Source organism: Henckelia pumila, chromosome 1 (genome assembly GCF_033568475.1).
Source record: "Henckelia pumila isolate YLH828 chromosome 1, ASM3356847v2, whole genome shotgun sequence".
Classification (NCBI taxonomy): Eukaryota; Viridiplantae; Streptophyta; class Magnoliopsida; order Lamiales; family Gesneriaceae; genus Henckelia; species Henckelia pumila.
The window spans coordinates 118,482,747-118,554,835 of NC_133120.1; the positions used below are offsets into that span (position 1 = coordinate 118,482,747).

The following is a 72,089-nucleotide window of genomic DNA, read 5'->3' on the forward strand; positions in this document are numbered from 1 at the left end:
TGAGTATGGGCATATTACTGAGAACTGTCGACAATTAGATCAAGAGATTGAAAGAATAATACAACAACATGCTGAATTAAAAAATATATTGACCCGTCAAGAGGGATATCGCCCGAACAAGAGACAACAAGAAAGACCGAGGAAAAGAGCCAGGACTGCTCCTCCCCATGAAGATTTCAATCACCCGAATCAGGGCCAGCCCGACGATGACCGAGCTCATCAAAGACCAGCTCCGCCGGCTAGAGGAATTATAAACATGATTTCTGGAGGCCCTACTGACGGAGATTCCAATCGAGCTAGGAAAACTAGCAGTAGAAAATTAATAAATATGGAGATTGGGAATCAAATCTTCCATACTGGCCCGACCCTCTCCTTTGGTCCAGAAGATTTGAAAGGGGTTTCCAGCAACCATAACGATGCGCTGGTAATAAGGGCCACAGTCGCAAACTATGACGTAGCTCGGATATTCGTGGATTCAGGCAGTTCAGTCAATGTTTTATTCCAAGAAGCAATAAATCAAATGGATTTGGGACAGTACAAGATGGAGCCTGTGGTAACATCACCCTTTGGTTTCACGGGTCATGCCATCCGACCTGTGGGATTAGTCCATCTACCCTTAACTCTTGGAAAAAACAACACTCGCAAAACCCGAATTGTAAGTTTCATTATAGTGGACGCCCCATCCGCTTATAATGCTATACTAGGCTGACCTGCCATGACCACTTTCATGGCTGTGGCATCAGCTCTGCATCAGAAAATGAAATTCCCAGTGGGTAATGAGGTTGGGGAGGTGCAAGGTGATCAAGTTATTTCGCGCAAGTGTTATGTGGAGGAGGTCAGAATAGAGCAAAAAGTAGCCAGGACTGATAACGTCGACCGACCTGGAATTTTTGGCATGGAAAAAATCAACTTGATAGAAGACACATCTGTCGCCACTGAAGAAGAAACTGAAGAAGTAATAATCTCCCCTCCTTTCGGGGTAGTAAAAATTGCTCGAACCCTGGAAACAGAGTTGAAGAAAACACTGCTGGAATGCTTGCAAAAAAATAAAGACGTCTTTGCATGGTCAGTTTCAGACCTGGTAGGGGTCCATCGGGAAATATCAGAACACAAGCTCAATGTGATAAAAGGTTATCGCCCTATTATTCAAAAGAAACGACACTTCGGTCCTGAAAAGGATGCAGTAATAAAGGAGCAGGTGGACGAGTTACTCAAGACGGGGCACATTGAAGAAATCCACTTCCCGTCCTGGTTGTCCAACATAGTCCTAGTTCCAAAGTCTACGGGAAAATGGCGCATGTGTGTAAATTTTCGAGATTTGAATAAAGCATGCCCTAAAGATTGTTACCCCCTACCTAGAATCGATCAGCTGGTTGATTCGACTGCAGGGCATGAATTACTCAGTTTTTTGGATGCTTATCAGGGATATCACCAAATTCCCTTGGCAAAAGAGGACAAAGACAAGGTGAGTTTTGTCACATCAACTGGAACTTATTGCTATGTGGTCATGCCGTTTGGACTCAAAAATGCTGGGGCAACATATCAGAGACTAATGGACAAAGTGTTCGAGCAACAAATTTGGAAAAACATTGAGGTATACGTGGATGATATCCTGATCAAAACCCGAACTGCAGACCAGTTCATCACCGACCTGGCTCAAACATTCCAGACATTGAGAAATTATCAATTGAAGCTAAACCCTAGCAAGTGTACTTTTGGAGTCCGGGCTGGTAAATTCCTAGGTTATATGGTTACGAGAAGGGGAATTGAGGCAAATCCTGAAAAAGTCCAAGCTATCATTTCTATGAGCTCGCCCAGAAATGTACAGGAAGTACAAAGGCTAACAGGAAGAATTACCGCATTAGCCCGGTTTATAAGCAGATCAGCAGATAAAAGTTTATCCTTCTTCAAGGCATTGCGAAAGACCAAAAATTTCGAATGGAATGAGGAAAGTGAGAAGGCCTTCCAGGATTTGAAGACCTAGTTAAAACAATTGCCCGTGCTGAATAAGCCTATTCCAGGGGAAGAGTTGTTCCTATATCTGGCAGTCACACCCCCGAGCAGCCAGTTCAGTCCTGGTCAAGAAGGACGGGGCAAATCATCAGCCTGTTTATTTTGTGAGTCATGTCTTGAAGGGAGCCGAGCTCAATTATTTAACCCAAGAAAAACTTGCCTTAGCTCTGGTAATCACCGCAAGAAAATTACGGCCTTATTTCCTGTCACATCCCATCACCGTGCTCACCAATAGCGTCCTGGGAAAAATTGCAACTAATCCAGATGCATCAGGTAGACTGGTTAGATGGATCACAGAATTGAGTGAGTACGATCTCAAGTTTGAACCTCGAACAGCTATAAAAGCTCAAGCCCTGGCTGACTTCTTGGCAGAGACAGTCCAGCTAGAACAAGAAGAGCTATGGAAGATTTTTGTAGATGGGTCATCATGTCAGTCAGGGAGCGGAGCTGGAATCGTGATCATCTCACCTTGGGGTGAAGAAACTAATATATCAATCAGATTGGATTTCAGAGCCTCTAAAAATGAAGCAGAATATGAGGCATTGCTACTCGGACTTAAGGCAGCACGGAATTTGGGTATCTCCCGGGCTACTCTATATTTCGATTCCCAACTAGCTATTCAGCAGAGCAACGGAAAGTTTGAGATCAAAGATGATAAAATGAGGAAATATGCTAAGGCATTAGACACAGCTAAGGAAGGATTCACCGAGCTGAATTTAGAGCTAATCTCCCGAGCTGAGAACATCAAGGCCGACCATTTGGCTCGCCTAGCTAGTGCATTGAATGATCGACCTGATCCCATTGTTGCAGGTCGGGAACTTGTGTCTCAGTTGAAGACTCTTGATGATATGCTAACTCAAGTACCAGAAGGGGATTGGAGATATGACATACACACATATCTGACTAAGAAGGAATTACCAAATGATAACAAAAAGGCCAAGGAAGTAAAAAGAAGGGCTCTTCGCTTCGTCATGATCGATCAAATTTTGTTCAAGAGATCTTTCTCTCAGCCCTTGTTAAAGTGTTTAGGCCCTGACGAGGCAAATTACGTATTATGAGAAATTCATGAGGGATCTTGCGGAAGTCACCTGGGCAGTCTTGCCCTAGCTCGCAAAGCTCTTCTTGCTGGTTTCTTTTGGCCTACTATGCGAAAAGACTCCTCAGATCTGGTTCATTCGTGCTATAATTGCCAAAGACACGCTAACCTACAGTGGAGACCTGCAGAATACATGAAGGCAGTGGTGGCTGCTTGCCCTTTTGACCAATGGGGGATGGACATAGTAGGGCCATTCCCTGTTAGCACAGGACAAAGGAAATTCTTGTTGGTCGCAGTCGATTACTTTTCCAAATGGGTGGAGGCCGAATCCCTTGCGAAGATTACGGAGAACGAAGTGCTCAATTTTTTATGGAAAAATATAGTATGTCGCTTTGGGATCCCTCGCAGGCTAGTATCAGACAATGGGCGACAGTTCTGTGGATCTAAAGTCCGAGCATGGTGTCAAGAAATGAATATTGAACAGGTTTTCACCTCTGTCGCGTATCCACAGGGGAATGGACATGTCGAAGTTACCAATAGAACGATAGTCCAAGCTCTCAAGACACGGCTGGATGCGGCTAAGGGCAAGTGGGCAGATGAGCTCCCTTCCGTATTGTGGTCCTACCGAACTACAACTCGGTCCGGTACAGGTGAAACCCCTTTCAGCATGGTATACGGGACTGAAGCTGTGCTCCCAGCAGAGATAGGGCAAGAGAGTGCAAGAATCATGGCGTATGGGGAAAACAATCAAGAATTACGAGCAATGGATCTAGATTTACTCGAAGAAAACAGGTCCCGAGCTGCAATTAGGCTAGCAGCCTATCGCAAACGAATGACCCAAGCATACAACAAAAGAGTATACCCCAAGGTTTTCCAAGAAGGAGACCTAGTTATGCGAAAAATACAACATCAAGGGGAACGAGGAAAGTTAGAAGCTAAGTATGAAGGCCCATTCAAAGTGATAGCAAAAGCCGCAGTAGCCGCATATTACTTGGAAGATGCTCAAGGTAAAAAGGAAAAAAGGCCATGGAACGCGCAGCACTTGAAAAAATATTATCCCTAACAGCTCAGTTCGGGCCTCATCATGTTATCTATTTTTCACTAAACTGGCACTTAACCAGTTATTTATATTTTTGAAGTTTTCTTGTTTACATTAGGATCATTCCTGTCTAGTGTCAATTTTATTTTGGAAATATGGCGCTGAAAAGTTTTGGTCTGTTTTTATAAAACAATTTTTTGAAACATACCTTGCAAAGCCCAGGCAGGTCTGGCACTCAAAATCCACATCAGTGGTCTCAAAGCCCAGACAGGTCTGGCACTCAAAATCCACATCAGTGATCTCAAAGCCCAGGCAGGTCTGGCACTCAAAATCCACGTCAGTGGTCTCAAAGCCTGCCTCTCAAAGCCCAGGCAGGTCTGGCACTCAAAATCCACGTCAGTGGTCTCAAAGCCCAGGCAGGTCTGGCACTCAAAATCCACGTCAGTGGTCTCAAAGCCCAGGCAGGTCTGGCACTCAAAATCCACATCAGTGGTCTCAAAGCCCAGGCAGGTATGGCACTCAAAATCCACATCAGTGGTCTCAAAGCCCAGGCAGGTCTGGCCCTCAAAATCCACATCAGTGGTCTCAAAGCCCAGGCAGGTCTGACACTCAAAATCCACATCAGTGGTCTCAAAGCCCAGGCAGGTCTGACACTCAAAATCCACATCAGTGGTCTCAAAGCCCAGGCAGGTCTGGCACTCAAAACCCACATCAGTGGTCTCAAAGCCCAGGCAGGTCTGGCACTTAAAATCCACATCAGTGGTCTCAAAGCCCAGGCAGGTCTGACACTTAAAACCCATATCAGTATTAGAGCCTAATAGCTGAGCAGGTCCAGCACATCAACTACTTCGGTAGTAAGCAGGTCTAGCATCAAAACAATTTCCATTAACGGTACTTAGAACTTAAAAGTTTAAATAGGGATCGATTTCAAGGGCTGAATTAAGGTTGAACAAATTCATTATCGCTCTGCCGTAATTAAGTCAGTTCGGGCATATATAGGCCGGGACTTCATAAACTTACGTAAGTTTGCTCAGTTATTAAGTCAGTTCGGGCATATATAGGTCGGGACCTTATAAACTTGCATGATAAGTTTGGTTTCAGTTATTAAAACAGTCCGGGCACACGCAGATCGGGGCCTTAAAACAGTCGGACTTGGTAAAATTTCTTGCATTTTGTAAAGAAACCCGAACTAAAAAGAGAATAAGAAATAAACGTTCATTCATAGCAACAATGTATCAGCCCGACCTGGGCAATAACAAAAATTGATGACCATGTAGGGTATCATTCATATCATGTTTTTAGACAATTCAGAGCAAGAAGAAGAAATAATCAAGGGGTGGGGGCATCCTGTGGCCTCGAGCTCTGGCCGGGACTTGTTGTTCTCTCCGGCTCGGCCTCCTCAGAATCCTCATCAGGCATGTCATCTAGGGCCTTGGAACAGTCCAGGAAAAGGGCGGGGTGCTCGGTCTCTGAATACCCGTTAGCCCTGAACTGGGCTAAGCACCCCTTAAAACCCTCGTCAAAAAAGTAGCTGCCTTCTCAGCTACGGCGTTAGCAAAATCAGCGGAATTCAAGAATTCTCTTTTCCCGACCTCCTTCGCAGCCTCAAGTTCCCGAGTCAGGGCCCGTACTTGGTTCTTTAATTCAATCTTGTCCACTTCCAGCTCGGCAGTCTTTTTATGAGCAGCCTCCAGAGCATCCCATATGGATTCAATCTCCACCCTCATCTCGGTCACCTTTTCATCATGATCAGCCTTCATTTCCCGGGTTTTTCGTGTGAGCTCAGAAATCCGAGCAACGAAGGCCTCCTGGTTCAGGTTGTGCTCCTCCCGGTCTTTGAAAGCTCGGCTGGTGATCTCCCCTCCCCAAGCTAGAGCCTGTGAAAACATGAAGGTTAAAACCCAGCTCGGTACATGACACCTCCGTATACAAGGTAAGATCAAAAAATGCAATATACCTGCAGGGATGCAAGGGCGAAGTTCTGTTCAGCCTCCAAGGTAGGCACTCCTTGAAGGATTTTTAAATCAGAACGAGAAATCAGGTTCTGCATAATGCCGAGGCACCCTTGGGGGTCGGGCTTTGAGAAAAATGACATCTCTGGGACCCCGGGCTGATCTGGCATTCCTTGAGGTTCAGCGTCAGGTAAGGACCCGAACTCGATTATGGGTTCTTTGCCACGGGCTCTGGACGAGGAAACAATGGACGACTGCTCAAGCTCGGGAAGATTGGCGCTGGGCTTTTCCTTGGTTTTGGAAGCTTTCTTTTTTGACTGTTCAGGGGGAGGAGGTTCGGGATGAGTTCTGGCCTCACTGTCCTCTGTTTTCTTCCTCTTCAAGTTCTTCAGTGCAGCTCTGAAGTTGGCAGGCATAGCGGCAGATTTGATCCTGTCGTCTGAAAATAAAAAATGTATACATAGATAAAAATACGGTAAATCAAAGGCATAAGGGGAATCAGTCTAAGATAAGGATAGCACGGGTACAAGGGTACTACCTATATCCCCTTGGATCTCTACTCCCTTCCCACTGAAGCCATAATGACAGAGCAGATCCTCTTCAATCAGGCTCTCAATATCAAAAGTTTGCGCAGACATGGTATTGATAAAATTGGTAAAGTTGTGAGTAGGTAAAGCTGGCAGTTCAGGACTGGTAAAGTTCATAGCCCAGTTAGACCGGCATTCCCATGGCTGGCTGGGGTTGACAAAAAAGTATCTGTTTGTCCAGCCTTTGTGGGAGCTAGGCTTACCCTTCAAAAAGGGGTATTCGGGTCGCATGGAAATATAGAAGCGGACCAGGGCGGTTTTCTTAATTTGCAAGAAGTAAGTGAAATTTCCTATGTCTAAGGGAATTCGGAAGAAACAGAAAAGTACACCTAATGATAGAATTGAACTAAAAGAGTTCGGGGATAATTGACTCGGGCACACACAAAAGTATTGACATAAGTAGGAAATGCAGTTCGGGACTGGAAATCTTAAACCCATCTTGATTTGATCTAGGCTGAAGCTCAAGAAATTAGGAGGGGGTTTGTGAGCCCGGTCTTTACGGCCCGGGATTATAAGATCATAGGTATCGGGCATTCCCGATTTCTCCCTAATGAGGGGACCCAGGTCTGGACTTAGATGGGAGGCCAGGACTTCATACCATTGTTTCCCTTTGGCAGATAATCGGGCCTCATCCGACCTGAGTTTGTGCAATCGCTTTAATTTTTCTATACGAGTCTCCGACAGATCCAGGTCTGAGCTTGGATTATCCGAGTTGGAGGACTCGGGGTTGTTAAGGGGAGAGCTGGGTGCGTCAACAAATTCTACTATTTCTCTAATAGAGGTCTCATCTGGGGAAGACATGTTAACTAACCTAGTGAAAGGAAGACTTACAGGTGGAACAGTTGAAGCTCGGTAAGTAAATAAGCAGGTCGGGAGCAAGTAGTCCGGGTCGGGGGAGCTCTTGAAATTTTGGCAGCGTGACAGTACAAAAGTGAAAAGTAAAAAACAAAATTTTTACTGACCTATTTATAGAGGAGGTGAGATGATCTAAGCCGTCGATTAGCTTCTTGATCTACGGTTCGGTACGGGACAGGTCAGAGCCACTAAGGCTTCGGGAGATGAACCATCCTAAGACATCTGAGTCGTCCATTAAAAGCACATCACGCGGATCTTGATCTGGACCGTTCAAAGAAACACATCTCGTGGATTCAATTCTGGGCTGTCTGTACAAAGCCTGTATAGAACGGGGTCAGGACTGAGTAATTGGTCTAAACTCATTCTTATTTTAGACCAGTTAGGGAGGTACTATTGTTACCCCAATAAAATATTTCCACCCGAGCCTGTTTATAATGGGTTTACCCAGCATAGCCTAAGGTGGTAGGGTCCAGTCCAGTCCAAAGCTATGTTGGGCTTTGTCATGACCTGGGCTGGTCATAATGAGCTGAGCTAGGTTATGTTTCAATGGGCCGACCGGGGCTGGGCCCAGTATGCTGTACGCATCTTTTTATAATTCGAGTGAGACTCTGATACATGTGGGATAAGTATGGATCTTCTCAAATATTCACAAGATAGAGATAAACTTAAGAAGAGTCCAATGGATGAAGAGTCCTAGTCCAGGATGTGTTATAATTCTACTAGGTAACTTATTCTATTTTCTCCTATAAATACAGGTACTGCTATGGTTTTATTGATTATTCATTACTCACTTTTACATTCACGTACTCATATCTCTCATTCTCGCATTAATCATACCCTCTGCCTTCAAGACACTGACTTAGGCATCGGAGGGGTCTCGCCGAAAACACTTTCGGCGCCCCTTGACCTAGCTGTTGCTTGTGCAGTTCTGCCATACCCGACCCGACTTTCTCTATAAAGGAATTGGAGGATTCACTCTACCAGACCGAACCCGAGGTAAAATTCCGACATCATCAAATCAGTTTAATGGTTAAGAATTATTAAGCCACAAACACATGTAACAAAATTTCATGGTCCACTTTAATTCACGTATGAAAAATAATAATAATAATCAAATCACATAATATTTGAGAATTTGCACTTATCTTTTGAACGAGGACAGCGGCTGGAGGATGTTTCGGAGCCATGCGTGCACCTTAAAGAAGACATCGATCCGAACCCCTCCAAGATCGAAAGAGAAACGCCAAATTATCAAAGACCCAAACTGTCATGTTTCGAGCTCAGGGACAGTTGCGGTTTTACTTTTATTTCCGACGGCTCAGGCGACGTAAAGGTAGGTAGTCGGTTTAGAGACAAAAGAGGTCCGATTGCGTGGCGTTCGATTTCCTCGTCGAAGTATTGAAGATAAGAGCGACCATCGATGGGGCTATTTGAATTGAGAGATGCGACTGTGATCAGTTGGCCATGCAGCAGTAGATCGGGGTTGTCCCGGCGACGGTTGTAGCAAAAACCCCATACAAAGATTGTGGGGTGTGCGGTGTAACATGTTAATTAACACTTGGTAGCAACAACAGAGCAACGTAGGGCAGACAGGATTTTGTTCAGAAGAGTCTGCTTTCTTTTGTTTTTGTATTTGGAAATATTTAATGGAAGACACTGCTGTAGATGGGGTGCAGCAATTAATCCATGGCCCCCCGTGGCTGGTTCACGACAACAGAGGGTGGAGGGTGATTGACAACTCTTTTCTTTTTTAATAAAGATTTTTTCCCCCTTCTATAGCTCAATTCTCATCGTCTTAACTCTTTTCTTCAAATTTCCACATACGGCACCAATTGATGATGTTGAAATTTTCCTCGGGATTCGGTCTGGTAGAGCGGATCTCCAAATCTTCACAAAACTGGGGCGGGTCGGGCACGATAGAGCTCTGCACAGACAGAAGCTAAAATTAGGGGGCGCCAAAGGTGTTTCGGCGTGACCCCTCCGATAACTAAGTCAGTGCTCGAAAGTGAAAGAGCTTGACAAAAAGTAAGAACAAGAGAATATGCATACGTGAGTGTGTGAACAAGAAGTGAATAGAAGAGATGAATGTATAAAACCATAAGAAATATCTGTATTTATAGGGGCTTGGAGGGGTAGGTTACCTTGTCAAGGTAGAACATGTGTTAGAGTAGGACTCTAATTGATGAGTCTGAAATCATATCAAATCTTGGATTCATAAGATATTGTCCTTATCTGTTGCAGATCTTCATGTGTCCGAGAGTACTGGAAGGTTCTAGATATTGGGCCCTTCCTGGGCCCGGGTCGGGGTCCAACCATACCAGTTAGGGCTCAAGCCCATGAATTTATGATTATGACCATATTTCCTAACAGGACTATCCCAGACTGGGCTTCTCATAAAGTAAGACTAGATGAGCCTCAAAGTATCTTTTTCGGACATGGGTTATCGGGTTCGGGTCGGGCCAGACCCATATATTTTTAGGGACATCACTATATATATATATATATATATATATATATATATATAAATAACTGGAATCGTGGTCCTTTTTTTATCAATACATGTATGATCAACTATTTTTTTCATGAATCTTATATATATTGATAAATTTACACCCTACAAACTGTCACGAGGGCTAAGAATGCAGCTGCACGCGGCAAATTTTTTTGAGTTATTTTAGCCTTGTCTGGCTTGAATTTCGCACCAATTCAATCAGCCTACTGCCCACAAGTTTGTATTTAAGTTTATTGTAGTTTATGATCACTAAGCCAAGCAAACCAACAAAATACAGCAACGTAAAGAGGCACACGAATTACTCGTTAACACCTGACATTTGCATTCATACACAGTCACAATACAATAAGGAAAAACAAAGTTTGCACACAATGTAGGATGCACTATTAGTACAATGTCTATATAGATAGGATGAAATTTCTCGTGTTCGTTTTACACTAAATCTTCCTTGTCCATGTTTCTTTACCAAAATCTTAAAAATATCCCTTTTCGGAAACTAGAGACCGCATTTGGCTTGATGAATTCAAAATTACAAATCCATAATAACAAATATATTGATTTGTTTAGCAAAATTGATGGACAGTTAAGTTTTGATGATATTACAAAATATTGAACTAAGTCAATAACTTGTGAATATATCAACTCGATACATATCTACCGATCTCTCAAGGCTAAAATATTGACTAAGTGTAAAATCAGCATATCATACACAAATGTCGGCAGTTTTCAAGACTACCGATGGGTTTTCTTTCTGCCAATCTTCAAGCACAGTCTTCTAAGCCAAGCCGATCTACTCCTCATTCAACAAACATTAAAATATCTACTCAAAGTATTATGAGAAAATATTTTATGCTAAAAGACAAAAGTACAACAGCCATTGAAATGACAACATAGTCGATCACCGGAAATTTCGAATCTACCCATGGGATAATACCCCATGGGTGGTGTGAAATATTGTGATTGGTCTAAATTATGTGAGCCCCACATAATTGGACCAATCATTTACTTTCACACCACCCATGGGATAATACCTCATGGGTAGGGTCGAAGGAACCTCGATCACCCACACACTCTACTGTTATGTGTACTATTTTGGAAAATTGTCGTACTGTGTGGCACTACACGTCATTATTTGTATTTATCAAAGTCTTAGGGTGAACATCTTTTTGGAAACAGAAGAGTGAAGATGTAGAATGATTACATCATATTTGAACTTCCATAAACATTTGGAGAGTATTTTCATTATTATCTACCAATTTCTATTTAATTTGTTGCCAATTCATTTGGTTAACTTTGGCTACAAGTCTAATTTCGCAATTTTATTTTACTTTGTTGACTTGTGTCACTGCCAAAGTTGAGATAACCAGATTGATGAGTTACGTTTAAAAAACCTATTGGGCCTCGGTCCGATCGTAAAGGTCCAGTTCAATTATTTTTGGGACTCAAGCTTATCTAATCGTTATTTAGATTTCTTTAAGGAGGCCCTAAAATTTACAAAAGCTCATAAGAGGCTCAAGCCCACAAAACTCTCAGAATATCTATAAATAGCTCAAGTCACCTCATTCTTAAGGTACATACTCTTTTTAGCACAATAACGCTCTGCTCTCAATTATTATTCTTTGAATAATCACTGCCCTGAGCGTCGGAGTACCTTAGCCGAGAACTTCAATGAGAACATACAAGAGACTGTTGATACTCCAGATTTTGCGAAAGTAATTTGTCGGATACAAAAATTTTTTGGCTACATCACAGATTATGTTTTGCTAACCCAAATCAATCTAGCCAAAAAATTTCATAGGTATGTATTCGAATCCCCATCTAGAGTCATAACTAATCCTAACACAAAATCCACTTTACAATAGAGTCATTTCAATTTTTTTCTAGAAATTCCTCTTTAAATCAAAATCCTCTCATTCTAACACATCCTAAATATTTCTAAAACTTTCAAAAAAAATGAATACAAAATCCCAAAATATTTTTTTGAATTATACATTTTTTTAAAAGAGCTTAATGTTCAAAGGAAATTACTAATTAGATTTATAAATTATAATCACTAATTAGTATATATTATATTATACATATACTAAAAATATGCAAATAAATAAATAATTGCTCATGAAATTGAGGAATGGTATATGAAAATATAAACAGTGAATTTAGATGCAGAAACTACCGAGTCCCAAAAGTCATATTTTGGTTTGAGATTTTTTTTTCGAACTACCACGCTGTTTTATGCTATAAAAAAATGCAAGAAAAAAGTGATTATGATATCCATCCAACTCTAGATAAATTTTTATCTAAAAAATCTAAAAATATATATATATATTGTTGTGAAAAAGTAAATATTATGGTAAAAAGTAAAAACACTAAAATTCAAATATATCAAACTCTACACTTCACAAATGTTTCTCTCTCAATTCAATTGTATTTTTCATCACAAATGAAGACCTATTTATAGATATCATTTTAAGATTAGTCCAAAAATTAATATATGATGATCTACATCATCACACACTAATTTTTCATATTTTACAACTCAATATTCAACATTCAACTTTAAATAATAATAATATCATATTTTCAACACTCCCCCTTGTGATGATGATCGTGATATGATGACTGTCTTTATTAAGTGTTTTATACTGCCTCGTTAAAAACCTTACTAGGAAAAACCCAGTGGGATAAAAACCATAACAAGAAAAAAAGAGTGCAGCCACGTAAACTCCCCCTAATGTTAATACGAGTGATTCTTCACATATTCCGTAGATTGCGCATCCCAATGTTATATATATGCTTTCTGAATATTGTCATAGAAAGTGCCTTTGTGAAGAGATCTGATGATTTCTCACTTGATTGAACGTAACAGATATCAATATTTTTGTTCTTCTCAAGTTCTTGAGTGTAGGCAAAGAAATTTGGGGGGGATATGTTTGGTTATGTCACTTTTGATGTATCTTTCTTTCATTTGAGCAATACATGCATCATTATCTTCATACAGCGTCACAGGCTTCTTGTCCATTGATAATCCACAAGAAGTTTGGATATGTTGTGTCATTGATTTTAGCCAAACACATTCACGACTTGCTTCATGTAGCGCAATAATCTCGGCGTGATTTGATGAAGTTGTTACGAGTGTTTGCTTCTGTGAACGCCAAGAAATTGCAGTGCCTCCATGAGTAAATACATATCCGGTTTGGGAACGTGCCTTATGTGGATCAGATAAATATCCAGAATTAGCATAACCAATGATACTTTGATTGGTGTCTTTTGAGTACAAAAGTTCCAAATCTGTCGTTCCTCGTAGATAACGAAATATATGTTTAATTCTGTTCCAGTGCCTCTTTGTTGGAAATGAGCTGAATCTTGCCAATAAATTTACAGCAAAAGATATATCAGGTCTAGTACAATTTCCAAGATATATAAAGGCACCAATGACACTTAGATATGGTACTTCTGGACCAAAAATAACTTCATCATCTTCACATGGACGAAATGAATCTTTTTCTATATTTAATGATCTAACAACCATTGGAGTACTTAATGGATTTGATTTATTCATATTAAAACAATTTAAGGACCTTTTCTGTATAATTTGTCTGTGAACAAAAATTTCACATTCTTTTTGTTCGATTTGCAAAACCAGACAGTACTTGGTTTTTCCAAGATCTTTCATTTCGAATTCTTCCTTCAAGTACATCATAATTTCTTGAATTTTCTTATTCGTTCCAATGATGTTTAAATCATCAACATATACAACAATAATTACACATCCGAATGTTGTTTTCTTGATGAAAACACAAGGGCATATTGGATCATTTACATATCTCTTTTTCATCAAGTACTCACTTAGCTGATTATACCACATTAGGCCGGATTGCTTCAACCCATATAATGATCTTTGCAATTTCACAAAATAAAATTCTCTGGGTTTTGAACATTGTGCTTCAGGCATCTTAAATCTTTCAGGGATTTTCATGTATATATCACTATCAAGTGATCCGTATAAGTAAGCTGTAACAACATCTATAAGAAACATTTCCAAATTTTCGGACACTGCCAAACTAATCAAATATCGAAACGTAATTGCATCCATAACAGGAGAACAAGTTTTTTCATAATCAATTTCAGGCCTTTGAGAAAAACTTTGTGCAACAAGTCTAACTTTATATCATACTATTTCATTTTTCTCATTTCGCTTTCGAATAAAAACTCATTTGTATCCAACAGGTTTTACACCTTCAGGTGTGAGGACTATAGGTCCAAAAACATTACGTTTATTTAGCGAATCTAATTCAACCTAGATGACATCTTTCCATTTTTCCCAATCATGCCGAGTTTTACATTCACCAAAAAATTTCGGTTCATGATCTTCATTCTCATTTATGATGTCACATGCCACATTATAAAAAAATATCTCATCAATATCTTCTATATATCTTCGGTTCCATATTGTTCCAGTATTAATATAATTGATAGAGATTTCACGATTCTCGTCAGTTTGTGAATATGACAGAATATTTTCATCATCAAGTGTTTCTTCTGGAACACCATTTTCTATTTTGTGATCATCGTGTTTCTCTATGCATTTTTTTTCGAGGATTTTTATCCTTGGAACCGATTGTCCTTCCATGATTCAAGCGTTTTATGACATCATGAGTGTCCTCAATTTGTTTATTTGACATTTCAATTCGAGCAGGGGTATTTACAGCAGGTATATATGATTTTGTTACCCCTTTTATGTCTGCAAATGCATCTGGCATTTGATTTTTAATTCTTTGCAAGTGCACAATTTGATGTACATCTTTCTCACATTGTTTGGTCCTTGGATCAAAATGTAAAAATGATGGTACATACCATGTGATTTCTTTTTCGACGTGTTTCTTTCCCCCCTAACATTGGGAAGATTTCTTCATTAAAATGACAATCAGCAAAACGTTCTGTAAACACATCGCCTGTCTGAGGCTCAAGATATCGAATGATTGATGGACTATCATAACCGATATAAATACCGATTTTTCTTTGAGGACCCATTTTTGATCGTTGAGTTGGTACAATAGGCATATACACCATACATCCAAAAATTATCAGATGAAAAATATCTGGTTCTTTACCAAATGCAAGCTACAATGGGAAGAATTTATGATATGCACTTGGTCTGATGCGAATTAATGTCGCAGCATGTAAAATTGCATGCCCCCATATAGAAATAGGGAGTTTTGTTCTCATAATCATTGGTCTAGCAATCAGTTGTAGACGTTTAATCAATGATTCAGCTAATCCATTCTATGTATGAACATAAGCAACATGATGTTCAACAGTAATTCCCATTGACATACAATAGTCATTGAAAGTTTGGAAAGTAAATTCTCCAGCAATATCAAGTCTTATTTTCTTGATTGTATAATCGAAAAATTGATTCCGCAATTTTATTATTTGAGCTATTAATCTTGCAAATGCCACATTCCGAGTTGACAATAAGCATACATGTGACCATCTGCTAGAGGTATCGATCAATACCATAAAATATCGAAATGGTCCACACGGTGGATGAATTGGCCCACAAATATCACCCTGAATAAGTTCAAGAAATATGGGTGATTTTGTTTGGATTTTAGCTGGCGATAGTCTTATAATAAGTTTTCCAAGAGAACATGTTTTTTTATTGAAACTTATTATTCTGAAAGATTTTCTGGTCTTTCAATGGATGACCATGTGTATTTTCAATAATTCTTCGCATCATTATTGAACCAGGATGGCCCAATCGATCATGACAATTGGTTAATATTGAAGAACTATTAACCACCATATTTGATTCGATTGGCCTTATATGTGTATAATGCAATCCAGTAGAAAGTATTGATAATTTTTCAACCACATATTTCTTTCCTAATTATATATTGTAAGACACATATATTTCTGATTTCCATCAGTTATCGTCTCAGTATCATACCCATGAGAATATATGTCATTAAAACTCAACAAATTTCTATTTTATTGTGGTGAATATAAAACATCATTTATCAAAAATTTGGTATCATTAGGTAACAAAAAATGTGTTTTTTCACAACCTTCAATCAAGTCTAAAGGACCTGATATTGTATTCACCATTGTTTTTGTTGGTTTTAATTCCAAGAAATATCTTTTATCTCGAAGAATAGTGTGTGTTATACCACTATCGGGTATGCAAACTTTCATGGGATTATTTCATAGTTTAGATTTGCTCATACCGTTTTTCATTTTGAACTTCAAAAGAAAATATGCAATAAAAAAATTAATGAAATTATATGAAAAATATAACATGTTTCATAATACAAAAATACATGAAAAATATAGGATGTTACATTCTAGTCCCACCAATATATTAATCAATGTCCTCGAAATCATTTGAAAAATCAGCAGCATCGAAATGAGTTGAACCACTTGAATGGTTACTGTTTTCAACAAAATTGGTCTCTTTTTCTTTTCTCTTTATCGATTCTTTATAAAGCTTACATAGGTGCTCAAGGGTTCGACAAATATGTGACCAATGTCCTGGAGTGTCACATCTATAACAAACACTCTCAGATTTTTTTGAGTGATTTTCATTTTCACTCGTGTTTTCATGTTGCCTTTTTGGTAGGTGGTTCGTGACGTTCTTTTGAGATAAGTTATTGAAGTAACTATCTCGATTATTTTCATATCCACGCCCACGTCCTCAACCTCGTTCACGACCAAAATCTTGTTTATGCCTTTGATTTTGTTATTCATTTTTAATCACGACATTTGCTTCTAGAAATGTCGTTGATCCAGTGGGTCGGGATTGATGATTTCTCACTAACAATTCGTTGTTCTTTTCCGTCACAAGAAGACATGCGATTAGTTCAGAATATCTCGAATATCCACGCACTCTATACTGTTCTTTTAGAGTTATATTCGATGCGTGGAAAGTGAAAAATATTTTTTCAAGCATTTTCATTTCAGTAACAACATGCCCACAAAATTTCAATTGCGAGACTATTCGATACATCGCAGAATTGTAATCACAGACTTTTTTAAATTCTTGGAATCTCAACGTATTCCATTCATCATGGGCGGTTGGGAGCATAACTTTCCTTATATGCTCAAATCTTTCTTTCGGCCCTTTCCATAAAATCATTGGGTCTTTTTCTGTGAGATACTCACATTCCAATCGTTCATCAAGATGTCGACGTAAGAAAATGATAGCCTTTGCCTTTTCTTTGAGGATGATATATTATTTTCTTTGATTGTATCACTTAGACCCAATGACTCAAGGTGCATCTCTACATCGAAAGTCTATGCCATATAATTCTTTCCAGTGATATCGAGCGCAACGAATTCAATCTTTGCCAAATTTGACAAGGTGATACTAGAAAAATAACAATGCATTTTATTAATTAATTTATATTAATATGACAATACAAAATAATGGAACAATGAAGATTACAAGTATGTGTACAAATAAAAAAAAATACGTAGTGGATAATCACCGATAAATAAAACACTCGTGAGCATGATAACCATAATAGCTATAAAAAATAGCCTTAAAAACGCCATCTACTTCTTCTTCGAAAAAACCAAAGAGAAAATATTTTGAGAGAAAGAGTGAATTTGGTGTGATTGAAATGAGTTTGAGTGAACATATTTATAGGCAAAAAACTAGCAGTTTTGTTACCGTTTGTGACCGTTGGGGGTAAGGAAAAAAAACGAGTATGTGTTGAATAAAAATTCGTGATAATCATGTGATGCATATAATGATAATCATAATTAAATAATTATGTATGTTATATGACATTATTATAAGATCGGTGTCATTGACATCCTTTTATATAATAACATGAAATTATATAAATATAATTAATATAGAGTCAGTTATATAAGGTCGGTGTCATAGACATCCTTTTATATAATAACATGAAATTATACGAATATGGTTAGCATATAAATACACAATAATATATATCATATCACGTTATTATAAAGTCAGTATCATAGACATCTTTTTATATAATAAAATAAAATTATACGAATATGGTTAGTATATAAATACACAATAATATATATCATATCACGTTATTATAAAGTCGGTGTCATAGACATCATTTTATATAATAACATGAAATTATACGAATATGGTTTGTATATAAATACACAATAATATATATCATATCACGTTATTATAAAATCGGTGTCATAGACATCCTTTTATATAATAACATGAAATTATATATTAATATATATACATAGTAAAAATATATAAACAATAAAATAGATATTCTTACTTATTGAATATTTTTGTCTTCTTCTTGTGTTTTGGAGCATCGGAAATTATAGAGAACGTTCGAGCGATCATGCTGATAACGTGTTGTGAAAAATTAAAAATTTATGGTAAAAAGTAAAAACTCCAAAAATATATCAAACTCTACACTTCACAAATTTTTTTCTCTCAATTCAATTGTATTTTTCATCACAAATAAAGACCTATTTATAGATCTCATTTGAAGATTAGTCCAAAAATTAATATATCATCATCTACATCATCACACACTAATTTTTCACATTTTACAACTCAATATCCAACATTCAACATTCAACTTTAAATAATAATAATAATAATAATAATAATAATAATAATAATAATAATAATAATAATAATATCATATTTTCAACATATATAACTCTAGATAAATTTTTTGTATTATTATTAATTTTCAAGATTATTTGTCTGCATATCTTTTTAATGGGTATGCTATTTTGGAAAAAAATTATATTTCAACTCCTAAATAAAAAGGTTTTTTAAGCTCAATATTCCAAAAAATGGGAGAGTTGTTGACAAGCTTAATATGCACTGATGGAAGAATAGTTGCAACAAATCCTGAATCGATGTTTATAGGCTGTTCGCAAAATTCATCCCCTTCCCCCAACCAAAATATATTCATAGTCAACAATTATCCATCAACAATCCATTGGTCAATTTGCTAGAAATCCGATGTCTATGCTGAATCAACTTTTCAACAGGGGACTTCTGGGAGCGAAATGGTCAGTGAATAACAATTTTTGTGATCATTATTCGGTCTATGCTCATATTTCTGATCGTTTTTTTTAATACCAGTAATTTTAAGATTGAAATAGTTGGTACCTTGTTCAGAAAAGAAGGGCTAAATATTACACTGATCTTCATCGGGTTCTTGGGTATTTTCTTTCTTTTGTAGTTGATTTGTTCTGGGTTTTTTTATTTTTTTCGTAATTGCCCATTGTTTTAGTACATAATATGATTAAAAATAGCAGCTTTCTGATATTACTATTATTTTCCTGCAAATTCCACTGTCTTAACAGGAAGTTTTATTATATGGGGTAGATTTGAATGTTATTCGTGGGTTCAGAAAAGGTTTTAGGTAATAAGATTTTCCAAACATTTTTACTAATGGTGGGCTAAGATTTGTATGCCATGCGGGAACTCCTCACTGAGGAATAACTTATAGATCTAAAGGTAGATTTTTTGATGAGCCTCATCGCATAATCCGAGCAATCTATGATGAAGTGATATTGCTGCGTCTTTGTTGTGCTTGTGTGTGTGGAAAGTGGAAACTTGCGCTGTACTATTTTAAAAGATCACGACCTTTCAGGTTCTATGTAGATTTGTATTGAGTTGATGATAATTTGTGGCTTTGTAGTAAAACATGCTTGACCTTGGCCATCTCACGCATCAAGTTGTTGCAAAACAAGAGAGAGGCACAGCTGAAGGCCATGAAAAAGGAAATTGCCCAATTTTTATTGGCTGGCCAGGAATCGATTGCTCGAATTCGGGTACTGCATTAATCTTGCTTCAAGTCGATTGTCTTTGTAGGTTGTAATCGTAGTTTCTATAGTTTAAATTTGTTATCATTGGCTTGTGTTTAGGTGGAGCATATCATACGCGAACAGAACACTTGGGAATCATATGAGATAATAGAGTTGTTCTGCGAATTTGTTCTTGCCAGGGTACCTATTCTTGAAAGCCAGAGGTAAAAACCCTTTTATCACCACACTTCGATTTCATATCACCTCCATTTTTTATTGAATTTTTGACAGGAAAATAAGAGCACATCCTCATGGATGCTGAAATTTTTAGAATTTGTGAAATTTACTCTTGCTAGTTGGTATTTTTCTTAACTTGAACACAACTTTTTGCTAGATGCATCTTATCTAATTAATGACTTCTGGATGGATAATTCTTACAGAATGATCTAAGCTTGCTTTGCTCCCATATGTCTGGTTGAATTTACATATTTGAGTTGGACAAGCAAAACAGATGATGCCTTTAGAGTCTTTTTATTTATAATTTCAGATGGAGATAATAAAAATGGACATTAATCTGTCCGGTTACTTAGATATCGATTTAAACTGTATCATACATGGAATGGCTGGCAAGCTGGCATTTCTACAAGTCTACAACTGTGCTTTATTTATTTTCACGTTTGTATTTTTGCTGATTATATAGTGAATATCCTATTTGATATTAGATGTCTATATGTTCAGAGTGAAACAAACTGAAAGAACATTTATTGTTATGTTTAGAAACGGTGAAAAGCAGGAAGAGTTGAGAGATTTTCTATGTTCATGGTTAAAAAAAACAAATAATAATAATATTGATAGAGAGGTTGAGATTTCATACATATGGACAGTTATTTGGGAGCATAAGTAAATGATTAAATGGAGCTTTATATAACATTTACATCTTTGAGATTCCATAAATGGAGCTATTATGAGGTTCAAATTCTATCCACATTCCATATGGTGTCACTACTGCAAGCTTTTGTTCATTGTTTGTGATACAAAGTCTGTGCAGGATCTTTAGATTCACAATGCATGGGAGTGCGACAATAATGGCTTAAGTGAAAATATTTAAAAGAAATATTGAGAAATATTATCGGAAGGAATGGAAGAACGTAAACATGTGGATTGCAAAAGTATAAGATTCTATTGGCATACTTAAGTTTGTAAATATCCATTTATTCTGCAATAGTTGGTAACTCTTAGAATCTGAATCACGTTTTTGCTTAGTATGTTCTTAAGTTCTCCGGAACCGGCCCCATATTCTCATCCCTAGGAACAGGAAAGGACAATTAGAATCTTCATTCGTGTTTTGTTTGGTAATATCTTAAAATTATCTTTTTCAACATTTTGTTGCATTAAATACCCTTAAGTAAGATCACCATATGCATTTGTGTTTTAAATTTGTCCATGTACATATGAATTTCAGCACATTACGTCGATACATACCCAAGTAATAATTTCGTGCAAATGATAAAAATCGAGCTCAGTTACCAGAATGAAGGTGGCATTTTATATCAGTTGCTTCTGATTTTTGTTGATTCAAAGAAACTTTCCCTCATCTCTATTTGTTTGTTACTTTGCTACATGAAACAGGGAATGCCCAATTGAGCTTCGGGAAGCAGTGGCAAGCATAGTCTTTGCAGCTCCCAAATGTTCAGATTTGCCAGATCTATTGCATGTTCGGAATTTGTTTGCTGCAAAGTATGGAAAAGAATTCATAGCTGCTGCAACCGAGCTTCGCCCTGATACCAGCGTCAATCGTACAGTTAGTTTATTTCATCCTTGGTTATCAAGAAAAACATTCACACGCAGGCATCTGATATGACTCAAACCTAAACTATATCCTGGAAATCAAACTGCTTTCTACCATTAAATTGGTTTATATGGAATTTGAATGCTGTTTATCTCTGTCTTTCAGATTATTGAAAAACTCACTGTGAGTTCTCCACCACCACAAGTAAAACTCAGAGTTTTAAAGGAAATTGCGCTAGAGCATAATGTTGATTGGGACTCATCAAAAACTGAAGCTGAATTCAGCAAGAAAGCCGAAGATCTTCTGGTATTTGTCTTGTTTCAAGCTATTAATCTATATTTTTTCAATTCCATCGCTTGTCCGAGCCGTTCTCTCGGCATTGACAATGCATCGGTGTACATTTTAGAACGGACCGAAGCAAATATCTGTTCAATTTCCGAAGCCAGAAATTCAAGAAAGTTCGTCTACCACAAAGCATTCTGATGGTAAAAATGGAGAAGAGCGGCGCTTGCAATCTCACATTTCTCATAACAGCACCCCTGCTGCCAGTATATCCGAATCTTCAAGGGATCAGACTTTAGAACCAAGTTCACATTCATCTGATGTGCTGCAACTGGCTTGTGCTGCTATTGCTGCTGCTGAACGTGCATCAGCTTCTGCCCGTGCTGCTGCCAAGTTGGTAAACACAGAATTTAGCTCATTGAATCTAGTGGACCGAAAATCGTTATGAAGGTTTCGGCTCAGAAAGTATAATGATGGTATGGAGTTCTTAATTGAAGCTGCAGTATTGGGATGAAACGGAAAACTTGGAAGATGAATTTGTACATGTATGATAAAAATGTTTATACTCTTTAACTATCTCTGACGTTGTTGGCGGTGTTGCGCATATTTAAAGTCTTTGATAAAAGATTTATTGAACCTTTTGTCAATGAAATATGAGTTTCAATGTGTTTGAGTGCTAGATTCCATTCATATCTTCAAGACTTGAGACATATTTCCCTTGGGCCTTTATTTGCTTTGAGCACCGTAATGAAAGGAACATAGGAGTTTGTCGCTAGGTATTTGACCAAATTTACGTACATGCATGAGCAGGAACACGGCTAAATTGCGGATAGTTGTGGAAGGACGTCCCGTTTTGAACGAAGGATGATTCTATATTTGTAGCAGTTCATAAGATTAGAAAAGGGACTTGGGAAGTAATTAGAGTTTGATACATTTCACAAAGCAAGCATGGGTGAAAATACTTAAAATTCAGATTTTTTGATTTGTGAGTAATGCTTGGAAGCCATATACTCTTCACCTTTGAAGTTATCCCATGTATTTCAAAATAAATAAATAAATAAATAAATGGATGGATAAGATGGAGCTTACATCGAGGCTAACAGAGTGACTAGTCACCAAAATATGGTGCATACTACGTTTCCTTTTCCAAATATTTTATGGATAAATTTTGTATTCGCTATATAATATTTTATACTCCAAATCATTTAATAAGGTTCTTGGAGGGATAAAATCCTCAGAAGAGAAAAGTCATAGAACAACTCATGCATGATCTAAGTAGTCAAACTTTTCAACAATTTTAACTTGTTTGATATCAAATTACAAGTTTAAAATAAGATCTTAAGTACAAGATTCAATTGTAATAATCGCATTCTTTAACTAATGAAACCTAGAAAAGCATAAAAACAGAAAACAAAAACATAGGCCCTCTTTATTGTCAACTCCAATTGTGACTGGTTTGGGGACATGACTTGACTGAATGTTTTGAAGTAAAATAAAATTGGATAAAAACGTGCTTGAATTTTGACGTCTATCTATCTATAACTACATATTAAGGGGGAGGGGTGATTGGTACAGTTGGTGTGGCTTTTCGGGGCTTTTTTTTTTCTTTCACTATTTCTCTCTCTCTCTTTTTTTTTCCTACTAGCTCGTTTACTTAATATCCAATTTCTAAATACCCTCTATCAATGTTTAGTTTTTCTCCTTTAAAAAAAAGTACGGTTTACGTTTTTAAAAAATTAAATAGACAAACTGTACAAACACATAATACGTAAGTAAACATACTGTACAGGCACGTAATACAAATGCAAACAAAGATTGCATAATCACACAAAGTGTCCGACAAATATTAGTATATATATGAAACTGAAAAAACATGAGAAAATGGTGGGAAAAAAACTATGTAGCTTTTTTAAAAAAGAAATCAATACTGGCCTGTCCACGGGGCCAACCGGAGTATGTAGAAAAATCATGCATGATCATAAATTAAGGAAAACATTCACTCAGTAAATCAGGGCAGCCATGCCAGAGAATATTTACTGTTTAAAAAAAAATTGCTCGAATAACAGATTTTGAATGTACGTATTTAATACTTCAATAAATGGTTTTAAAAGAAATTAAATGATAGAATGCAGAATGCAGAATGCAATAAAACATCGAAAAGACGGGAGAACCAGTTTCCCCCTAAAAAACAACAAAACAAATTCTTTTTAAAAAAAAAAAAAGACAATAAAAATGATGAAAAGACGTAGCTTGAGTACTAATGAAAGCGGGCTCAGAATGATTGGTGATGGGACAACCGCAAAGCGGGGAACACAACAAGCCTCCTGCCGGCTCCTTCCTATATACGACAACCCTCCTCTATGTAGCAAGAAAATGTTGGTCAATTTTTGTTCAACATTCTACTTAATTTAATCTAACATCTTTTGTAAATATACGTGCACTAGTTAGTTATATAAATTGGTTTACACTCTTCCTTATTAATTATAAAACTTTTCTTGATCAACTAGATATTTATTTTTTATCATGGGTATTTTGCAATTAATGAGGAAAATTAGAAAAATTTTAAGTAAGGGTGTAAACCAAGGTGTACATCTAGCATTTTTCTATAATATAATATAATATAACATAATGTATATGAGTGGAAATATATCATGTATCTAACTAACAACTCAAGTAAAAAAAATTCTGACTCAATATTTGTTCCATTTTAGAGTACTCTAAAATTTGTTCGTCGAATGCTCGGTTTCTTGAAGCATCATAACTTGATGTTGATGGTGGTTCAGCACAGAACTCAACCCCAGATATTAAAAATAAAATATATATATGTATATATATTGGTTGTTGGTGGGATCTGAGGTGTTGTATCCTGCAGCTATTTCGGGATGTGCTGCACGCACATGTACTAACTCATCTATGGAAGTGGCTGCCACTAAAGTTGAAGTTGCCGCTGCGACTTCTAGAGTTGAGGAGTTACAAGGGAGCTGACTACTTTGCAGCAGCGGGCTCGTTACTTGATGGAGCACGCACTTATTGATCCTAATTTCATCCCTTCTTCGAGTGCTCTTGATTAGGATAATGATAGCACTCAGCCATAGTCTCCTTAGATATGTCATGGTTACTAGACTTTTTTTTGTAAGTATTGAAGTTACTTTGTGCGTCACAATACTGTTTTCATATTAATTTGCTCATAGAATTACGATGTATTTTGAAATGTGGCCACTGTGCTCGTAAATAAGAATGATGTGCTGATATTTTTGGATATGTATGGATTCAACTATTTTGAATGTTAATTGGTGGTGTGATGGTGTTTATTTTAATTTGATGGGATTATAAGCATATTGTCGGTTCAGAGACTTTATTGCTTATTTGAATTGAGAGATTTTGTTGTATTTGAATTGAGAGATTGTGTTGGACAGGGGGAGGGAAAAAATGGGGCCAGGGGGTTGTCCCATTCGAAATTTAACGAACGAAATTATAAATCGTCGCTAAATTTAGTGACAGAACTATAATTTTGTCATTGGTTTTAATGACAGATATTAAAATTTCTGTCTCAAAAAACGACAGCAAGTTATATGTCGCTATATTTAGTGATAATTTTCCATTTATGTCGTAATTTTAATGACAACTTTTTATCATTATGTTGTTAATATTTAATGACGAATTTATTTACGCATACTTAGCAACAAAATATTGTTTCTGTCACTAAAATTTTGCGACAAAATTTAGAATTCCGTCATTACTTTGTAACGATAAACGTAAGTATTCCGACGCCAGTTACGACAGAATTGTATTTTCCGTCTTACTGGCCTGTTCGCAACATTAAATTCTTTGACAAACGATGTTTCGTCGCTATTTGTCGTTAACAATATTCAGCGACAAAAATTGTCGTCGTTATTGCAATTTTTTATAGTGAGTCTCACCCTTGCAACTAAACCAACATATCTTTGGTTACGGTATTTCATTTTAGAATAGCGACATGCACACGCAATGCGTGTGTTTGTTAATATATGTATTATTAAATTATAGAAGATAAAATATATGTATTGCGTAATTTTGTGTTCACAAGTTAAAGGTGTCAAATTTTAATAAAGAATGAGTAAAGTATCGTTTCCACGAGGAGTAGTGTAAAAATTATTTAGTACTTGTAATTAAAATAGTCAAAACTTTATTCAAAAAATTAAATTAAGAGTTTTGGTTTTCAAAATTAAATAAATAATAAATTTTATCAAGCCAAGCAACAATTTTAGATTTTAAATCAATGAGAGAAAATAGTCTAGATGTTTTGATTTCACTGGTTTCGACAATAACTACTCATAATTAAATTATTTTCATGAATTATATTCAATTAATAGTCAAGAACAATTAGATTTTTTTATTTTTCTCTCCCGAGCACAAATAAAGTGTATCAATTAAACTTCGATTTCAATATCCCTATTAAAAACCTAGGCTTAATGAAGCGATGTTCTTCCTAAAGCTCCGTTAACATTATACACTCTTTCGAGCTATATAAATAATTAACAGTATAATTTCTATTGTCCTATTCAAAATCCCCTCTCCCGAGCAATGATTTCGAATAAATATAACAATTCAATTATTGATCAATTAATTGAAAAGACAATCAAAACTAGAAAAAACAATTAATCAAGTAGAATTCAATCCAATAACAATAAAAAATTGTAGACGTGTCTACACCAGGCTACGTCAACCTCTAGACTAAGAAAATTGAGTTCATAGTCAAAAATTGATAAAAAAAAACAATTCATGTTCAACAATCCAGACATCAATTCAACAATAATAAGTTCAAAGTAAGAATAACAAATCCGAATATGCGATGTCGTGTCTGATCGATCGATCTTCGTCTTTGTTCTTTAGAAGTTCTTCAATTCTTTCATAGATTTCTCTTCCAAGTTCACGATCAAGCTCTGAATTTTTTTGTGTTTGTTTTGCGGCTGCCCTCTCAATTTGATCTTCAAAAAAAAAATTTATATGTTGCTTGAAAGCCCATCAATGAAGCCCAAAAATCTAGAGTTTTAAGATTTACAAACTCTGATTTTTTTTCCCAAAAATACACAGCAATGCAGATGCTCTAAAAATCATGCGCAGATGCGCTTTGGCTTTCTTCTTTAAGCGCAGATGTGCTTCCCTTGTGGCGCAGATGCGCTGGATCCTTTCCCAATTCTCTGACTTTTTGCGCAGAGTTTCTGCTCCTTAAGAGCATATGCGCTTGTTTGTTGAATCAATGAAATCCGGATATCTCCACAATGATATGATATTGTCATTTTTGGCATAAGTCCTCATGGTTTTTCTTTTGAAACCCACCCAAAAGGCCTCATACCAATATAGATATCATTCCATATATTAATCAATGATATTTTCCTTTAAGATTCCAATGTGGGACTTTGGTTGACCATTCCTAACAATCCTACCCTCAAACGAAGTCCCACTAGGCCTCCCTTCAATCCGTCCCTCCAATCGAGCCTACTCACCTTCAATGCGTTGTGGCACACGCCTTACATGAATTTTCGAGAGCGTCCCTCGAGAGCTTTTTTCACGGATCTTAATCGGGGACCTCAAAATTCTTCTCCTTGAGTTTTCGAGGATTCCACCCACATTGGTTCTATCAGATCATGACTCGTTCCCACAGACGGCGGCATTTGTTAATCAATGGAATCCGAATATCTCCACAATGGTATGATATTGTCCACTTTGGGCACAAGCCCTCATGTTTTTGATTTTGGAAACCCACCCAAAAGGCCTCATACCAATGGAGATATCATTCCATATATTAATCCATGATCTTTCTTTTAATTTTCCAATGTGAGGCTTTGGTTGACCATTCCTAACATTCCTCCTCTCAAATGAAGTTCCACCAGGCCTCCCCTCAATCCGTCCCTCCAATCGAGCCTACTTACCTTCAATGCGTTGTGGCACACGCCTTACATGAATTACCGGGAGCTTACATGAATTTTTGGGAGCATCCCCTCGAGATTTTTTTCACGGATCTTAAATGGGGCCCTCAAACTTCGTCTTCTTGAGTCTTCGAGGATTCCATCCACATTGACTCGATTAGACCATGACTCTGTTCCCACATACGGTGCCATTTGTTGATAAATGGAATCCGTATATCTCCACAATGGTATGATATTGTCTACTTTGGGCACAAGCCCTCATGGTTTTGATTTTGGGAACCCACCCAAAAGGCCTTGTTGCGTGTTTTTCGCTCGCAAGCGCACGATGTCAAGTTATAATATAGGAATTAAGTCCAAGTCGATCCCACGGAGAATGAATAAATGATATTATATCAAATATTTGCAACTAATAAAATCCTAATTCTATGTAGAGCTACGAAAGTGGTTTGATTTTTATAAAACTAAAATTTTCAAGAAATAAAATTAAATAACCACGAGTTCACGAGACAAAAATTCAATAAGCGATGAATGCTAGAGGTTCAACTTCACTTGACTGTCCACCACAATTTATTTCTAATGATTGTTCAATTATTAATTCTTCTAGTTTATTAGTCAAGAATCCCTATTATTTTCTACTACCTCTAGACTAAGAAATTAGTTCATAACGCAATTCAAAATCAAATAACTCATGTTTTTCCAACAATCCATAAACTAAGAAAAATAGAGTTCAAAGAGAAACTAGAACGAATTAGAATGAAGTTTCTCCGTCGCCGGATGCCGCCGTCTTCAGTCTTCGTACCGGAATCTCGAGCTCTTGTGCAATCCAAAACTCTCAATAGCCGTCTTATGCTCTGAAAAACTCTCCAAACCCTCGTATCCTCCAGAATAAGTCATAAAATCCCTTTTAAAACTCGATTAAAGACTTTCCATATTTTTGGGGACTGCGCAGCGCTGGAGCGCTACTAATTCGGCGCTGGGGCGCTCAAGTTTCATATTTTATTTTTCAATGATGGACGTATAGCGCTGGAGCGCTCAAAAGACGGCGCTGAGGCGCTCTGGACATGAATTTACGGGCGCTGGAGCGCAGGAAAACTAGAGCTGGGGCGCTACTTGTTCTTCCATTTCACCATCTGCGCAGCATTTTTGTAAAAATCATAACTTAAGTTTTAGCCGTCGTATCGAGCTGAAATTTTGACAGCAACTTTAAAACATCCTAAACTTCAATTTGAACGGTAAAGATCGGATTTAGGTGTCTGTAACATTCCCAGTAATTTTCTGAAGTTTGCTGTCCCGTAATTCGGCTTTCCGCTTTTTCTTGCTACTTTTCTTCAAATCCTTGCAACTCACAAAAACAACAACAAATACACATAATATTCACTTGATACATCACAAAATCCAAGTCAAATCATATATAAATTAAGTGCATATAATGCACTTATCAAATCCCCCCAAACTTAGACTTTTGCTAGTCCCGAGCAAAACAGTAATGAGCAATATAGTCGACCTCTGAATTTTTACATTTCAAGTTTCAATCATTCCCGCTAATTTTCTCAAGAGTTCTCGTGCGTGTGTGATTTGCCAATCTCATCTACCCACCTAACTTTGAAAGAGTGGGTGCCCGGTGAGCCAACTTGTGGCTAAGGGCTTTGATGACTCTTTGTATAAACAATCTTTTGTTTAATATAATTTACACTTTTATAATGGCATTTACTTTATCTTTTATCATATTATTATGTTGTGACATACTATAATATGTTTAGATGAAGACCTTGAATATACTATAGTGTATGTAAGATGTGGTAGTACATGGGGATGACTATCATGAAACACATCTTAAAGTCACTGTATATTCTAAACAGTTCCTAGTCGATTGAGCCGTCCGTTAATAAGGATAAGGATCGCTCGAGATTGAGACTAGCATTTGCGATGCCGAGTACCACGTTTCATTGGTATGGAACATAGAGATGTTCAAAGCATGCAAATGGATATTCATACGATGAATGATCGAACTACCCTATTCGGACTTTCCAAGTGGTTATCACTTATCGAGTGGATAAAGTCCGCGGTTTTGGTTGTACACCATTAGTCCTTACTACTTGAAACATCATTGAGACTCTATATGCTAGTACTGTACTTTGACTCGTTTACCGACTCTATTGGGGTCATCAGGTGTCGGGATTGGGTACAGTTACGACACATATAGGAGTCGATGCTTTGTTGTCAAGGATTCACCACATACTTGCGAGTGTGGATATCCTATGCAATCTGAGGAGATATTAGTGTGACGAATCTCTGGCCAGAGTACATGATGTGTTTTAAGAAATGGTTTCTTAGTAGCACATGCGATGTCACTATTTGATCTTCAAGATGTATTGCATAGTTATCGAATCTCGAATGACTCTCGATTTACCAATGGTTGTTGATTCGATCGGGATATATGGATGAAGGGACCGTACTGTACGCTAACCAAAATCTATTGGTTCTTGCAGGCACTATCAGTGATACCTAGGGAATCATGGGGCGATGTTGCTAGGCGCTCTTACCATGATTCGATGGGCAAGTCGGAAATTGTTGTTCCGAGTCACAAGGAGTTGTGAGCCCACGGCTAGCTGTATCCCTGAACCATTGAGGGTCACACAGAGTAATGGATTTTTAATCCCCGTTGAGATAGATAAATTTAAAGAGTTAAATTTAATGAACAAAGAAGTGGGACTTCTTATTTAAGAGTAGAGGAGTAAGATTTTCTAAAATGACATAGGGATGGGCATTTTTGAAAATCACTGAATTCGGATTCAGAAAATTTATCTTGACTCTAAAAGATGCAGAAATGGTTTCTGTGAACATTGGTGAAATTGGTTTATCAATCTGAGTCACGATGAATTTTATATTAATTTCTGAACATGCGAGCTTTGCTTGTCAGGCTTGAACTTATGACTAATGGGCCCTAAGCTGTTAGCAGCCCACATTATAAATAAGTTATTGCAGTACAGAAATTAAACAACAGAGGTCACAATTTTCGAAAACCCTAGTTTTTCTCTCTAAAAGTGGCCGCCCCCCTCCCCTCTGCTCGGGAAAAATCCAGCCTGTGAATTTTGAATTTTCAGTCTGGTTTAACGGATCAAATTCGTTAATTCTCTTCGTAGAAACTTCTGATAGATTTTCTAGTGCAATCTATCAGAGGGATTAAATATCTGTTCTTGGACCTGATTGAAGAACAGTTCGTCCATCAGTTCCTGGGATATACAACAAGAGCAGAGTAATTTGTTGGTGTCCATAATCTCGATTCGAGATTGGAGGTAAAAATTTATAATTGTTATTTAATTTTTACACACACAATTTAATCGTAAAGTTTTGATACCCATTATGGAATCGTTCCATATAAAATTTTTAAACTTCCGCTGCACCGGGTATCGATTCAATTGATCTGATCACCGTTCTCCAACAGTGGTATCAGAGCCAGGTTGCTCAGATCAAGCGATTAAATTAATCGATTGTACAAAAAAAATTTTAAGCCTCGGTTTTTGAAACAAAATAAAATTTTTTTAAAATAAAATTTTTTTTCCTTGCAAAACACGGGCAGCGATTGGATCGCTGCCCGGGGGGCAGCGACGGGCAGCCCGGGAGCGTCCCGGGCGGCCCGGGAAAAAATTAATTTTTAATTTTTAAATTAAAATTTTAATATGTTAAAATTCTATTTTTGGTCCGATCGAAAATTGTTTTTGATTGGTCCACGAGGCATCGAATCGAATTGTTCGAGTCCGAAAATTTTAAAATTGATTTTTGGATAAATTTGAATTTTTGGAAAATTTATAGATTTTATCCGTTAAATCAGATTTTATGAAATTAATTATTTTTGGTACAATTGATGATAAGATATGATCTTATGGAAATATTGAGTAAAATATGATTTTATGTATAAAATTGGATTTTATATGTAAAATATGATTTTATTTGATAAAAAGATAAAATATGATTTTGTATGTAAAATAAGATTTTATATATGGAAAATGATTTTATCCTTTTAATTTAAATTGTCATTGCATGTTATCCAATAAATTAATTTTGAATTAAATATTATTGGATAAGGATGATCGATTGACATGACCAATTTTGTAGGTGTATGTTAGGAATTTACATTTGTTTTTATTGTTGTTGGATTTATTAATGGGCCTGGTTTATGGCCCAATATGAATTGTCATATGTAATAAAAGTGGGCCTGGTTTATGGCCCGTTCCCACCCCTTAAAATGTATCCCCTACTTGTCATGGTTATTTATTGTAAATACATTAGACTTAGTGGGAGATGAAGATTTGAAGACGGAGGTGGGCCCAGCAGACAATAAAGACTGAAGAAATGTAAATTGGAAGCTCAATGTAATAGGATTGCATTGCATACCTGCATATTACCTAGGATTGGACTTAGACTCGTGATTGGCAACCACGGGTCGATTAGAAATGGAATCGATCATCCTATATAATATATGATATTATCGTTGTATGCATGTTTTAGACAAAATTGTATGAATCCCGCAAGCATACAAATTTTAAAATGATGAGACAAATTTTCAAAATTAAAATCCCTCATTTTAAATATGATTTAAAATTGATATCAAGATAAATAAAGGAAATTTAAATATTGTTTAAATGTTCCTACCTTCCATCAACGATCAATGTATGAGATGCTACCCGCGGATACGGTCCGGCTCATATTATTGGGGGGGCCCGTTCGTCGGAAAGCTGTACATTGGATCGACACATGTTGTAAGTTGGGTGGAACTCCCATGGGATCGGCTCATATTATTGGGGGATCCACATAGCGACCGTCCATCACAACTTAATATTGATGGGTCATCTTGACATGTCACAATAAACGGCGTCATATTATTGGGCCCTTATTGAACATGAGGTAAAAACGTGGAGGTTGCTTTGGAAGCAATTGGGCTCTACCTTTTGAAAATTATGGTTGGCTGATATTATTCGGGACCATAGTTTGTCAATTGGACTCCATGTTCCCACTAAGGAAAATAGTTCCCCGTTTTCACTAGAGGGTAGTGAAATTGTTAAAATAGTGGGAGTGAGATTCATAAAATAAATTTTGCCTATTTTATGTCTTAGTAAATAATTAAGCAATCACTGATAATTGTCTGTTTCTTTTCAGTATTTCATAAAGATGAATTCGCGCAATCCACTATTCTCTATTCTCGAACAAAATAAACTGACTGGCGCAAACTATACGGAATGGTTCCGTAAGTTGAAGATTGTCTTGACTTCGGAGAAGATGCTCTACGTGTTAGAAAAATCTCCTCCAAATGAAGCACCAGCTGACATAAGTCCGGAAGAGTTGGCCAAACTTGATACATGGTGGGACCATGATATCAAGGCCAAATGCTATATGCAAGCCTCGATGTCTGATGAACTCCAGAGGCGATTTGAGGATACCGTGAATGCTGCTGACATTCACGTACAACTCAAGGAACTTTTTGGGGCTCAATCGAGAGCTGAAAGGTTCGCTACTGTAAAAGAGCTAATGACGTGTCGCATGCGTGAAGGGACTTCGGTCCGTGATCATGGGGTACGAGTGATTTGGCTCATACAGAAGTTGGTAACGCTTGATTTGGTGTTGGAGCATGAACTCAACGTGGACTTATTACTTCTATCTCTTCCTTCTTCGTTTGACGGATTTGTGGTGAATTTCAATATGAACAAGATAGAGGCCTCCCTTGAAGAGATGGTCAATATGCTTGTAACATATGAATCCACTTTAAAGAATGATAAACCGGCTTTCTTGGTGGGCTCCTCTTCTTCTGCTAAGAAGGGGCCAAGTACAAAGGGTAAGAAACGTTCTGCCCCACCCAAGAAAACCGGACCCGAGAAGAAGTACAAGACAAAGGCTTCAAACATGGAAAAGTCCAAGGATGTTTGCCATCACTGCAAGAAACCCGGTCATTGGAAACGTAACTGCAAGGAATATCTAGAGCAGTTGCGAACTGCGAAGGGTATGTTCTATATTGAAATAAATGTTTCACTTAATACTACTTATTGGGTATTGGATACCGGATGTGGATCTCACATTTGCAATGATTTGCAGGTGATGATAAGAAGTCGCAAGCTTAGAATGGGTGAGACCCAGCTGAGGCTCGGAAACGGTTCCAGAGTTGAATCTAAAGCTGTGGGAGATGTTTATTTAATTTTGCAGAACGGTTTTAAGTTACTTTTGAGAGATGTTTTATTTGTTCCAGATTTGATTAAAAACATTATTTCTGTTTCTATGCTTGATAGAGATGGTTATTCTTGCAATTTCGTGAATGGGATTTGCAATATTTACAAGAATGAATGTTTGATTGGAAATGGACAACTTGAAAACGATCTATATAACTTAAAATTAAAAGACGTTCCAATAAATTATGTTGATAAACCGGTAACAACAAACAAAAGGAAAATCGATAGTCAAAACCCGGCAAACCTTTGGCATGCTAGGCTAGGTCATATTTCCTCAAAGAGAATGAACAAGCTAGTGGGAGAGGGCATGTTTGATATGTCTTATATTAACTCTCTACCTACTTGTGAATCCTGCCTGAAAGGAAAAATGAGTAAATCTCCTTTTAATGGGAAACCTGAGCGTAGTCAAAATCTGTTGGATTTGATCCATACAGATGTTTGTGGTCCATTTAGAATTGGTACTCAATTCGGCCACACCTACTTCATTACCTTTACTGATGATTATTCTAGGTATGGGTATTTATATTTAATGAAATATAAGTCTGAAGCATTTGAAAAGTTCAAAGAATTCAAGGCTGAAGTAGAAAACAAGCTAGGTAAAAGTATTAAAGCACTTCGATCGGATCGAGGTGGAGAATACTTAAGTACCGAGTTTTTGGACTATCTGAAAGAGAATGGAATTCTCTCTCAGTGAACTCCTCCTATGACACCACAGCTGAATGGTGTATCGGAGCGTCGTAATCGAACTTTGTTGGACATGGTTCGATCCATGATGAGCTTCACTGAGCTTCCACCTTCGTTTTGGGGCTACGCGCTTGAAACGGCAGTATTGTTGTTGAACAACGTCCACACCAAAGAAGTGGATAAAACACCATACGAGTTATGGAATTTAAAAGCTCCTAAGTATTCGTACTTGAGGATTTGGGGATGTCCTGCTTACGTGAAGCAGACAGTGGGAGATAAGTTGGATAGTCGATCCACCTTATGTTATTTTGTAGGGTATCCGAAGAATTCAATCGGATATTATTTCTATCATCCTGCTGAAACAAAGGTGTTTGTTTCAAGGAATGCCACCTTCTTGGAGAAGGATTTCTTATTGGATAAGAAAAGGCGAGATGATGGAACTCGAAGAAATTCGAGAAGAACCCGAAATACAAAATAATGATCCTACACCTCAGGAACCAATGATGGACACGCCTATACCTAGAAGATCCGAGAGGACTTCTAGACCTCCTATTCGATATGGTCTTCTTCTTGAAGGGGATCAAGATGAACTCGATGTTGGATGTGATCCAAGAAACTTCAAGGAAGCAATTTCTGATGCAGATTCAAATTTATGGCTTGAAGCTATGCAGTCGGAAATAGATTCGATGCATACAAACCAAGTTTGGTCTTTAGTAGATCCTCCCGATGGAATTGTTCCAATAGGGTGTAAATGGATCTACAAGAAAAAGCTTGGGCCTGATGGTAAGGTATTGACCTACAAGGCACGATTGGTGGCAAAAGGTTATACTCAAAGACAAGGAATTGACTATGATGAAACCTTTTCACCAGTTGCAATGTTCAAGTCCATAAGAATCCTTATTGCCATAGCTGCTTGGTATGACTATGAGATATGGCAAATGGATGTGAAGACTGCATTTCTTAATGGAAACATTAAGAAAGAGATCTATATGATGCAGCCTGAGGGATACACATCCATGGGAAGTGAGCATAAGGTATGCAAGCTTCAGAGATCGATCTATGGTCTCAAACAAGCATCAAGAAGTTGGAACCAGAAATTTGATGAAACAATAAAGGATTTTGGTTTCATCAAGAACCCGGAGGAACCATGCGTGTACAAGAAAGTAGTTAAGGATGCTGTGACATTCTTAGTACTTTATGTTGATGACATCCTACTCATTGGGAATGATGTAGGGATGTTGCAGTCAACAAAGATATGGTTATCAGGTAGATTCTTGATGAAGGATTTGGGTGAGGCATCCTATATTCTAGGGATACAGATCTATAGAGATAGATCTAAGAGAATGATAGGACTCACTCAAGCAACCTACATCGACACCATATTGAAAAGGTTTTCAATGGATGGGTCCAAGAGAGGACATCTACCTATGTGTCATGGAGTTTCTCTATCCAAGTCCATGTGTCCCAAGACTGATGAAGAGATAGAGAAAATGACACATGTACCATATGCGTCAGCCATAGGTAGTATCATGTATGGGATGATATCTACCAGACCGGATGTAGTATTTGCTCTGAGTGTCACGAGCAGATATCAAGCTAATCCCGGTCAAATGCATTGGAAAGCCGTGAAGGATATTCTTAAGTACTTACGAAGGACTAAGAATATGTTCATGGTATATGGAGGAAGAGAACTGATATTGGAAGGCTATACCGACTCTAGCTTCCAAAGTGACGTGGATGACTCAAAGTCAACCTCTGGATTTGTGTTCATGCTCAATGGCGGTGCTGTCTCTTGGAAGAGTTCCAAGCAGGACACCACAGCGGATTCCACCACTGAGGCAGAATACATTGCAGCATCAGCTGCTGCTAAAGAGGCCGTTTGGATGAGGAATTTCGTCCAAGAGTTGGGCGTTATTCCTGAAGTTGTTGGTCCAGTCCCGGTGTACTGTGACAACACGGGTGCCGTTGCTCAGGCAAAGGAACCAAGGTCTCATCAAAGATCCAAACACGTACTGAGAAAATACCACATCATCCGGGAGATCGTGGAAAGAGGAGACATCACTGTCGAGAGAGTGGCCTCTGCAGACAATATCGCTGATCCACTTACTAAGCCCTTGCCAGGACCATTATTTGACAAACATCGCGAAGCAATGGGACTGCGTAGTATGACTAGTTGGCTTTAGGGCAAGTGGGAGATTGAAAGAGTGGGTGCCCGGTGAGCCAACTTGTGGCTAAGGGCTTTGATGACTCTTTGTATAAACAATCTTTTGTTTAATATAATTTACACTTTTATAATGGCATTTACTTTATCTTTTATCATATTATTATGTTGTGACATACTATAAGATGTTTAGATGAAGACCTTGAATATACTATAGTGTATGTAAGATGTGGTAGTACATGGGGATGACTATCATGAAACACATCTTAAAGTCACTGTATATTCTAAACAGTTCCTAGTTGATTGAGCCGTCCGTTAATAAGGATAAGGATCGCTCGAGATTGAGACTAGCATTTGCGATGCCGAGTACCACGTTTCATTGGTATGGAACATAGAGATGTTCAAAGCATGCAAATGGATATTCATACGATGAATGATCGAACTACCCTATTCGGACTTTCCAAGTGGTTATCACTTATCGAGTGGATAAAGTCCGCGGTTTTGGTTGTACACCATTAGTCCTTACTACTTGAAACATCATTGAGACTCTATATGCTAGTACTGTACTTTGACTCATTTACCAACTCTATTGGGGTCATCAGGTGTCAAGATTGGGTACAGTTACGACACATATAGGAGTCGATGCTTTGTTGTCAAGGATTCACCTCATACTTGCGAGTGTGGATATCCTATGCAATCTGAGGAGATATTAGTGTGAAGAATCTCTGGCCAGAGTACATGATGTGTTTTAAGAAATGGTTTCTTAGTAGCACATGCGATGTCACTATTTGATCTTCAAGATTTATTGCATAGTTATCGAATCTCGAACGACTCTCGATTTACCAATGGTTGTTGATTCGATCGGGATATATGGATGAAGGGACCGTACTGTACGCTAACCAAAATCTATTGGTTCTTGCAGGCACTATCAGTGATACCTAGGGAATCATGGGGCGATGTTGCTAGGCGCTCTTACCATGATTCGATGGGCAAGTCGGAAATTGTTGTTCCGAGTCACAAGGAGTTGTGAGCCCACGGCTAGCTGTATCCCTGAACCATTGAGGGTCACACAGAGTAATGGATTTTTAATCCCCGTTGAGATAGTTAAATTTAAAGAGTTAAATTTAATGAACAAAGAAGTGGGACTTCTTATTTAAGAGTAGAGGAGTAAGATTTCCTAAAATGACATAGGGATGGGCATTTTTGAAAATCACTGAATTCGGATTCAGAAAATTTATCTTGACTCTAAAAGATGCAGAAATGGTTTCTGTGAACATTGGTGAAATTGGTTTATCAATCTGAGTCACGATGAATTTTATATTAATTTCTGAACATGCGGGCTTTGCTTGTCAGGCTTGAACTTATGACTAATGGGCCCTAAGCTGTTAGCAGCCCACATTATAAATAAGTTATTGCAGTACAGAAATTAAACAACAGAGGTCACAATTTTCGAAAACCCTAGTTTTTCTCTCTAAAAGTGGCCGCCCCCCTCTCCTCTGCTCGGGAAAAATCCAGCCTATGAATTTTGAATTTTCAGTCTGGTTTAACGGATCAAATTCGTTAATTCTCTTCGTAGAAACTTCTGATAGATTTTCTAGTGCAATCTATCAGAGGGATTAAATCTCTGTTCGTGGACCTGATTGAAGAACAGTTCGTCCATCAGTTTCTGGGATATACAACAAGAGCAGAGTAATCTGTTGGTGTCCATAATCTCGATTCGAGATTGGAGGTAAAAATTTATAATTATTATTTAATTTTTACACACACAATTTAATCGTAAAGTTTTGATACCCATTATGGAATCGTTCCATATAAAATTTTTAAACTTCCGCTGCACCGGGTATCGATTCAATTGATCTGATCACCGTTCTCCAACAGACTTTTGGTAAAATCATGCAATCCGTAAGCTTCATAAAATCATTAACTCCGCCCTCAAGTTTTAAAATACTCTCAACCAAGTTCAACTTTTACTCACACAAATCAACAGGACTTTTTCGGTTAACATTAGGCTCAAGTATAATCAGCAGGAGATAAGCATCCATATATATATCAATGCAAACAAGGACTCATGATGCAAAGCAAATGGAATTGAATATTTTCAATTTGTGCAGGATTATGAGTAGCTAAAATTTTTTTATTTGCATTGCCAGACATTAGTCTTGGCTTTCTTCTACTCCATACATCTCCATCTTTATGCCTTGTATTTGGACTAGAATTTCAATCCATTTTTTTTTCTTTTCAAGGTCTCCCCTCACCTTGCTTTCTCCGCCATTACTTTTCTTTGAACTTTTTAGCTACTCAATTTGTTTTGGATTTTTCATGAATATAGAATGGCTAAAAAAAACTCAATAGATTCGAAATAAAAACGTCTAAATCACTTCTGTGATCTTAAAAATCTACCTCAATTTCAAATAAAAATCACAAGAGTTAAGAATCAAATCCTCTAATCCACATCACAAATCCACATAATTTTTTTCTAATTGCTAGGAGTATCGAAAATCATGGCATTCGTGCATAAATGTGAGAACTCAAGATTAAATATAGCTAACATAAACTTTTTCAGCACACAAAATTTATTTTCATCATAGGCCAACACAATTACAACATCATGCCTTCAACTCCAACTAACTCATAAAAAATTTCAAATTTTCACAATTTTTAAACACCCCCCCAAACTTAAATTGTGCATTGTCCTCAATGTACAGTATTCATTAAAAACAAGGGACACATACCTTAGGCACCAAGCGTCAGTACTCAGCACCATCTTAATCAATCAAAACTCTTCATCAGGGGTGGCTCCTAAACTCTTTCAGCTCCATACTTTTTAACCTGCACAATTCAAAATCATTATTAATGTCTAGTTTCCTCATGATAAAAATAAAAAAAAAACAACTAAAAGAAAATAAAAAAACGCAAAAAACAACTAGCTTGGGTTGCCTCCCAAGAAGCGCTTAGTTTATAGTCCATAGCCCGAATTTATTCCAATTCTAGCCCGGTTCCGTTTTGTTGAGGGTCTTTTATTTTTCTTTTACGCTCCAAACATATTCAACAATCTTCTTGATCTTTGCTTTCTTTCTCTTCTTCTTCTTTGCTACCTTCGGATCATTCTCTCTTGGCAATTCTACAGCACTAACAACTTTGCAGCAACATTCCATCTTCTTTGATTGTTCAAGCATGAACACTTTTTCCATGGATGAATTTTGAACCTCCTTATACACATTAAAGATCACCTTCTCACCATCAACTCCCATCATCAACTCACCTTTCTTCACATCAATCTTGGCTTCAGCAGTAGCCAAGAACGGTCTCCCCAAAATCAATGGCATATTTGCATCCTCCTCCATATCTAGCACAACAAAATCCGCAGGAAAAATAAATTTATCTACTTTTACCAGTACATCCTCAATGATTCCAAACGGATATGTGATAGATCTGTCAGCTTGCTGCAATGCGATTGTCGTGGGTTTCACCTCTCCAAGTCCCAAACTCCTAAAAACAGACAAAGGCATTAAGTTAATACTAGCTCCTAAATCACAAAGTGCTTTATTAAAATTAGAAGAACCAATAATGCAAGGAATCGTAAAACTCCCTGGATCTTTTAATTTTTGTGGTAGCTTCTTTTGCAGGATAGCACTGCACTCTTCAGTCAGGTTGACAGTCTCGAACTCCTCCAACTTTTGCTTATTAGACATCACCTCCTTCAAGAATTTTGCATAATGCGGCATCTGCTCCAAAGCATCAGCGAATGGAATATTAATATGAATTTTCTTGAAGATGTCAAGAAACTTAGAAAATTTCTCATCCAACGCTTTCTTCTTGAACCGCTGAGGATATGGCAGAACAGCTTTTGGTACAGGCGGTTTCTCAGAAACAACTGCAGACTTGCTAGAATTTTTGCTATCAGAATTTTCGGTCTCCACCACAATCTCTTCCACTTCCTCATCATTCACTGCCTTTGGGTTATTAGTCTCAAGTTCTTTACCACTTCTAAGAGTAACAGCCTTGCATTGCTTCCTAGGATTAATCTCGGTGTTGCTAGGAAACACACCTCTCTGCTGATTATTCAATGCATTCGCCAGTTGACCAATTTGTGTTTCAAGATTTTTCATAGAAGCGCTCACATTGGTCAAGTGCGTCTCCATACTTTCAAGCCTATTCTCATTCCTCTTAAATCTTGTGGATGATTCTGCAATGAAATTACTCACCAAATCTTCCAACGATGCCTTACCTTCACCATTCTGAGTATTGAACCCCGGTGGAGGATTCAACACATTCTTATTGTTTGCATAGAAAAAATTCTCATGTTTACGCAAACTAGGATGATATTGATTGGGTACAGGATTACCTCGATAGTTGTTGTAATTCCTGTTGTTCACATATTGAGCTTGCTCCACACTCTCAAATCCATCAGCAGAATTTACGGCATTCGCTAGTGATGCTATCTCAGTAGAACTTTGATTCCCTTTGGTCAGTGCAGCCAACTGTGTAGAAATAGTAGCCATCTGAGCAGTCAAAGCAGTGAATGCATCAACCTCATGAATTCCAGCAGGCTTCCTTATTGCAGATCTCTCACTCGGCCACTGATAACTGTTAACGGTCATTTGCTCAAGCATCTCATAAGCCTGTTCAGGAAATTTAGAAAATATTGAACCTCCAGCTGCAGCATCCACAGAAATACGAGTTGACCCGTTCAAACCATTGTAGAATAACTCAATTTGTTCCCAGTCCGGAAAATTATGGTTTGGACACTTTCTAAGCAACTCCTTGTACCGCTCCCAGGCTTCATACAACTGCTCAAAATCTTGATGTTTGAATGTAGTAATTTCTATTTTCAACTGAGCCGACTTAGCAGGCGGGAAATACTTAGCCAGAAATTTGGAAGCCATATTGTGACGACCCGGTTCTTAATCTCTCAAATTCACAAAATTAATCCAAGATCATGAATTAAAGATAAGCAAACACCAAGCATTCAAACCTGGAAATTTTTATTTTTTTTTTTAATGGGCTGCGCTCGAGCGGCTGAAATGCGCCGCTCGGGCGCACCCTGTTGGTGTCAAAACAGTAGCCACTGCCCTGGCTGCGCTCGGGCTGCTGTTTTCTGCAGCTCGGGCGCGGCCCTGGGCAGTTTCCTGCCCACAAAACGCAGCTCAAAACCAGCTCTAAAACTTGCTGTCAAACTTGAACCTTTGATCTACTAAAACATGCACAAAGTAAGAATCAAGTTCTAAACATGTTGTATCAACTCCCAAAAGCATCATCATGGTATATAAATCATATCAAATCAACAACATATATATACATTAACAACTCAAGGCAAGAGTAGAACATCCATTTCAAGTTTTTGTTTACAAGATCAACTATCAACACTTTAACTAAAGTTCAAGTCTACTAATTCAAAGCCTCACTCTTATTCTAAACATATAAGACAGCAACTTCATTTCTATACCGGATCATCACGCTAATCTCTCATCTCTTGTTCTTCAATTCCGCTTTTGCCCGGATACACTTCCGCCTATCGTCATGACACATACAACACAACAAATAGCCGGATAACTCCGGTGAGAAATATATTTCCCAGTAAAAGCAACTAAACATGTAATACAAATCATATATCAAACTCATGATATAAAAGTAAATACGATGCATGTTTTAAAACAAGGTTCATTTCGTCATTCGTCGGTTGGGATCCCGAGAAGTAGATATCATAACTAATCCACCGACTCTCCCGATCGAGGTGGGGTTACTTATCTTTCTTCTCTAGACTTTGAAGCAATCATATATGCAAATCAAACGCTAGGCTAAAACAACCACCCAGGCCATACATATACAATTCCTCAAATCGTCTATTCGAACGTTTCCGTTCATTTCAAAATCAAGGAATAAGTCTTCAGGATGAATGCAACATATATCATCATCAAAGCATTCATTATATCAAGAACTTATTCAACAACTCAAAATAAAGCACATAAGAGCAATTAAGCAAACAAGTATGTGATTTAGGAAAACTCGATACAAACCATCTCGAGTTGTAATCCCAATCAAATAATAGTCCACTTTTACCTTTCAAATATGGTGTTTAGGATGTCTTCGAACTTGTCAAAGTCTGTACAAGATCAATCATCAAAAACTTATCTTAAAGTCTGCTCACTATCAACCCAAACTTCAACAAGAACTTCAAGGCAAACTTTACCAACCTTGTTCTATCTTCTATCGGTTTTGGAGTCGACTTCTTGAGTTTATATACTCTGTTTATGCACTGAAACAATAGCATAACAATCAAGGAATCATCAGCTAATAGTTCAGAAACTTCTAAGTTCAAGAATAATAGCAAATCACTTCAAATCAAGAGTTCGACGGCATATCGGTATAACTTTGACGATTCCGAACATCTCAATACCAATAACAGCTATATACGATTCAAAACCAACATAATCTTCAAGATAACAGCAGATAAAACAATCGAATCATAGTTGGAGATCATAAGAACAAGATATAACAATCAATCTTCAATCCAATCTCAAGAACACAAAAGATAGAAGCTTAACAACAACACTTCATATCAACATCTGATATCTGTCAAATTCGACTTCTCCAACCTTGATGAACAAAGACGAAACTTACATCAAATCGAAGGTCTTGTTGAGAGGATTCCAATACATCTTTCGGAATCGAAATCGGATGTCCGTAGCTCAAGATATGTGAATTTGAAGATGAAGACAAAACTTGGAATCTCTACTCTCGATTTCTTCCTTCTTGTTTTCTGAAATTCTGATGAAGAATAGCATTCCACGTGCACAAGCTGAGTAAGACATCCCAATTCTGATAAATATAATGCAATTTGCACTTTAGTCCCTCAACTATTCAAAAATTGCAATTCAGTCCTCAGCTTCTCAATTTATTCAATTTCAATCCTAAATAATTTCAGAATATTAGAATTTAAATCAAAACTCCAAATATTCCCAAATTAAATCTTCTCAGATCAAAATTAAATAATTCTGGGCGTTACAATTCTCCCCCACTAAGACACGATTTCGTCCTCGAAATCTGAAGTAATATCAACAGATCATATATCAAATATCAGATAACAAAAAATTAAAGAAGACTCACATCAATGAAACATCTCAGGAAATCTTTGCTTCATATCAGATTCAGTCTCCCAAGTCGCTTCTTCAATACCATGACGACTCCACTGGACTTTCACAAGTGGAATAGTCTTTGTTCGTAGTTGCTTCTCTTTTCGATCAAGAATCTGAATTGGCTTTTCAAAATAACTCAAGGTTTCGTCGAGTTCAGCCTCATCAGATTGAAGCACATGAGATTCATCAGCAAGGTATTTTCGAAGCATCGATACATGAAAGACATCATGTATTCAAGATAACGATGGAGGAAGAGCTAGTCGATAGGCAAGATTGCCTATTTTCTCCAAAATTTCATAAGGACCAATGTAGCGTGGAGACAATTTTCCTCGCTTGCCAAATCTGACAGTGCCTCTGAACGGAGAAATCTTCAGAAATACACGATCCCCCTGTTCAAAAAACAATGGTCGACGTCGAATGTTGGCATATTTCGCTTGTCTGTCTTGAGCTGTCTTCATTCTTTTCTGAATAATCTTCACTTGGTCACTCATATCACGTATCATATCAGGGCCAGTATCAGGTACTTCAGAAATATCATCCCAATACAAAGGAGATCGACATTTTCTTCCGTATAAAGCTTCAAAAGGAGCCATTCCTATACTCGATTGATAGCTGTTGTTGTACGAGAATTCACAAAGAGGTAGTGATTCTTGCCAACTGGTGCCAAAATCAAGCACTACAGCTCTCAACATGTCCTCCAATGTCTGAATAGTACGCTCAGACTGTCCGTCAGTCTGTGGATGATAAGCTGTGCTCAAATGTAACTGAGTACCCAAAGCGTTCTGCAAAATATGCCAGAAATGTGATGTGAATCGAGGATCACGATCTGATACAATAGATTTCGGCACTCCGTGAAATCTGACAACTTCACGGATATAAATCTTTGTCATCTGGTCGTGTCTATACGTCATAAGATAAGGAATAAAACACGCTGATTTCGTCAATCTGTCAATAATCACCCAGATAGCATCACAGTCTCTAGAAGATCGAGGTAATCTAGTCACAAAGTCCATGGAAATATGATCCCATTTCCATTTCGGTACAGACAAACTCTGTAACAAACCAGGCGGTCTCTTCCTCTCAGCCTTCACCTGTTGGCAATTCAAACATCGAGCTACAAAATCAGTGATATCAGTCTTCATTTGCTTCCACCAATAATGAGTCTTCAGATCATTATACATCTTTCTACCACCAGGATGAATACTGTAACGACTACAATGCGCCTCTTTCAGTAGTTGTTGTCGCACATCAGAAATATCCGGCACTACTAGGCGATTGTGAACGTAAAGAAGATCATCTCGAACCCGGTATTCAGATACATGCCCTGATCTAACTTTCTCAATCGAGTTCTGTACATTCTGATCAAGTTTCTGAGCATCTCGAATTCTTACCAATAAAGCTGGTTCAACTTGCATTTGATAGAGTCGTAGGACTGATAATTCGTATCAAATACTAATCCAGATAAACAACAGTTTTCAATCAAATTCGATACACCAATCGTCGATAAGGATAAAGAACATACCTTTCGACTCAATGCATCTACTGCTGCATTCGATTTTCCTGGATAATATTTAATCTCGTAGTCAAAGTCTTTCAGCAAATCTAACCATCTCCGTTGTCTCATATTCAGTTCTGACTGAGAAAACAGATATTTCAGACTCTTGTGATCAGAATAGATTTCAAACTGTTCCCCGTACAGATAATGTCGCCAAATCTTCAAAGCAAATACAATGGCGGCCAATTCAAGATCATGAATCGGATATCTGGTCTCATGAGGCTTCAATTTTCTCGAGGCATAAGCAATCACATGACCTCGTTGCATTAAAACACAACCTAAACCTTGGTGAGATGCATCACAATAAACAGTGAAACCACCAGTACATGAAGGAATCGTCAAGACTGGTGCACTGGTCAATCGCTTCTTCAACTCAATAAAACTAGATTCACAGGCTTCAGACCAGATAAATGGAGCATTCTTCTGAGTTAACTGAGTAATCGGTTCCGCAATACTAGAAAAATCTTTAATGAACCGGCGATAGTACCCAGCCAAACCCATGAAACTACGTATCTCAGGAGCAGATGTTGGTCTCGACCAACTGATCACTGCCTCGACTTTACTTGGATCAACAGAAATACCATTTCCAGATATAATATGTCCAAGAAAGACAACCTGTTTCAGCCAAAACTCGCATTTCGACAGTTTAGCATACAGTTTCTCGGCTCTTAAAGTCTTCAATACTGTTCTCAAATGTTCAGAATGATCAATCAAATTCTTCGAATATATCAGAATATCATCAATAAAAATAATCACGAATTCATCGAGATACTTCTGAAATACACGGTTCATCAAAGCCATAAATACAGCTGGAGCATTTGTTAAACCAAACGGCATAACTATAAACTCATAATGGCCATACCTGGTTCTAAATGAAGTCTTAGGAATATCAGAATCCCTAACTCTCAGCTGATGGTATCCAGATCTCAGATCGATCTTGGAATACACAGAAGAACCCTGCAACTGATCAAATAAATCATCAATACGAGGCAAAGGGTATTTGTTCTTTACCGTAGCCTTGTTCAGTTGCCGGTAGTCGATACATAATCTCATTTAACCGTCTTTCTTTCTAACAAACAGTACTGGAGCTCCCCAAGGAGAAACACTGGGTCGAATGTATCCCTTGGCCAGTAAATCTTCTAACTGATCTTTCAACTCTTTCAATTCAACTGGTGTCATTCGATAAGGTGCTTTCAAAATCGGTGCAGTTCCTGGCATCAGTTCTATACTGAAATCAATCTCTCGATACGGAGGTAATCCTGGAATCTCATCAGGGAAAACGTCCGCAAACTCACTAACCACTGGCAAATCAGCCAGGTTCGGGCTAGTTTTCAAAACATCCACTGCATAGACAAGAAATCCCTCTGCTCCTTTCTGCAAAAGTTGAGTCATAGCTAATACAGAAATAAGAGGAATCTTGGCACGTGAACCCTTACCATAGAACTTCCATTCTCCAGCCATTTCAGGTCTGAATCTCACTATCTTCTGGAAACAGTCTACGGTAGCTCAGTACTTATTCAGCATATCAATCCCCATAATACAATCGAAATCAGACATACCAAGTACGAAGCAATCTATCTCAATTTCATTACCCTCATACTGTAGTAAACAATTCTTAACTATCTGAATCGAGATAAGACCCCTCCCCAAAGGAGAAGAAACAGATACTACAATAGGTAATGTTTTAACAGGCAAAGCATGCAATGCAACAAATTTGGCAGATATAAACGTATGGGATGCACCTGTATCAATCACGACATATGCGGGATAACCATAAAGAGAACAGTTACCTGCAATCACGTCATCTGGTGCTCCCTGTGCCTATTCCTCCGTCAGTGCATAGACATGAGCCTTCTGTCTCTGTGACTGACTGCCTGCCTGACTTCCTCCTGGCCTCGACTGTTGCTGAGGTGGTGATGGTTGAAAGGAATGGACAGAGGAGGCTTGCCTCGCGAGTTGAGCCACTGATCGTGATGACTCTGCACCTCGTGCCTGTCCAGTACCTCTCTGAGGACATACTCACAAAATGGCCAGTCTGATGGCATATATGGCATCTCCCAGATACACCTCGACACTGATCAGTTGTATGTCCTCCACCACAAGTGTTACAGAATACCCCAGACTTCTGTTTCGTACCACTAGAACTTGAAGAACTGCTTCCAGATTTCTTAAATTGTTTTCCTCTAGCTTGAAAATATCCCTTCTTGCCACTGCTACTGCCACCACTATCAAATCGAGACGACTGTTGCTGAGTTGAAACTGAAGGTTGTGATTGTCTCGGAGGCTGTGCAATATACGAAGCTCCTCGCTGCTGTATCAAACCAGCTTCTGCTCCTTTGGCACTGTTCAAGGCATCAGCAAAATTATTCGGTCGCCTTGTATTCACCAGTGTAAAAACATCAGGATTCAGTCCATTAATGAACTGATCAGTCATAGCCTCGTCACTGTCTGCAACATGTGGAGCAAAACATAGCAATGTAGTGACTTTTGCAACATAGTTTTCAATATTCAAGTTTCCCTGCCTCAGGTTAGCAAATTCGGCACCCTTGTCTTTACGATAAGATACCGGAAAGAAACGTTGATAAAACTCTGTCTTGAAGACATTCCAGGTCAAAACAGTTCCTCTACGCTCCAGAGATTTCTTTGTTGTGAACCACCAGCTTTTAGCAACCTCATGCAACTGATGACCAACAAGTCTGACTCTTCGCTCATCTCCGTAGTCAAGTGAATCAAATAACATCTCCATGTCATCAAGCCATCTTCACATTCAACTGCATTCTCAGTACCTTTCAGGGTTGGCGGCTTGTAGGATTGGAAACGTTTCAGTAGTGTTTCCATGGGAGTTGCAGTCATATCTATCATATCTTGTGATGTACTGCCCTGTTCATTACTCGGGACTGCAGTTGCAGGCACTATCGGTGTGACAACTGTCGGTGGAGTATGAACTGTCTGTTCTGGTAGAGAAATAGGAACATGGGGTCTCAGAGGAGGTCGTCCTGGTCTTCGAGACATATCTGATTATCAAAATGGTTAGGATACCAAATCATCAAATTATCTCAGTCCTTCTCTGATCATCTTACCTCTGATCAAGACTCGGTTCTGATTCAATCTTAAATAAATAATCGAAGTATTCAACAAGACATGCTTCCAATCAATTCATATAATCAGGTAGCATATCATAATTCATCAGGATACATGCCTCTATCAGCTCAGATATTCCAATAAGCATGCATCTTTAATCATCGTAATCATACTTTCAAATAAAATACAACATCTTGTAATAAAATACTTGAAAGTAAATCATGCTAGCATTTAAAACATGTAATTCAATCATGTAATTCATCGTAGCATAATCACAAAAATAAGCAAGGAAGATGACTCGATCTACCCCACTCACTGTCTAACTAAGTCCAGAATTGTCTTTCTCTGATACCACCTGTTGTGACGACCCGGTTCTTAATCTCTCAAATTCACAAAATTAATCCAAGATCATGAATTAAAGATAAGCAAACACCAAGCATTCAAAGCTAGAATTTTTTTTTTTAATGGGCTGCGCTCGAGCGGCTGAAATGCGCCGCTCGGGCGCACCCTGTTGGTGTCAAAACAGTAGCCACTGCCCTGGCTGCGCTCGGGCTGCTGTTTTCTGTAGCTCGGGCGCGGCCCTGGGCAGTTTCCTGCCCACAAAACGCAGCTCAAAACCAGCTCTAAAATTTGCTGTCAAACTTGAACCTTTGATCTACTAAAACATGCACAAAGTAAGAATCAAGTTCTAAACATGTTGTATCAACTCCCAAAAGCATCATCATGGTATATAAATCATATCAAATCAACAACATATATATACATTAACAACTCAAGGCAAGAGTAGAACATCCATTTCAAGTGTTTGTTTACAAGATCAACTATCAACACTTTAACTAAAGTTCAAGTCTACTAATTCAAAGCCTCACTCTTATTCTAAACATATAAGACAGCAACTTCATTTCTATACCGGATCATCACGCTAATCTCTCATCTCTTGTTCTTCAATTCCGCTTTTGCCCGGATCCACTTCCGCCTATCGTCATGACACATACAACACAACAAATAGCCAGATAACTCCGGTGAGAAATATATTTCCTAGTAAAAGCAACTAAACATGTAATACAAATCATATATCAAACTCATGATATAAAAGTAAATACGATGCATGTTTTAAAACAAGGTTCATTTCGTCATTCGTCGGTTGGGATCCCGATAAGTAGATATCATAACTAATCCACCGACTCTCACGATCGAGGTGGGGTTACTTATCTTTCTTCTCTAGACTTTGAAGCAATCATATATGCAAATCAGACGCTAGGCTAAAACAACCACCCAGGCCATACATATACAATTCCTCAAATCGTCTATTCGAACGTTTCCGTTCATTTCAAAATCAAGGAATAAGTCTTCAGGATGAATGCAACATATATCATCATCAAAGCATTCATTATATCAAGAACTTATTCAACAACTCAAAATAAAGCACATAAGAGCAATTAAGCAAACAAGTATGTGATTTAAGGAAACTCGATACAAACCATCTCGAGTTGTAATCCCAATCAAATAATAGTCCACTTTTACCTTTCAAATATGGTGTTTAGGATGTCTTCGAACTTGTCAAAGTCTGTACAAGATCAATCATCAAAAACTCATCTTAAAGTCTGCTCACTATGAACCCAAACTTCAACAAGAACTTCAAGGAAAACTTTACCAACCTTGTTCTATCTTCTATCAGTTTTGGAGTCGACTTCTTGAGTTTATATACTCTATTTATGCACTGAAACAATAGCATAACAATCAAGGAATCATCATCTAATAGATCAGCAACTTCTAAGTTCAAGAATAATAGCAAATCACTTCAAATCAAGAGTTCGACGGCATATCGGTATAACTTCGACGATTCCGAACATCTCAATACCAATAACAGCTATATACGATTCAAAACCAACATAATCTTCAAGATAATAGCAGATAAAACAATCGAATCATAGTTGGAGATCATAATAACAAGATATAACAATCAATCTTCAATCCAATCTCAAGAATACAAAAGATAGAAGCTTAACAACAACACTTCATATCAACATCTGATATCTGTCAAATTCGACTTCTCCAACCTTGATGAACAAAGAAGAAACTTACATCAAATCGAAGGTCTTGTCGAGAGGATTCCAAAACATCTTTTGGAATCGAAATCGAATGATCGTAGCTCAAGATATGTGAATTTGAAGATGAAGACAAAACTTGGAATCTCTACTCTCAATTTCTTCCTTCTTGTTTTCTGAAATTCTGATGAAGAATAGCATTCCACGTGCACAAGCGGAGTAAGACATCCCAATTCTGATAAATATAATGCAATTTGCACTTTAGTCCCTCAACTATTCAAAAATTGCAATTCAGTCCTCAGCTTCTCAATTTATTCAATTTCAATCCTAAATAATTTAAGAATATTAGAATTTAAATCAAAACTCCAAATATTCCCAAATTAAATCTTCTCGGATCAAAATTAAATAATTCTGGGCGTTACACATATCATCCCATGTAGTGATACTCCCAAGAGGTAGTGATTGCAACCAACTACGAGCATTGTCCCTAAGAGAGAACGGGAACAATCGTAGTTTGATTGTGTCCTCAATAACACCATGAATCTTCACTGTGTCAGCAATCTCCAGAAAAGTACGCAGGTGCAAATTTGGATCTTCAGTAGCTGCACCCCTGAACTGATTTTGCTGCACCATATTAATAAGAGCTGGCTTCAACTCAAAATTATTCGCCGTGATGTTCTGCCGAGCAATCCCAGAATAATGAGTATTGATCACCGGTCGAAAGTGATCTCTGATCGGCACCGGAGCATTATTGACAGCTCTTTCCCTTTCTTCAGCCATTTGTTGCAACTCTTCTCTTCTAGCTTTTCTCAAAGCTTTAGCAGTTTTCTCGATTTCCGGATCAAAGAGAAGTGAGTCGTAACTTTGGCTTTTTCGCATAAACTGCATAGACAGGAAAAATTTAAAAATTAGAACCAACAAAAAAAAAAATAAAATGCTCTAAATCAAAATTAAGACTAATTAGCACAATTTAATATAAATCAAATAAAATTCACTCCCTGGCAACGGCGCCAAAAACTTGTTGCGTGTTTTTCGCTCGCAAGCGCACGATGTCAAGTTATAATATAGGAATTAAGTCCAAGTCGATCCCACGGAGAATGAATAAATGATATTATATCAAATATTTGCAACTAATAAAATCCTAATTCTATGTAGAGCTACGAAAGTGGTTTGATTTTTATAAAACTAAAATTTTCAAGAAATAAAATTAAATATCCACGAGTTCACGAGACAAAAATTCAATAAGCGATGAATGCTAGAGGTTCGACTTCACTTGACTGTCCACCACAATTTATTTCTAATGATTGTTCAATTATTAATTCTTCTAGTTTATTAGTCAAGAATCCCTATTATTTTATACTACCTCTAGACTAAGAAATTAGTTCATAATGCAATTCAAAATCAAATAACTCATGTTTTTCCAACAATCCATAAGCTAAGAAAAATAGAGTTCAAAGAGAAACTAGAACGAATTAGAATGAAGCTTCTCCGTCGCCGGATGCCGCCGTCTTCAGTCTTCGTACCGGAATCTCGAGCTCTTGTGCAATCCAAAACTCTCAATAGCCGTCTTATGCTCTGAAAAACTCTCCAAACCATCGTATCCTCCAGAATAAGTCATAAAATCCCTTTTAAAACTCGATTAAAGACTTTCCATATTTTTGGAGACTGCGCAGCACTGGAGCGCTACTAATTCGGCGCTGGGGCGCTCAAGTTTCATATTTTATTTTTAAATGACGGACGTATAGCGCTGAAGCACTCAAAAGACGGTGCTGGGGTGCTCTGGACATGAATTTACGGGCGCTGGAGCGCTGTAAAACTAGAGCTGGGGCGCTACTTGTTCTTCCATTTCACCATCTGCGCAGCATTTTTGTAAAAAATCATAACTTAAGTTCTAGCCGTCGGATCGAGCTGAAATTTTGAAAGAAACTTTAAAACATCCTAAACTTCAATTTGAACGGTGAAGATTGGATTAGGTGTCTGTAACATTCCCAGTAATTTTCTGAAGTTTGTTGTCCCGTAATTCGGCTTTCCGCTTCTTCTTGCTACTTTTCTTCAAATTTTTGCAACTCACAAAAACAACAACAAATACGCATAATATTCACTCGATACATCACAAAATCCAAGTCAAATCATATATAATAAAGTGCATAAAATGCACTTATCAGGCCTCATACCAATTGAGATATCATTCCATATATTAATCCATGATTTTTTCCTTTAAGATTCCAATGTAAAACTTTGATTGACCATTCCTAACAATAAGACCTCATACCAATGGAGATATCATTTCATATATTATTCTATTATCTTTTCTTTAATTTTTCAATGTGGGACTTTGGTTGACCATTCCTAACATTGTTCATACTTCATCAGAGCATATGCTTCTTCTTAAGCGCAGCTGCGCATCAAGGAATTCCCGTGTTCTGTTTCTTCTTTGCTTCTTCTGTCAATTCTTTTTCTTTTCTTCTTAATTCTTCTTTTTATTCAACAACTTACAATTAATCCTGCATGCACACAAACAACAACTAAAATGCATAAATTCGCTCGAAACAAATCAAAGTTCAATTAAAATCATAAACAAATTAAGCGCATAAAATGCACTTATCAATATATAATAATTTTGATTATGATGATGATGATGACGATGATGATGATGATGATGATGATGATGATGATGATTATTATTATTATTATTATTATTATTATTATTATTATTATTATTATTATTATTATTATTTAATTATTTATTTATTTATTTTTAAAAAAATCCTCAAATAGTTAAACACATGGTGGGAGTTACTTTTCAAAATCTGAAAATCAACATGTTTGATTTTTTAATTAAAAATTACTTTATTATGTGAAGGGTAATTTTGAAAATTCACTTAAAAGTACCAAAACAGTTACTATAACCTCCTCTCACTTTATTAAATAGTAATAGATTAGTGAAAAAAACGTCGTAATATATAATTATAGGTTGACAAAGTGAAATGATTATTGTTGTGGAATGTAAAACACCTAAAATTTTGAGGTTACAAGAACAGAAAGGGTGAATTGGTTTGCAATGTGCTTTACTTAGAAAAATAATTGTAATCATAAAAATATTATAAATTTTAGATTTAATAGTCATAAAAAAATAATTAAATTTTGGGTAAATGCCCCTTGCATAATCTCCCTATAATATTCTCAAGATATCACTCTATCTCATGCCAAAAAAAATTCATAGCTCTTTATTCTTCCAGCTTAAAGTATGCTATGCTAAGATTCTCCACGATCAAGTTGATTGTCAGAATAATGTCTCGGTTCAATTTTTTTTATGACGTGAAAATCCGCAGCCGCTACTTTTAGGTGCGTGTAGACAATTAAATTTGTCGACCTTCAATGAAATATGACAAATACAAAATAATTAAATATCAATAAAACAATTAGCTATTTTTTGGAGATTAAATTTCTAAAAAAATAAATAGTTAATTAATTGATATTTTAATATATTTTGTGATCAAACTAAGATTTTAAAATCAAGATTGGATCTTGTATCAAATGGAAGAAAATACTAACATTTTTAGTATTTAAAATCAAATCTTAAACCAAATAGAAAAAAATACTAATATTTTTAGTATTTAAAATCAAATTTTATGATTAATGGAAGATAATCACCAAATAAATCAGGATGAGCCAATCAAATTGCGACACCTCATCAAATCGAAATGGTAGAAATCTGCATCCTTCAGCTATAAATAGAGCAGATGACCAACAAAAGACGCAACACAAAAAGACTGAATTGCAAAAGAGTAGAAAAATTCAAGATTTTTCTCTCAAGTCACATTCAAGAAGTTCAAGGCGCAATTCAAGGCGTTCTTCTTCAAAATCATCAAATTCGAGAAGATCAAGGCGTGATTCAAGGGATTAATTGCGTTCTTCTTCAAATATACTTAAATTCATTCAAATTCAAAAATATCGTGTTCTTCATCAAATTCAAGAAGTTCGTGTTCTTCATCAAATAAATCAAATTCAAGAAGTTCGTGTTCTTCATCAAATTCAAGAAGTTCGTGTTCTTCATCAAATTCAAGAAGATCGTGTTCTTCATCAAATTCAAGTTAACAAATTTCAAGTCGCGATTTAAGGAGTTCATCGCGTTCTTCCCAAATTTTTAAGTTTAATTCGATATCAAGGTGCTAACCCATCGAATTAACTTTATCAAGACATCAAATTAAATTTCAAGACATCAAATCGACTTTCAAGAAGATCAAATATTCAAGAAATTTAAATCCATCAAGAAATTGTCATTGAAGAGGAAAATCAAGGGATTATTTAGAGATCGCATCTACAAATATTTATTTAATTTCTCAAATTCACTTTGTATCAATTTTCTTATTCTTAATTTTAAGAAATAAAGAATTTTGCGCTATAAATTTTGGCACGCCCGATGGGACCATCTCTACCCTTCATCTTTTCTCTTCACCAAAATTTTTAAGACATCGTGTCCACCAATGAAAAGATCTCTAACATGAAGATTTCTACTACGAAGTCAACTGGAAGTCTTGGAGTCATCACAAGAAGCATGTCTAAGAAATTACAAGAATCTTCTGAACAAATCCATTTTCTTAAGACTCATCAGAACTCTCACATAGAAAGCGTGATGGCGACAAATGTCACAACTTTAGAAGATCAAATAGCAAATTTGACGAAGGCCATTGAGGGACTCGCGAAACATGTTCAAGAACAAGACTCCAAAATTATGAAGTTGATGGATAAGATAAACCATACTGATACAAGTTACATGGACAAAGAAGATAAAACTAATGATGGAACTGAGTCATCATTGAAGAAAAAAAAAAGGAACATACTAAAGATTTACATTTTTCATCTGACGGTTCTGTTCATGTTGACCAGTTAAAAGAGTTCATCATAGGTACTATCAAAGAAAAGCTCGATGGATGCTCAAAGCCATCTCTCACCTATGCCAAGACATATTCACAAAGGATTTATACCTTAAGAATTCCAAATGGCTATCAACCTCCAAAGTTTCATCAATTTGATGGCAAAGGAAATCCAAAGCAACATGTGTTTCATTTCATTGAAACGTGTAACAATGTTGGGACATACAAAGATTACCTAGTCAAGCAATTTGTCTGTTCACTAAAAGGGAACGCATTTGATTGGTACACTGATCTAGATCCATGTTCAATTGATAGTTGGAAACAACTAGAACAAGAATTTATCAATCGCTTCTGCAGTACTCGACGAGTAGTTAGCATGATTGAGCTAACAAACTCACAACAATGGAAAGAAGCGACTGTCATTGACTTTATCAATCGATGGAGAAATTTGAGTCTAAACTACAAAGATCGATTGTCTGAATCTTCTATAATTAAGATGTGCATCCAAGGTATGCATTGGAGACTTCGATATATCCTTCAAGGAATCCAGCCAAAGACATTTGAAGAATTAGCTACTCGAGTCCATGACATGGAGATTAGCATAACTACAAATGGAGCGAAAGGGCCTTCAACTCAAGAATATCATAGACCAAGAGAAACAGAAATTTCCAAGAAAGAGGATGAGTATTTCACTAATATTCCTAACCCAAAAGAGTATAAACTGTGAACGGTATCCACCAAAGGTATTTACATGTGGTTAAACTGTTATGTCCCCATCAATAGTGAATTCATGTGGTTAAACTGTATTTCTCCCACTTATGGTATTTTATGTGGTTAAAATATTAAATCCCCACCTAGTCTAGGGTGGTTAAGAAATAGATACTCCTGGCCCGCATGAGTATAAACTATGCACGACACCCCCCATCTCAAACAATCAAATTTTTGAACTACGTTATGACTTGATCCCTGTATTGGGTACGTAGGCAACTTAGATATATTCTGAGTACAGTCATGAATTTGTTGTTTTCTTTTCACGAGAAATATTAATATGTCTTATATTTTCAGTGAAAGTTTAACACAATCAAAATATCACAAAGAAAAATCTTCAAGTCTTTTAGGCAACTTCAAGATGGATTGTTGAGATGTTCAAATTTTTGATAACGTCATCATCAAAAGGAAAAATATTTTCAATCATAGTGTATTTTTCCTCAATCTTATGAAGTGGTTGAGCACTGAAAAACATTTCTCATTGTCTCTTCAAGAAAGTGGATGAGATTTTTTCACTTCTTCAAATCACCAAGCCCTTCAAATTATGCGCTTCCACCATCTTGAGTTTAGTGGACTTGATCCACCTTTTGAAATCTCTCGAAGTATGTGATGTGCAATCGCAAGATTGAGAAAAAAATTCAAATATATGCTTCATCAATGCTGGTGAATTCTTTGGCACCTTGAATGACTTCATCATATAGATGTCCGACGATGGAGAGGCCCAACAAAGAATGCAAATCACACAAATATGTAAATAGTTCAACGTGTAAAAGTCAATAGTTTGTTGTTGAGTGGACACCATGTCTCGCAAAATGTCTTCATAATATTGAAATCTCGATCGAATGTGAATAATGAAGCATACACGGGGTCGTTTATTTGCACCACCTGAAGCCTATGATCACCCCGACAAAGAATGTCTTCAGTCCACTTTCAATATCATTTGATGTAATGAAATTCGTCGATTATTTGGAGTGTGTCATCCGACCTTGCCTTGCCTTCAATAATACGTCTCCCCAATGATGGCAATGGAACATGCTCTTGCAATTGCTGATGGTGAGTTGCCCGCAAAACCCAAACTTTAGAATTCTTGGTGAAAGGAGTCTCGATGGACCACTCGGGGGAATAAAGTAAGTTTGTCAACCGCAACCATGGTTTTGCATAACGACTGGCCACGGGCTCATCAACAACCAAAATAGTGCCTTTTTCTTCGGGTTGATTTTCGTCATCAAGAATCATCAAACATTGTGTGCCGGAGGAAGAAGATATGTCTTTGAAGAAGACCATTATGCTACCTATAAAATTTTTTAAAAAAATTGTGAATACATAATAATAATAATAATAATAATAATAATAATAATAATAATAATAATAATAATAATAATAATATATAAACAAAAAAACAAATATTAGGTAAGTGTAACAGTAAGCATAATAATAAATAATAACAACAATCATAATAATAATAAAACAAAAAACTAAAGAAATGTAAAATATACGTATATATGTATAAGGAAAACAAAAAATAAAAAAGATACGTGTGTATATGGAGGAAAAATATGTATATATATATATAGAAATAATAAAAAAGAAGGTAAAAATATATTATATAAAAGAAGAAACGAAAAGAAAAGAAAAGACAGAATATTCATGTAAATATCTTTTATGTGTGCTGTTCTAATAATTAATTTTAAAATTTGAGCCGTATATATAAGGGAATAAAAAACAAAAACAAAACAAAACATATAATATGTATATATAATATAATAAAACAGAAACAAAACAAGAGAAAGCAAGTAAAAAAATAATAATAAAAATAATTAAGTGAAAAAAAAAACAAAAAAAAACTAAAACTAAAACTTAAACGAAAACAAAACAAATTTAAGATATAAACGTGTATATAATAATAATAATAATAATAATAATAATAATAATAATAATAATAATAATAATAATAATAATAATAATAATAATAATAATATCAAAAAAATGCATATGTATATACAAATAACAACGAAAATCACAAAAAAAAAAAAAAAAAAAAGGAAAGAAAAAAAAAAAGCAAGTGGGACTTTTGTGGTGTTCGCATGCCAGATGAAAGGAAGAAAGAGAGGCCGCAATCAATCCAAAATCTTGGAAGCTCGGAGACTCTGCAAACACATGGAGTTAAAAAAAATATTAGTTAAAAAAAGGAAAAAAAAAAAAAAAAAAAGAGGAGCAAACGGAAAAAAAAGAGACGATGGAGAAGGCCACGTACTTGTCGTGGATGAGAATATAAAATTATACTCTAATGCTTCTCCCTTTTATAGTTGAAGAAGTGTGCATGAAAGGAGAAGAAAATTTTCATTCAAAAGATGAAGTCATGAAGGGAAATAAAAGTTTTCATCTTTCGCTTGTTTGGAAAAAAAAAATATGGATGCAAGAAAATTTGGAGGAAATTAAATTTGAATTGAGGATTTGTAAAACCTCAAAGAAATTGCTGCAAGTAAATTATCGCGACTTATTCATCACTCAAAAAAATTGTGAATAAGCCTCGAGGGGGCATTTGTAGACAATTAAATTTGTCAACCTTCAAATATGGCAAATACAAAATAATTAAATATCAATAAAAAAATTAGCTATTTTTGGGAGATTAAATTTCTAAAAAAATAAATAGTTAATTAATTCATATTTTAATATATTTTGTGATCAAACCAAGATTTTAAAATCAAGATTGGATCTTGTATCAAATGGATGAAAATACTAACATTTTTAGTATTTAAAATCAAATCTTAAACCAAATTAAAAAAAAATACTAATATTTTTAATATATAAAATCAAACCTTGTGATTAATGAAAGATAATCACCAAATAAATGAGGAGGAGCCAATCAAATTGCGACACCTCATCAAACCGAAATGGCAGGAATCTGTATCCTTCAGCTATAAATAGGGGGCAGATGACCAACAAAAGACACAACACAAAAAGACTGAAGCAAAAGAGTAGAAAAATTCAAGATTTTTCTCTCAAGTCACATTCAAGAAGTTCAAGGCGCAATTCATGGCGTTCTTCTTCAAAATCAAAAAATTCGAGAAGATCAAGCCGTGATTCAAGGGATTAATTGCGTTCTTCTTCAAATATACTTAAATTCATTCAAATTCAAGAAGATCGTGTTCTTCATCAAATTCAAGAAGTTTGTGTTCTTCATCAAATAAATCAAATTTAAGAAGATCGTGTTCTTCATCAAATTCAAGAAGTTCGTGTTCTTCATCAAATAAATCAAATTCAAGAAGATTGTGTTCTTCATCAAATTCAAGAAGTTCGTGTTCTTCATCAAATTCAAGTTAACAAACTTCAAGGCGCGATTCAAGGAGTTCATCGCGTTCTTCCCAAATTTTTAAGTTTAATTCGATATCAAGGTGTTAACCCATCGAATTAAATTTTTCAAGACATCAAAATAAATCTCAAGACATCAAATCGTCTTTCAAAAAGATCAAATACTCAAGAAATTCAAATCCATCAAGAAATTGTTATTGAAGAGGAAAATCAAGGGATTATTTAGAGATCGCATCCACAAATATTTATTTAATTTCTCAAATTCACTTTGTATCAATTTTCTTATTCTTAATTTTAAGAAATAAATAATTTTGCGCTACAGTGCGTACTGAGTAAACCCTCGGATTAAGGCAATAGCCTGCAAACTACGTTAGCCAGGTAAAACATACTAGGCAGATTAACCATGTGTGACATACTAGTCCAAAAAGGTGTTGGTAGGGGAGAATTGAACTCCTAACCTCTTAACCAAGAGTTCACCTACTCTACCAACTTGGACACTCCCTTGAAGGCATCTCGATCCAATTTCTTTGCACCTTTTGAATCAAACTTTATATTTCGATATATGCATTACGGTCGGTTTGAAATTGTGCACATTCTGATTTACATAAAAAAAAATATGGTAATATAATGAGCTAGCATTGTCAAGATTCAAAATCTAAAAAGAAAATAAATTTTGAATTCTGTTACGACCCTAATATTTTAGGACGGTAACCGTTGTTCTGTCCTGATACGGTAAGAACCCCTTCTTCGAATTTCAACTGATGTTCTGACCTTATCTCGAGAAAAGTTAATTCAAGATAATCGATACCAATAGCCATGAAGAAATTCTGTGGTGGGCGGAAAACCATTGTTTTTTATGATGTGAAAATTCACAACGGCTACTTTTTGGTGCGTACTGGCTGAACTCCGAACTAACGTAGTAGCATATAACTTATGCATAAATTACGCTAGATAAGTCTTGTGCGACAGACTAGTTCAAAAAAATGTTGATAGGACGAATAGTCATTGTTGTTTCATGATACAGCGGGAAATTAACCTTTGTTATGAGATTCTCATACCTCATTCGATGGGTGAATCGATGTTGTGACCTTACTTCTAAGAGAGGTAATATTATAAGGATTTATATCAATAGTTAAACTCATTCGGTAATAAAATAGACTGAATTTTTGTTGTCATAAACTTAAACATCTTCGAAAGTTTAATCATAACTTTTGAAGATGTTAAATCTCAGGCTTGAGTGAATTGGAATATATGCTGTATGCATATATATATATATATATATATATATATATATATATATATATAATGTTTTCTGTCCCCACCCAAATTACCATTTGTAATTAAATTTGAATTTTTCGAAAATTTTAAATTTGGAAATAAGTAAACAATTTTGGATTAATTTTAAGTCGATGCCAAGGTTAATTTTGGATTAAAAATTCTTATGTCAAAATAAAAGATGAGATTCCGCTAAAAAATAAAATTAAATGATGAGATAGAATTTAAGCTCGATATTATATATTTTCACATTCAAAAAAAAAAAAAAACACCTTTGTTGGCTCTCTTGCCATATATGTTTTGGGATATTAAGGGGTAGGGGTGGTTCGGTATATCGCATATCGTACTGAAAATTTCGGTATACCGACATGTCGGTATACCGAAATTTTGGTATGACATAAATTCATACTGATACTGTACCGAATACCGAAATTCGATACGGTACTGGTATGATACCGTGTATACCGATTTTTTAAAATTGTTTTTTTTAAAAAATATCGGTATACGCGATATCATACCGATACCGTGTATCTCGATTTTTTTTCGGTATATCGAAATACCAAAAATTTAAAAATCTTATACCGATACCAATACCGAAAATTTCGATATCGTACCGAAATTTTCGGTATATACGATTTTTTTGGGTACGGTAAAGGCGGTATGACGGCATTTCGGTATTTTTCGCAATCCCTATTAAGAGGCGCTTAGTCTAATTAGTTAGAAATCTCACAAAAACCTCTTGTGAAATCATTTCACTAGTTATTTTATGAAACAGATCTCATATTCAACTCGACCCATGAAAAAGTATTATTTTTCACAAAACTACTATAAGAAAGTCTCACAAGTAAAAGACATACTCATTATTTTTTACACCAAAAATATTTATTACTTTTCACTTTGTATATAAATCGGGTCAACCCGTCTCATATAAATATTTTAAAAGATTTTACTAAAACAAGAAAATTAATTTGAGTAAATATTATTTTAATAAATAGAATGCACAATTAAATGTAGTCCCAAAAAAAAAATTTAAACGTAAAAGCAAATAATATAAATAAAGTACCAAAAAAAAAATCGCGATAAAGTGGATACAGATGTTTCCTTGCCGAACCACAAGTTATAGTTTGTAAAAAATAACTTCATTTGGGACGGAATGGAGCCGTTGTTGTTTCTGTTGTTTTTCATGAACAAGGCAAAAACCAAGTTCGGCCTTGGGATCATCGGTAGAATTAATGTAACCACATGATATTTTGGACAGTTTTTAGCTGGTAAAAATTATAATTTCCGGCGTGTATGTTAACCTTTTCGCGAATTTATTGTTCTATTTTGTCAACATTAGGTCGGGAAAATTAGCATTTTAGTCATGTATGTTGGCTTAATTTTGGTTTTGGTCCTGTATATTGGCTTGTTTTAGAAAAGATCATGTAACTTTGTTTTTATTTTGGATTTAGTCCTACATGTTGATTGTTTTGGTTTTGGTCCTATAAGTTGACATACTTTTTTGATTTTGGACCTATACAAAGTTATGTTTTGAAAAATATACAGGAATTTGGATTTTTTTTGGATTTGTTCCTATTAATTGACTTGTTTTTTATTTTGGTCATAGAAAAGATACGATTTTGACAAAATTAAGCTCAGTTAAGTTAGAATAAGCGCCAATGTTTTTTATTTTAAAATAATAAATTAAATTTAGAATTTAGAAGTTTACTTTCCAACTTCACCGCTTAAATTTTTATAATAAATATTTTTTTTATGATTTTATAATTAAATAAATTAGGTTTAAAATTTAGATGTTGACCTTTTAATTATTTTTTAAAATAATAATTATGTTCTAAAAGGTACAATAACTTGATTTTTTTTTGTATTTTTCCTCCGTCGCCGAAACTGGAGGGAGCAGCAAAATTTTGCTTATTTGCAGTGTTCTAAAAAGCACGTTTAAGCGGCGATTAAGCGTGATAAAAGTGAAACATGCCTAAAAAGCTCTGCTTTCAAGAAAAGCGGAACAAAAAAAGTCGACCATAGTTGAGAACGATAAAAAAAATATAATTGAGTGTTACTTTTTAAAAGAACGAAAGCATGTTTTAAATATATTTTTAGTTTTTTAGCTAATTTTGTTAATTTAGATTGGAACTTATTTATATGATCATTAATAGGTGCTAAGTGGGCGAACACTTAGTGCCAAATAAATAAAAAATCAAAATTATAGTTGAGAACGATATAAATGAATGTTTGTTTGTTAATTTTTAAAAGAACAAAAGTATGTTACATTTAATACATTAAATTAACATATTTTAGATTTTATTAAATTATTTACATTAAAAAAAATTTAAGCGTAAAAAAAATATTTTTTTATTAGTTATTTGTAATTATCTCAAACCAATAAGCAGATAAAACATGAAAGAATAAAAAATATTTATTACAAAAATAATTAGAGATCAACTTCTAAATTCCAAAACATGATAACATACAGGACGAAAACCAAAAAACAAACCAACTTACAGGACCAAAACCAAAATAAGCCAACATATAGGACTAAATCCAAAAAAAAAAATTGAGTTACAGGATCTTTTTCAAAACAAGCCAACATACAGGACCAAAACAAAAAAGAAGCCAACATACAGGACCAAAATGCTAATTTTCCCACGTTAGGTTCAATATAATTTTTGACAATTTTTTAGTCTATTTCTACATAATATTGGTTTGATATTGTACAAGTGAGTTCATATCGACATCACATCAGTTAGATAAAAATGTTTCGTTAAAAAAAAACAAAATTACAGAGAAGAAAGATACTGAACAAAACAGAATTACAGAAATATGACAATTTAGAAAACCAAAAACACAAACCAGCAAATATACGTGACCAATTATACAATTTAATTTTTAGCTGAATTAACGTTGTCTCATTTTACGAAAATTCACTGAAATGTGTTCCTCGTACAGTTGTACTTAGGGGTGTAAACGAGCCGAGCTACTCGTGAGCAACTCGCGAGTAGCTCGGTCAAAGCTCGACTCGAGCTCGATTTGACCGAGCTCAAACTCGAGTAGCTCGAGCATACAATCGAGCTCGAGTCGAGCTTTGAAGCTATGTGATCGAGTAGCTCGCGAGCTACTCGATAAGCCACATATATATATATTAAAAATAATATAAATAAATTTAAATATTTATATAATATAATATAATATTTATATATTAATTTATTTATAATATTTATATATTTATTTATAATATTTAATTAATTTTATTTTATTTATTATATTTATTTATTATAATATAATATAATATTTATTTATTTATTAATATTTTTTTAATTTATATATATATATAATATAAAAGCTCGAGCTCATATTTTACTACTCGATCGAGCTCGAGCTCGAGCTCGAGGCTCGATAACACCCCTAGTTGTACCTATACATAGACAGAGATAAACTGTTTATTTCTCTAATTAATGTGGCATATTTTTTAAATCTTTAAAATATTAATGTAACAATTGTGACCTGTGGTAAAGGAGAAATCTTTCGGTAATGGTAAAAATTCCACAAGGGTTTTCTGATTAATTCCATGCTTGTTTCTTACTAATGTCAGTTTGAACGTCTTTGAACTCATATCATTAATTATTAGAGGGTGTTTGAGTGAATTTATAAGTTTTTGTCAAAATAAGTTGTTTGACAACTTATAAGTTGTTTTAAAAAAGTAGGGTCACCCCTAATTTTTTAGACTTATTTGAATATATTATGTTTTTATATTTTGTCCTTATATATTTTCTTAAATACTCATCATGTCTTCCACCCATTTTTTTCCGCAATTTATCAATTTTTGTCTAAATTAAAATATAAAATAGTTTTATTATTTTAATATATATTTAAAATTTATGATAAAATTTTAAAACTATTTTTGTATATATATATATATATATATAAATTATTTTCATAGTATTATACTATATTTGATAATTTTTACAATAAAAAAAATCTTATAATATCATGCACATTAACATCTTTAACTTGTTTAAAATAAGTTCATCCAAACCTGATAACTTATAAGCTTCTAAGGGAGTGTTTGATATAGCTTTTATAAAGTGCTTCTTAGCTTCTAGCTGCATAGAAGTGCTTTTGAGTGTTTGTGAATGTTAAATTTTGCTTTATCTTCTACAATTTTTACCCAAAAGCAAGAAGCTAAAATTTGATGCTTTTTTTATCTTCTGCTTTTTTGTTTAAGGTATAAAATTACAAGTTGACATATATACTCTTAATAAACATATCATATTACATATGCTATTATTATTTTTTTTAAAATATTTTTTAAATTTTACATTATTATTACAAGCATTTTTTAAAATTTTACATATTATTACAAACATTTATTTAAATATATATATATATATATATATATATATTGCATTTTCATACATTTTTGCACGTATTTTGTATATTTACACAAATTTTTTCATTTTTAAAAATAAAATATTTTTGATACAAAATTCATAATGTAAAATAATATATAAACTCATTTTTTATATTGTGAGTATCAAAAATTAAATAATCAAATAAGGATATGATTGTCATTTAGTTAAAAAATTAAGATTGGAAGCAATTATTCTCCAAACACTAAACTTTAGTTTGTATTAGCTTTCAACTTATATTTCCAAACACTACTTACTTTAACTTCTCATCAACTTCAAAATAATCTCTACTAGAATCACTTTTAAATAAGTAAAAGCTCTCCAAAATTAACCACTCCTTAAAACAACTTAAAAACTCTTAGCTTATGAGTTGTTTTTAATAAGCTTTTCCTAACACCCTCTAAGTCAAATGAAAAAGTTTCAAACTGAACTTTTTTCTTTATGCCCAACAACAACAACAATAATAATATTAATAATAAATAAATAAGTAAAAACCTATGACCTAAAGTTCCAAACTTCGAGTATTCAATGACCCCAAAGAAATTGGCTTTCATTTTGGTGAGATTTGACATGGAACGTTAAAAGATTTTTCTATTGAGAGTACAATTATTCCTTCAACTCTCAATTGTTGCGGCTTTTAGTCAATAGAGTTTGAAAATTAATATCTAATATGATATCCATAAAACGATCAAATAAAGACATTTATAAAGACTAATTAGATTTAGATATACATGGATGTAAATGGTAGATCGTGACGATAATTATTGTAAGGTTGCGTTGTGATGAAAGAGTGGGTGCCCGGTTAGCCAACTTGTGGCTAAGGGTTTTTATGACTCTATGTATAAACAATCTTTGTTTAATATAATTTACATTAATTAATGGCATTTTCTTTATCTTTCTTCATAATGTTATATTGTGATATACTATTGTTGTTTTGATAAAGACCTTAAATATACTATAGTGTAAGTAAGATGAGATAGTGAATAAAGAGAGATCACTATTATGAAACACATCTTATAGTCACTGTATATTCTAAACAGTTCCTAGTCAATTGAGCCGTCCGCTAATAAAGATAAGGATCGCTCGAGATTGAGACTAGCATTTGTGATGCCAAGTACCACGTTTCATTGGTAATGAACATGGAGACGTTCAAAGCATGCAAATGGATATTCATATGAATAAATGATCGAACTACCCTATTCGGACTTTCCAAGTGGTTATTATTATTTGAGTGGATAAGTCCGCGGTTTTGGTTGTACACCATTAGTCCTTACTACTTGAAACATCATTGAGACTCTATATGTTAGTACTGTACTTTGACTCGTTTACCGACTTTAAGGGGTCATCAGGTGTCGGGATTGGGTACAGTTACGACACATATAGAAGTCGATGCTTTGTTGTCAAGGATTCACCACATGCTTGCGAGTGTGGATATCCTATGCGATCTGAGGAGATATTAGTGTGACAAATCTCTGGCCAGAGTACATGATGTGCTTTAGGTTACTTGGTTTCCTAGTAGCAAATGCGATGTCACTGTTTGATCTTCAAGATGCATTGCATAGTTATCGAATCTAGAACGACTCTCGATGTACCAATGGTTGTTGATTCGATCGGGATATATGGATGAAGGGACCGTACTGTACGCTAACCAAAACCTACTGGTTCTTGCAGGTACTATCAGTGATACCTAGGGAATCATGGGGCGATGTTGCTAGACGCTCTTACCGTGATTCGATGGGTACGTCGGAAATTGTTGTTCCGAGTCACAAGGAGTTGTGAGCCCACGGCTAGCTGTATCCCTGAACCATTGAGGGTCACACAAGTAATAGATTATTAAACCCCATTGAGATAGTTAAATTCAAAGAGTTAAATTTAACAAAAGAGAAGTTGGACTTCTTAACTAAAGGGAGTGGAATTTCCTAAAATGACATAGGGATGGGCATTTTTGGAAATCACTGAATTCGGATTCAGAAAAATTATCTTGACTTTAAAAGGTGCAGAAATGGTTTCTGTGCACATTGGTGAAATCGGTTTATCAATCGGAGTCATGATAAATTTTATATTAATTTCTATAATAACGGGCTTGACTTGTTGGGCTTAAGTTATGGATTATGGGTCCTAAGAAGTTAGAGTCCTAATAGAGATATAACTTAATCCAGTCTAGAAATTATATATAAATACATGTGAAGTTTTCGAAAACACTACATTAATTCCTACTTGGTATTTTCGAAAATCACATAAAATAAAAGGAGGGTTTTTCGAAAATCCTCTCTCCCTTTTTGAGAAAATTCAGTTTGTGATTTTTCTGAAAAGTCACTTTTTGAATTGACAGATCAAATCTATTTATTCTCTACGATAAACATCTGATTGATTTCTAGTGCAATCAATCAGAGTGTTTCTGTTTTCTATTCATGGACCTGATTCCGGAGATTGATCGAGCGAGTCATCGGTTCCCGGGATTTACAACAAGAGAAGATTAAATCTGTTGGAATCCACTAATCAAGCCATTGCTTGAAGAGGTAAAAATATTTAATTGTGATTTTTATTTTTACTTGCAAGATTTTAATCGTTTGGATTTGATACCTACGATATGGAATCGTTCCATATCGAAAATATAAAATTTTTTAAACTTTCGCTACTCCGGATATCACATCCGTGTGATCAAAGAACGCGTGTTCCAACAGTGGTATCAGAGTCAGGCCGTTCTTTGATCAAACGATTAAAATTAATCTATTGTACAAAATTTTTAGCCTCGGTTTTTTTGAAAACAAAACGAATTTTTAAATTAAAATTTTGAAGGAAACAGGGCATCACTGGCAGCGATTAGATCGCTGCCCACCTCCATGTGGGCAGCCCTGTCCCACGTGGAGGCGGGGCTGCCCGGGAATGTCCCGGGCAGTCCGAAAAAAATTAAAATTAAAATTTTTAAGAATTTGAAATTTTTGAAATTTTAGTTTTTGGTTCGATCAAAAATTATTTTTGATTGGTCCACGAGGCGTCGGGTTAAATTGTTTGAGTTTGAAATTTTTAAAATTGATTTTTGGATAAATTTGAATTTTTTTGAAAATTTATAAATTTTATCCGTTAAATTAGATTTTAAAAAATTAATTATTTTGGTACAATTGATGATAAGATATGATCTTATGAAAGGATAAGATAAAATTTGATTTTATCTTTTTAATTATGATGTCATTGCATGTTATCCAATTATTTAATTATTGAATTAATTATTGGATAAAAGGATGATCGATTGCCATGACAATTTTTGTAGGTGTATGTTAGGTTATTTACATTTGTTTTTATTGTTGTTGGATTTTATTAATGGGCTTGGTTTATGGCCCAAATTTGAATTGTCATTTTTTATAAAAAGTGGGCCTGGTTTATGGCCCGTTTCCACCCTTAAATATGTATCCCCTACTTGTCATCGAAATTTATTGTAAATTTATGAGACTTAGTGGAAGATAAAGATTTGAAGACAAAGTTGGGCCCAGCAAACAATAAAGACCGAAGAAATGTAAATTGGAAGCTCAATGTAATAGGATTGCATTGCATACTTGTATATCACCTATGATTGGACTTAGACTCGTGATTGGCAACCACGGGTCGATTAGTATTGGATTCGATCATCCTAAATATAATATTCGATATTATAGTTGTATGCATGTTTAGAACTAAATTGCATGAATCCCGCAAGCATACAAATGTTGATTGATGAGACGAATTTTTCAAAATTAAAAATCCCTCATTTTAAATATGATTTAAAATTGATATCAAGATTAACAAAAGGGAATTTAAATATTGTTTAAATGTTCCTACCTTCCATCAACGATCAATGTATGAGATGCTACCCGCGGGCACGATCCGACTCATATTATTGGGGGGGCCCGTTCGTCGGAAAGTTGTACATTGGATCGACACATGTTGTAAGTTGGGTGGAACTCCCATGGGATTGGCTCATATTATTGGGGATCCACATGGCGACCGTCCATCACAATTTAATATTGATGGGTTATCTTGACATGTCACAATAAACGGCATCATATTATTGGGCCCTTATTGGACATGAGGTAAAAACATGGGGATTTTTTTGGAAGCAATTGGACTCTACCTTTTGAAAATTATGGTTGACTGATATTATTCGGGACTATAGTTTGTCAATTGGACTCTATGTTCCCACTAAGGAAACAAGTTTCCCGTTTTCACTAGAGGGTAGTGAAATCGTTAAAATAGTGGGAGTGAAATTCATAAAATTAAATCTTGCCATATTTTATGTCTTAGTAAATTAATTAAACAATCACTGATTATTGTCTGTTTCTTTTCAGTATTTCATTACAATGAATTCGCGCAATCCACTATACTCAATTCTCGAACAAAACAAATTGACTGGCGCAAACTATACGGAATGGTTCCTAAATCAAAGATTGTTCTTGTAACGCCCCAAAATTATCTTAATGGACTTTATTTTAGATAATCAGAGATTTTAGAAGTCGAGGGCTGATTCGATTTTGATCAGGGACTAAAATGCAATTTTCAGAATTTTCAGGGACTAAAAATGCAATAAATGATTTTGTTAGATATTTAAGAGATATTTGACTTTCTTTTCACTCCAATCCCTTCCCCTCCATCGGTTCCTCTCCATTGAAGGCGTGAGAAAGCTTCCCCAAGCTTTTGTGATTTCCATTTTAGCTCGATCCGTCCGTTGGAAATTGATCTGAAGTTGATATTTGCGATCACAGCGACGAGTGCTCCGTTTGGAAGTAAGTTTATCTTATTTCTGAGAGGTTTGAATTTTTGGTTGTCTTTAGAATTGATTTATATTCGGAGAGGATGATTATGAGATAGCTGTTATAGTATATCTAAGACGGTCCGAAGAAATAACGACGATTGGAATTGATTTGAATTTTGTTGTGAAATTCAAAATTTGGAGCTTTTAGATTTGAGGGATTTGAATTGTTTTGATGATATTGAGATGATTATGAGTATATTGGATTGTTGAATTACTGCCTGCATTTCCGGTTTGATCAGTTTATAGCCGTTATGCCGTCAGTTTGAGTTTTGGACATCGTTCAATATTTTGATCGTATCAAGTTTGATTGAGCTTTTGGATGTCGATATTGATCCTTATGACTTCTTCTGATAGATTGAATTGAAGTCAGCAGAGTTGCGAGATAGCAGCTTTGGCCAGTTGGAAGATTGAAGTCGGTATAGTATCGATTTTCTTATTTATCGATTGAAGAAGTTGATTGAGTTTCGAATGAATTTGTTTGGATATTGATTATTATCCTTATTATTGATTTTTAGATTTCAGTACCTTTGAAGATAATAAGGTAAAAGACGGCTTAGAATTGAATGGAATGATTAACTCGAATGACTTTATTCGAGTGTTCCGAAGAAATCACATACTTGCTTGATTGAATTTTTATTTGAATACATGAGATTATATATGCATTTATATTGACGAAATCATGTTTGAATGATTATTTGAATTGATGAATGAAAGCATGATTGAATGCTTATATGAACTGATGATTGAAATGATATTAGAATGCATGAGATGACATATGCATTCATATTGAGCCTTGATTCATTTCAATTTGATTAGACGATCTAGAGATTGTAGTTGAGTGACCTGGTTGGAGATTTTATACCATGTCAAATAAACTCTCTATAATGCTCTGGAGTCTAGAGGATTAAAATATGTCTCGTCCACCTCGAGAGGGGAGTTCGGTGTGATTGTTGGATATTTTAACCTCGGGATCCCAAACCGAAGAAAAAAAGAAAGAAGAATTCCATTTGATTATCTAAGTTTGATAATCCAGAAGTTTTAAAGACATGCATATCATTTTAATTCAGTACTTGGATTAATTACTTGAATTCTATCTTGATGTGATAGATATATGGAAGTTGATACATGTCATGACTTGATATGTTTACGTGATTTATATCTGAAGTTGATATATGACTTGGATTGATGCATGTATTTATTTATATGTTTAATTGATATGCATGATAGTCTCTTTTACTGGGAATTATATTCTCACCGATTTATCCAGCTGTTGTCTTTGTTTGTATGTGTACTTGGCAACAGGTGGGGCAGGACCGAGTCAGAGGCAGTATGGCTAGGTGGTTGAGAGAATAGAAGTGAGGCCCTTGGCTTTAGGAGTTGAACTAAATTCAAACTCTTTTGTATTTTGTGGTATTGTAATCGAGTATTGAAGCATGTTCTAATAGTTGGTTGAATGTATGACTTTAAAACTACCTGGTATTGTTATTGCATATTGAATGAATTTATACATGTTGTTGTTGTATGTTTGGAAGAGTTGAGGATTGATTTTGAAGAAGAAAAACCAACTTTTTCTGGGCAGAGTGTCTCGCTCGATCGGCAGACTTTCACCGATCGAGCGAGCACCCCTTTCAGCGAGGCAGAGGTTTTGACATTTTGTTCCCGCTCGATCGATAAGATTTTACCGATCGAGCGGGGGGTCCTGAATTTTGGGCAGTGTTTTGGTTTGTTTTGGCCCGCTCGATCGGTAAGATTTTACCGATCGAGCGAGCAACCCTTTAAAAAAATATATATTTTGGTTTGCCTTAATCCTTTTAGTTAGATTGTGTTGATCAATTGCCTTATCTTAAAGAATAGAAGATAGAATCGAGGCCTCACATTAAGTGGTATCAGAGCAATAAGATTCTTGGACTGAATTTAGAAGAGAGCGGGGTAGATTGAGTCCGCTTGAATTTAATTTCTCGCATGTGATTGATTAATTCTATGATTGAAGAATATGCGAGCATGCTTTATGATTGAGAATTATTTAAATTACTT

The 72,089-nt window shown here is 35.8% G+C and overlaps 3 protein-coding genes and 1 non-coding gene across 4 annotated transcripts in view; all 4 read left to right on the forward strand.

The window, feature by feature from the left end:
* The window catches only part of LOC140873667 (uncharacterized), a 1,692-nt gene extending 983 nt beyond the window's left edge, over window positions 1-709 (forward strand). The window contains exon 2 of the mRNA XM_073276874.1: window positions 39-709. Coding sequence (XP_073132975.1) covers window positions 39-709 — 671 coding nt within the window. The remainder of the gene's footprint in view (window positions 1-38) is intronic.
* An 18,116-nt stretch (window positions 710-18,825) lies between these two features.
* Window positions 18,826-22,510, forward strand: LOC140875011 (uncharacterized). The gene is made up of 6 exons (XM_073278519.1): window positions 18,826-19,030; window positions 19,666-19,798; window positions 19,892-19,995; window positions 21,401-21,572; window positions 21,726-21,866; window positions 21,967-22,510. The coding sequence occupies exons 1-6, from the start codon at window positions 18,981-18,983 to the stop codon at window positions 22,288-22,290; spliced, it is 924 nt and encodes a 307-aa protein (XP_073134620.1). The 5' UTR covers window positions 18,826-18,980; the 3' UTR covers window positions 22,291-22,510.
* Window positions 22,511-41,545: 19,035 nt separating this feature from the next.
* On the forward strand, window positions 41,546-41,651 carry LOC140876797 (small nucleolar RNA R71). The gene has a single exon (XR_012149029.1). It is a non-coding gene; the product is annotated as a small nucleolar RNA R71 (small nucleolar RNA).
* Window positions 41,652-55,270: 13,619 nt separating this feature from the next.
* Window positions 55,271-56,238, forward strand: LOC140873690 (uncharacterized). Its single transcript, XM_073276896.1, has 2 exons — window positions 55,271-55,345; window positions 55,525-56,238. The coding sequence occupies exons 1-2, from the start codon at window positions 55,271-55,273 to the stop codon at window positions 56,236-56,238; spliced, it is 789 nt and encodes a 262-aa protein (XP_073132997.1).
* Window positions 56,239-72,089: the final 15,851 nt, after the last annotated feature.

Bases quoted from the DNA above. Each gene is read 5' to 3' on its own strand.
- LOC140875011 (XM_073278519.1), top strand. From the start codon at position 18,981: ATGTCTATGCTGAATCAACTTTTCAACAGGGGACTTCTGGGAGCGAAA. The intron at 19,031-19,665 runs GTCAGTGAATAA...GTGGCTTTGTAG, and splicing joins GGACTTCTGGGAGCGAAATG to TAAAACATGCTTGACCTTGG. The intron at 21,573-21,725 runs GTTAGTTTATTT...TCTGTCTTTCAG, and splicing joins ATACCAGCGTCAATCGTACA to ATTATTGAAAAACTCACTGT.
- LOC140873690 (XM_073276896.1), top strand. From the start codon at position 55,271: ATGGCGACAAATGTCACAACTTTAGAAGATCAAATAGCAAATTTGACG. The intron at 55,346-55,524 runs GTTCAAGAACAA...CATGTTGACCAG, and splicing joins TTGAGGGACTCGCGAAACAT to TTAAAAGAGTTCATCATAGG.